At 33.1% G+C, this 72,089-nt stretch overlaps 1 protein-coding gene across 1 annotated transcript; it reads right to left on the bottom strand.

Annotated features, from left to right (window-relative positions):
• Positions 1–43,930: 43,930 nt before the first annotated feature.
• On the bottom strand, positions 43,931–70,025 carry LOC115716049 (uncharacterized). Its single transcript, XM_061115484.1, has 23 exons — positions 69,724–70,025; positions 68,094–68,388; positions 67,905–67,973; positions 67,691–67,828; positions 67,476–67,593; positions 67,142–67,224; positions 66,780–66,875; positions 61,334–61,502; positions 60,768–60,910; positions 60,592–60,678; positions 59,890–60,075; positions 58,108–58,275; positions 57,504–57,624; positions 57,339–57,408; positions 56,703–56,790; positions 56,496–56,616; positions 55,894–56,087; positions 55,157–55,265; positions 53,957–54,112; positions 53,112–53,214; positions 52,288–52,461; positions 51,574–51,719; positions 43,931–44,325 (listed from the first exon to the last, which is right to left on the bottom strand). The coding sequence occupies exons 1-23, from the start codon at positions 69,939–69,941 to the stop codon at positions 44,132–44,134; spliced, it is 3,246 nt and encodes a 1,081-aa protein (XP_060971467.1). The 5' UTR covers positions 69,942–70,025; the 3' UTR covers positions 43,931–44,131.
• Between the last annotated feature and the right edge of the window lie 2,064 nt (positions 70,026–72,089).

The raw sequence follows: 72,089 nt of genomic DNA, 5'->3' as shown, positions 1-72,089 counted from the left end.
GCAATGTGCTGCACAGTTAAGTTTAAAATCACGTTAACATGTCTAAAATAGTTAGGGTGTTACACCATTAATGACCCAAGTTTGAGTTTTCGCACTCAAACTTGATCATTCACCAAATCAAACACCATAATCAGCATCAAGAACTCAATTCTAACCTAAAATGAACCTAGACACTAAACCACAAATCAATCTAACCCTAACAACCACCACATCTCAAAATTACATGACAAAATCAACTAAAACTTAAAGAATTCACAAAGTAACAGTTTCTAGGGTATACCTCAACTTGAATCACCTTGAATTCCTACTGAATTCCCTAAAATTAAAGGCTGCCTGGGCTAATTCCTCTGGTTGTGTGGGAGCCGAGCAAGAGAGAGAGAAAAAAAAGGATGAAGTTTTCTAGATTTTTCTTGAGTTTTCTTATTTGGCTCTAATTGATAATTTCCAAAAATATAATTAATCTAAGCTGAAACTGTTGGAAATATTTTACCAGGATCTAGATTTACTACCATGTATGTTTCATTAACATCCTAATATGAATTCTAAAACAATGAAATAAACACATATAAAGTTCAGGAAACCTTACATTGGGTGCAGCGGAATATAATGACTCCTTCCGTTCAGATATCTAGCCCTTGATTCCTTTCTGTAGCAGAGCATTATCAATATCTGAACCTGGATCTCTTTCTCTCCTTCCTTTGATGCTGAATCTCCTTCTTGTTGGTTGATTTTCCACATTCTTACACACTATGATTGAGATACCACTTGATGTGTGTGGGCACTCACTCATTCACTCAAGGATTTTGAAATTTAGAGAAGAAAAGAAGAGAGAAGGTGGCGGCTAGAAATTTTTCTCTGAAGGAATGATATGTATCATCTTTTCCTGAAGCCATCACTACCTATTTATAGGTAACCACCTAGGTTTAAGTTAGAATTATTTGGCATTAAAATAATGAAAAAAATAAATGATAAAAGCCTACAATAGTGGCCGGCCTGGGCTTTGGATAATGGGCCTCACTTATGCAATTTTGCTGTTTTATCATTTCTGCGTCTCATTTTCTCAAAAACGCCAATTTTCAAATTCAACCATTTAAATGCCAATTCTAATTATTTAATAACTAAAATTAATTATTAAATAATATTGTCATTTAATATATTTATTAATTACATATAAAGTCTCTTAATTGATAAATAAACCTAGAATCTCTTTTCTTTACAATTTCGCCATTGCTTAGTGAAAATTCATAAACTAGACATAGTCTAACTTTAGAATTATAATTGATTAATCAAAATCAATTAACTGAGTCTTACAAGCAGTATGATCTCAACTAGTATGGGGACCATGGGTCTATATATCCGAGCTTCCAATAAGCAGATCAAGAATTTATATCTTAAATTTACTGACTTATTAATTCTTCGTTGAATCCACGCATAGAACTTAGAATTGCGCTCTCAGTATATAGAACGCTCTATATGTTCCATGATATAGATACGTCATTAGTTATCCATTGTTATAATCCTACTTTGATTAATGACCCTCTAATAAATGATCTACATAAAATAGGCACTAAGTTACCGTTACACCTTCCATGTATTTTATCCTTAAAACACTTAGCTCCGTATAAATGATATTTCAGCGAAGTGAAATGAGATCTCCACCATTTATCTCTGTTTAGCCAAGCTCGAAGGATATCATCGTTTCACTTCTAAATTCCTATAAAAGTTATAGATTCCATATTTATGTTAGCGCTCCCACTCAATTATACTATCATGTTCCCAAAATGTACGTATCACCCTGACCCAAAAGTAGGCTTAACTAACAAATCAAAGAACATGTATAATACTCTTGAGATCGAACCTAAACATATCAGGATTAAGATCTTTTGATCCAGGATCAATGGGTGATATTGAATTGAATAGATATTACGGTAAATTTTAATATATCTAATCAAAGTTCAATATTGGTCCCCTCCGATGTATACTCCACACATCCGATGCTGGTAAACTTTGCCAATGCCCTGAAAAGGACATAACACTTCTCCAAGGTGTAAGAATACCTATCACTGATTATCATGTCAGTCTAAATCCAGTGAACTGACAAATCAGGGAATAAACTTTCGAACATATAATTAAGATTATATTCCACTGTGTTGACAACACTATAATCGTTAACAAATTCATATGCTCTGGACTTAAATAGAATTCATACATTATATATAATCATGAAATAAATCATGTGAACCATGCAACATTAAATGTTATTTCTGATCTTTATTAATTAGTAAATCTGATTATATTGAAATGAGTTTTATTTAGGGCATAAAACCCAATAGAAACTTAGTGTGGCCATCTGTCCAAAGAAAAACTAGCCACCTAATCCCCTTAGTAAAATTACCAAAATATCCTTCTAACTTATACTGAAGCCATTTTAAGCATAGGGTTAAAATTGTCCAAAACCATAACCCCGCTTAAACTCGATGTTCTATTTATCTCTAATATTAAATCCGCTAAGAAAAAGGTTCTAGAGTTACGCATGTGACTTAAACGACCATCCATCGCATTTTTCGTGGTCGCCGAGCAAAAATCATAAAAATTACATAATTCATATTTAACGTAAATAATACTTCTAGAGTTTAATAAAATTTCCGGAATTGAGAAAATATAACTCTAGTGCCCATTTCTAAAAATGGGACCTACAACAAAATAAAATTATAAATAATTATAAAAAAGTCAATAATCAATGTTAATTACCTTTACTAATCCATATTCTATCATGCAGTCATTAAAGGTATATTATTGGTCTCACTAGAGAACTTTAGGTTTCACTACGCCTTAAGGTTCCGATTCCCTGCTTCAAACAACGAGGTTGAATACAAAGCACTTCTCGTGGGTTTGAGAATGGCAAAAGTAGTTAATGCCAAGGCGCGCAATTCATTGCCTAAGTGATTCACAATTGATTGTGAATCAGGTCCTCAAAGACTACTAAGCGAAAGGGATGAAAATGGCTAAGTACTTAGAAGGAGTTCGAAAAAACATGGAAAAATTCAAATATTTTAAAATTGAACAAATTCCAAGAGAACAAAACTCTAATGAAAACTCATTGGCCAAATAGCATCATAATCTGATAAAAATGACCTCAATTTAGTTCCCATCGAAAAATTAGCAGAACCAAGTATATGTGAGATGGAAGAAGATGTGGAAATGATTAATGTTACCCTGACTTGGATGACACCCATCATCAATAACCCCGTGAAAGGCGAGCTTCCATTAGACAAAAATGAGGCAAGAAAGCTCATGTATAAGGTGTCGAGATACACAATAGTCGAAGGAAAGTTATACTGAAGAGGTTATTCAATGCCATTGCTTTGATGTGTATCACCAACAGAAGATGAGAACATCATCAAAGAAATTTATGAAGGTTTCCTGCGGCGACCATGATGGTTGGTAAAGTTTTGTTAAAGAAAATTATCCATCAAGGATACTATTGTCCAACAATCAACAAAGATACACATGAGTTTGTAAAAAAATGTGATAAATGCCAAGGGTTCTCACATGTTCTGAGGATTCCACCGACAGAGCATTGTATGATGACCTCGCCCTACCATTTGCAATTTGGGGAATAGATTTAATCGGGTCTTTATCCACAAGGCAAGGAGGGGTAAAATATGCAGAGGTGGCAGTCGATTTTTTTACGAAATGGACCGAAGTTGAGCCATTAGTTACGATCACTTCTAAAAAAGTCTTAGACTTTTGTGGTCAAAAACATAATGTACAGGTTTAGAATTCTAATTAAAATTGTGTTAGACAATAGGACACGGTTTGATAGTGACCTAACTACTAAGTTTTGTGAGAGAAACAAAATCATCAAAAGCTTCTGATTAGTCTCGCGACCTCAAGCCAATGGGCAAGTTGAAGCAGTCAATAAAACCCTCAAAGACTCTATAAAGAAAAAAAAACTCGACCTGTTAAAAGGAGGATAGGTTGACGAACTACCACAGGTACTGTGGGCCCATCACACCATAAAAAAAGGGCAACGAGACATACCCCCTTCTAGTTGCCCTTTGGGTCAGAAGCTGTAACGCCCTCACAATTAGACACGCTACAATTTTCGATAATCATAACCTGATCTCGCGATTACTAAAAATAAAAGCAGAATTTAAACTTTAAATTATTTATGAAATAAAAATATAACTTGTACCTATTTAAACTTTAAAAACCATTCAAAAAGATTTCTTATGTTTCGAGATCCCATAAAAATTTTCACAAAATATTACAAGTCAATTTTTACATGTCGACCTAACCGACAAAACTGAGAATACAAAATGCAGTAGCCGGTAGACCCAACCTGCATGGTCTAGTGTGGCCTAAACATGTACAATCTACAACCAAGCCCTCGAACTCATGGCTGATCACAGACTGATTTACCCTTTTCCTCACAGTAGAGCACCTGTGTTCTAAGCCCAGAAAGATAGTATAAACAATAATATACAATATATTCTCAATGTAAATAAATATTGATGCCACCGCATCTATTGTCTATTTAGCATAGACCTACGTGCTGCTCTCACATCTTTTGTCTGCTCTGAGCTGCAAGCATACGTGTTCTAATTTTATCAACTGACTCACTTGTTCTCTGAACAGCTTTGGGACCCAAGAACTTTCTCTCACCTACTTCATCTCAGTGAATAGGTGATCTATATTTTCTTCCATATAGTAATTCATAAGGAGCCATCCCGATTGTTGCCTGCTAGTTGTTGTTGTACGAGAACTCGATCTGGGAAAGGTACTTTACCCATGACCCTTTAAAGTCTAACACACATGCCCGTAGCATGTCCTCTAAGATCTGAATGGTTCTTTCGGACTGTTCATCTGTCTGAAGATGGAATGTTGTGCTGAATTTCAGTTGAGTACCCATGGCTTGATGCAAGCTTTACCAGAACCTCGATGCGAACTTTGGATCCCTATCAGAAATAATGGACTTTGGGACACCATGAAGACAAACTATTAATAGAAAAATTTGTCCGTATAGGCAAAAAGTGCGCTGACTTTGTAAACCTGTCAACTATAACCCACACAGAGTCAACTGTCCCGTAGTTCTAGGCAATTCAATCACGAAGTCCATGGCAATGTCTTCCTATTTCCATTTTGGGAGGTTCAGTGGCTACAACAAACCAGCGAGCCTTTGGTGTTCAGCTTCAACTTGTTGACAAGTTAAACACTTAGCAACATATTCTACGATATTGTTGTTCATTCCAGGCGACCAGAACATGGCCTTAAGATCTTGATTCATCTTTGTTGTCCCCGTATGAACATGATAAGGAGTCGTATGAGACTCATTCAGAATTTCCCTCTTAATATCATCATCCATAGGCACACAAACACAGTTCATAAACTGTAACATCCTAGTATTATCCACTATAAAGTCATTAGTCTTCCCAGTTGAACCCCTATCTCAGGATTTCATTAACTTTGGATCTTGCAATTATGCTTCTTTAAATTGTTCCAGAAGAGTAGATTGTAGGGTAATGTTAGCCAACTGCCCCACAACAAACTCAAAATTAGCTCAGGCCATCTCATCTGATAGCTGCGTAAATATGTTTCATTGTATTCATCTGGTTCTGACCTTTCCTACTCAGAGCATCAACTATAACATTGGCCTTCCCAGGATGGTAAAGAATTTTACAGTCATAATCCTTTACCCTCTCAAGCCAACGCCTTTGTCTCATGTTCAGGTCTTTCTGGGTAAAGAAGTATTTCAAACTTTTATGATTAGTGTACATCTCACATTTCTTGCCATATAAGTAATGCCGCTAAATCTTTAGCGCAAATACTACTGCTGCGTGTTCTAGATCGTGAGTAGGGTTCCTCTGCTCGTACTCCTTTAATTTCCGAGAAGCATTAGCTATTACCTTTCCAGTTTGCATAAGAACACAACCTAGACCTTGCCTCGAGGCATCACAATAAACAACAAACTTTTCCTTATCTGAAAGAAGAGTTAATACTAGAGTGGTAATCAAGCGTTGCTTTAACTCCTGAAAACTTTTCTCACACCTATCAGTCCAAACAAACTTCAGATTCTTCTGGGTCAATTCCATTAGGGGAGTTGTTATTTTCAAAAAGCCCGTAACAAACTGATGATGGTAACCAGCTAAACCCAAAAAGCTTCTAACTTTAGTAGCCGATTTTGGTGTTGGCCAATCCCGAATAGCTTCAATTTTGGTCAGATCAACCATGATCCCTTCTTTATCCACTATGTACCCTAAGAAAGAGACACGTGACAACCAGAACCCACACTTCTTGAACTTAGCGTAAAGCTTGTGATCCTGTAATCATTGCAATACTGATCTAAGATGCAGATGCAGTTTATGTTCTTCTTTTAATTCAGAATAAACTAGAATATCATCAATAAACACTATCACACACTTGTCCAGGTAATCCTTGAATACCCAGTTCATTAGATCCATAAATGCAGCTAGGGCATTGGTGAGTCCAAAAGACATCACGAAAAACTCATAATGTCCATACCGAGTATAGAATGCAGTCTTCGGGATATCCTTTTCCCAAATTCTCAATTGATGGTAACCTGACTGAAGATTGATCTTTGAAAAGACTGTCTTACCCTTCAATTGATCAAATAGGTCGTCAATTTGGGGTAGAGGATATTTATTCTTGATAGTGAGTTTATTCAGTTCCCGATAGTCGATACACATTTGAAGCGACCCATCTTTCTTTTTTCACAAATAACACAGGAGCACCCCAGGAAGAATAACTCAATCTTATAAATCCTAACTTAAGTAACTCCTGGAGTTGCATTTTCAGCTCTTTCAATTCCGTTGAAGCCATTCGATAAGGTGCCTTTGATACTGGTTTCGCTCCCAGAACTAACTCTATTACAAACTAAATTTCTCGGGAAGGTGGTAATCTAGGTAAATCCTCTAGAAATACCTCTAGAAATTCACACACCAATCTCGTATTTTCAGGTCCAGATGACATAGGTTGGCTAGTATCCATTATAATTACTATGAATCCTAGACAACCTTTGTGCATCAAATCTTTAGCTTTTAGGAGTGTTATTCTAGGTACGCGCAATCCTTGTACTTTACCCACAAACACTGTTGGATCAGCACTGTCAGGTTCAAACACCACCATCTTTCGCTTACATTCAATTGTTGCCCCATATTTAGACAAGAATTCCATTCCTAGGATTATATAAAAATCAGACAATTGTAGCTCAATTAGGTTGGCGGTTAACTCATAACCGTCAATCTAAAAAGATAAAGACCTAATCCACCGAGTAGATACGACTATTTCTTCGAGGGTAACAGAGTACCAAAACCTGAAGCATACACATCACACGATTTATGAAAACTTTCAATTACTCTACTCGATACATAAGAATGAGTAGCTCCTGAATCAAATAATGCAGAATAAGAACAATTGTTTATGGACAACTGACCTGTCACCATTGACGGACTAGCATCAGCGTCATCCTGAGTCATAGTGAACAGATGCCCCAGATTTTGGTTGTTGTTCTTCTTTGGTTCATCCCTCTTCGCCTGCGGATAATCTCAGATAAAATGGCCCACCATACCACACTGGAAACATGACTTATCCCAGCACTCACCTTGATGGTGCTTTTTGCATTTGAGACACTCTAGATACGATCTGAATGTAGACCCGTGACCTTGACGGCCACCTCTGTTTCCTCAAAACTTTTTGTTATTTCTCAGTGTTCCAGAAGCTTCAGCTTTCCATTTGTGATCTGGGTTGCCACTGTCAGTCCCCTTACTGATACTACCACCCACACTAGGATTCGATGCTATGACAACATCCTTTGTACCTTACTCTTTAATTACATGTTGTTCTGCCTCTTCAGCAATCAAGGCTAACTCAACCACTTTCTTATATAACGTGTTGTGATCAGTGGTAATCTTCAAGTCCTGACTAATTGTGGTATTCATTCCCCTTACATACATTTGTTTCTGGGTGAAGTCCGTTTGTACCAGATCACCAGCAAACTTGGATAGACGATCGAATTTAAGGGTATATACTCCACCACTATCTTCTTCCCTTGGGTCAATTTCACAAAATCTTCCATATGTGAAATTCTTACAACAATGTTATAGAATTTTTCTTCAAACAGGGTAGGACATGGTACTAACGTCTCAAGTCTGACCCACAATATCCCACCAAATGTGGGCATGATCTTGTAACATGAATGCAGCACAATGAACTCCTTCTGTTCACGTCGACCCCATGTTATCTAGTGTTGGAAATTATTTTACCAGGATCTTAGATCTACTCACAAGTATGTTGATTAACACCCTAAATATGAACTTTCTAAAACGATGAAATAAACACATATAAAGTTTAGTAAACCTTACATTGGGTGCAGCGGAATATAATGACTCCTTCCGTTCAGATATCTAGCCCTTGATTCCTTTCTGTAGCAGAGCATTATCAATATCTGAACCTGGATCTCTTTCTCTGATTCTTTAGTGCTGAAACTCCTTCTTGCTGAAAGTCTTTCTTCACGATCTTCCTCACTGTGATTGAGGTATCACTTGCTGTGTGTGGGCACTACTCTAACACTAAGAAATTTCGAAATTGAAGAGGGAAGAAAGAGAGAGAGTGGGCGGCCAGGTATAGAGAGAAGGCTCAGGTTTTTCTGAATGAGAAGTGTAATTTTCCTGAAGCCTTCACTATCTATTTATAGCATTCCACTAGGGTTAGGTTTGAATTATTTGGCATTAAAATAATGAAAATATCAGTTTGAAAAATCATTCCAAGTGGCCGGCCATGTAGTGTAATGGGCCTTACTTGGATTTTGCAGTTTTCTCAATTCTGCATCTGATTTTCTCAAAAACGCCAATTTTCTAATTCAGCCATTTAAATGCCAATTCTAACTATTTAATAACTATAAATAATTATTAAATAATATTGTCATTTATCATATTTATTAATAGAACCATACAAAGTATCATAATTAACAAATATGCCCCTAAAACTCTTTCTTTACAATTTCGCCCTTACTTAGTGAAAAATTCACAAATAGACATAGTCTAATTTGAGAATTACAATTGATTAATCAAAACCAATTATATGAGTCTTATAAGCAATATTATCTCAACTAGTGGGGGGACCATGGGTCTATATAACCGAGCTTCCAATAAGCAGATCAAGAATTTATTACCTAAATTCACTGACTTATTAATTCTTCGTTGAATCCATGCATAGAACTTAGAATTGCACTCTCAGTATATAGAATGCTCTATATGTTCCTGTTGGGAATATTTTTACCAGGATCTTAGATCTACTCACAAGTATGTTGTTTAAACACCCTAAATATGAACTTTCTAAAACGATAAATTAAACACATATAAAGTTAAGAAAACCTTACATTGATGCAGCGGAATTAATGTCTCCTTCCACTCAGATCTCTAACCCTTGAATCCTTTCTGTAGCAGAGTATAATCAAGATCTGAGCCCGAATGTCCTTCTTCTTCAAGTTTGATCCTTCACAATCTTCCAATCTATGATTGAGTTACTGCTTGCTGTGTGTGGGCACTTACTCTTTCACTAGGGTCACGAAAAAGATGAAGGGAAAAGAGAGAGAGGTATTTCGGCCAAGGTATAGAAAGTGGGGAAGGCTCAGTTTTCTGAAGAGAGAAATTTCTGTCAGATTACTAATGAAAGCATATTATGTGACTGAGCCATCACTTTCTATTTATAGGCAACTACTAGGTTTAGGTTAGGATTTATTTGACATTAAAATAATGAAAATATTAATTTGAAAAAGCTATTTAAGTGGCCGGCCATGGTGTGTTATTGGGCCTCACTTAATTTTGCAATTTTATCAAATTTTATCTCTATTTTCTCAAAAACGCCAATTTTCCAATTCTAACCTTTTAAATGCCAAAACTAATTATTTAATAACTAAAATAGATTATTAAATAATATTGTCATTTAATTTAATTATTAATTAGACATATAAAGTCCATTAATAAATAAATAAACCTAGAAACTCTTTTCTTTACAATTTCACCTAGCTTAGTGAAAATTCATAAAATTAGACATAGTCTAACTTTAGAATTATAATTGATCAATCACGAATCAATTAATGAGTCTTACAAGCAGAATGTTCTCAACTAGAATGGGGACCATGGATCTATATGCTGAGCTTCCAATAAGTGAACCAAATTTACCAAGTAAATTCCTACTTATTAATTCTTCGTTGAATCCACTCTTAGAACTTAGAATTGCACTCTCAGACTTATATAGAGCATATTGTATGTTCCACGATATCAATATACTATCTCATTTAACCATTGTTATAATCTTATTGTGATTTAAAGATCCTCTATATAGATGATCTACATCGAGATGGGATTTTTTTACCGTTCTCACCCCTCAATGTATTTTGCCCCTTAAAACACTTAGATACCTGTAAATGGTGTTTAGTGATCTAATAATTAGTCAGTTAAACAAGAGCTCATCCATTTACTTCTATTTGCTAAGCTCGAAGGGAATCATCACTTGACTTCTATACACCAGTAGAAGCTATAGATTCCATATTTATGTTCAGCACTCCCACTCAATCATACTATCATGTTCCCAAAATATACGTATCACCCTGACCCAAAAGTAGGCTTAACTAATAAATCAAAGAACATGAATAGCACTCCTGAGTTGAGCCCAAGCATATCAGGATTTAGATTCTTTTAATCTTAAGATCAACTACTGATATTGACTTGGAAAGATATGTATAACGGTAAGTTTGTAATATCTTAACTTAGTTGCAATATCGGTCCAGTCCAATGTATACTCCATACATTCGAAACTAGTATACTTTACTAATGTCCTGGAAAGAACATAACACTTACTCCAAGTGTAAGTACACATCATCGCTGATTATCACATTAGTGTAAATCCAATAACACTGATGAAACAGGGACCAAAACTTTTGATTCATATGATCACAATCACATTCCACTGTGTTGACGATACTGTAATTGTGAATAAACATATGATCTGGATTTAACTGATTTTGTGTGTATGAATGTAATAAACATATCAAACATATTAAACCATTAGCATGTAAAATTCATGCAAACATCAATCACTTCAAATTTCTTATATTGATAACTAATCATATTGTAAAGAGTTTTATTTAGGGCATAAAACCCAACAAACTCCCACTTGCACTAATATAAAACAAACTGTGCAAATAGGTCAATCTGATATCTTGATCTTAGATCAAGTGTAGTATATTTGAATCCACCCAAACTTCTGGAAACTAGTTCATAAAACTCTTATGAAACATCCTTTACTATATGCTTTACTCATCAAGGGATACTGAAATCTTTACTGTTTTAAAAGTACATCTGAATTAACAGAAGACATATCTCTCATATTTTAAAATATGTGATTGAGATAATACAGTGTAGACTTTTCTTCAGTGATATAACTTTCTGGTATTTTCGAATAGACCAAGTTATAATTCTTCTCTGGTAGAGCTTGAATTATTATACAATAATTCCTCCACCCCCAAAGTAAGCACCATCTCATATAAATCGAAATTAGATGGTGAGATACAAAGACAACTGATACACAATTCCTTAATATCTGACATATAGATCACTTTCATAAATCTTTCTTGAATATCTTCTAATGTTCCCTATTTGATTACATCTCAGATAGCTCCCACTCAATAGCAGATGTCTGGTTAAATTATACTTTTAACCTCTGATTGTTTAGAGAGTTACCTAGTTGTGACTTTTGTATTAGTCTGAAACTTTAAGTCAAGACTAAGTCATCAACATAGCAGACTAGTATTTGAAGTGAAAAATACATGCCAGAGATAAAGTAATCAAAATTAAGATACCATCAAATTTTATGAGGATTAAGAATTCTTGGTTCAAGTCATTCGAATGGACTGAACTAGAGTTCTTTATCTTATTCTCATAATTCTGATAAGCTATACCTATCCATGTGAATGGTTAGATTTGCTTTTCAGTAGTGTTCTTAAGTACCTATCACAATTATCAACCTTATGAAGATGGGTATAGAACTTTAAAATTCTCCCACTCAATTAAGGTAGTGTGAAACTTTAACAAAGAACTTTCAAAGGTATCAAACTTTTACTTACTACAGTAAAATCGAAATGGAACATACAATCAAGATCAAGAATTTATATTGACAATAGCTGACTCATTATATTACTTCTATGTTTAAACAAGATATGTGTTTCATAGGGAATTGTGGAATAGACTCCACCCCTAAGAATATACATATAGGGTACCTGTGGATAACCTCCACCCCTAAGTATATAGAGATTATGATCCACCCCTAAGGGTTGTAAAGATCATGATTCTCTAAGTGTGATAGAGTTTATGTGGAGTTGAATACTATCCAGAGTTCATTAGATATAAAAGATCGTTGAACTGCATAGTTTTCTTAACTTTTCTCCACCCCTATCAGATCATAAGATCCTTTTATTAAACAAATTCTTAATAATTGTATGAGAATGAACAATTATTGATAAACATAGAAATAATTTCTAGTGTTTATGTAATATAACTCTATGAAGAGTTGTAAATATTATAGAATTTGCATCAATAATAAAAACACTTACACATACAAACATATAGATATAATGTGGTAATAATTGATGAAGATAAAATAAATGAAGCTCATTCTCATAAATTGCAATATTGATTTCGAAAATAAAAGAAACTTTATTAATAGTAAAAAAAATGTATTGCAACAATATGAGAGAAACAGGGATAAATATCCCTGACTAAAATTTGAAATCCAAATTGTCTTTAAACTAAAACAATTAATTCAAAAATTGAAGAGCTTCATCTTCATCTGGACGATTTCACCCTTGGTCCAGCTTGCTGATCCAACTCAATTGAGTTCAAGTAGCTTGGCCTATAAGAAGAAGAAAACAAATAAACAAAGTTAGTCCAGAATCATAAATCCAATTGGATAATAATTCACTAAAACTTTTAAAGTTTATAAATGGAAATACCTTGTTTCTTTGCAAGAAGTTTAGGACACTGGGGTTTCCAATGACCTTTCTCATTGCAATAGAAACACTTTCCTTTAAGTGCAGCATCACTAGAAGGAGCAGCCTTTTTCATGGCTTTTGTTCGCTTCTTGGTGTTCTTCCACTTCTTCTTCGATTTGGGCTTTGAAGCAGAGGCAACATTAGCTTCAGGTTTTATCGTCCCATTACCATTACCAGGATTATGAGGTTTACTCCCTTTCTTCTTGGGTCCTCCAATCAAATTTTCATAAGTTTGAAGGTCATTGACTAATTCATGAAAGTCAATTTCCTTCTTATTCATGACATAATTTGATGTATATGGTGGAAATGCTGGAGTCAGGCTATTCAAGATAAGACTAACTTGAGTAGCACTGTCCATTTCAGCACCATGATCCTGGGCTTCTTGGAAATAACTGGACATGAGGAGAACATGGTCACGCACGTTTTGATGAGGTTCCATCCGTGCATTAATGTACTTCTTAGTCGCGTCAAAGCGTGACTGAAGTGATGCCTTACCGAATAGCTCATTTAACTTCGTCATAACTTCAGCAGCCTTCTCGGTTTTAGAAAACCGAGTTTTGAGGGTGTCAACCATGCTAGAAAGCATAAAGTATAGAGCTTTGTCATTTGCTTTCTGCCAACGCTCATACTTTTCTTTCACAGCTTTGGATGCATTGTCCCCTGGCACTTCAGGTGACGGCTCAGTCAAAACAAACAAGGCACTTTCTCCTATGAGAGCAATATTAATGTTCTCATTCCATTTATTAAAGTTAGATCCATTCAGCTTGTTTTCAGTCAACAGTGATAACATGGGATTCATTTTGATAATACATGATACTACAAAATAATAGAAATCAACAAATAGAAATTAAATAATGGTTTAACACACAAAATCAATTCAGAAATTATAAGCACATAGCAAGTAGGAATGATATGAGAAAATACTTAAAAATTCAATCCTAAATAATTTTCAAGGTTTTCAACAAACTGATATCATTGTCCCGTTTAGGCGAGAGTCAAAGCTACCATCCATTGAATAGAGTTGTCAGCTCATCTAAAATGTTAAACATTCTAGCAACCTTTTATTCGATCAAGATCAGAATCCAGCGTTGTCCCGTTTAGGCGAGAGTCAAGGCTATTCTATCTCATGAGCTTCTACCATTGTTTCGTAATTTGCAAGTCAAATATGGTCGCCACCATTAGGGTGATCTATACCATATAAAACACTTACAAACCACTTATCATGCGAGATTAAACGGTGCGAAATTGCTAATGAACGTTCCTCCATTAGGGAGGATTACTCACTAAAACAAACGCGCTGTAAAACCCACAATGGAGATCGAATATCTTAATAATAATAAAGCTCATTATTTAAAATGTATTTTCTTTATTATTCTAATAAATAAATCTCATTAAATTCTAAATTAAGAATTAAAATTCAAAAATAAGAATTTAATATAATATTTATAAAATTATACTTAGATGGTGATTGAAATAAAATAAATTATTTCCATCTTAGTAATAATCTTAAATATAAATATTAAGGAAATTAATTTAAGTTGAATTAAATAAATAATTAGCAACTTAAAAATTTCCTTTGAGAATATATTTATTGGGTTCGAAAATTTAAAGTATATAAAAATACAATTTTCGAAAATAATAAAAATAGAAAAGAAATACTTCAAGCAAAAATATCACCTATCTAGATTTTCTTTTGACTAGTTAATTCAATTTCTAATAATATATATATATTTTTTAAATTCATTTATTTTAAATTAATCAATTAGATGAAAAAATCATTGACTTGAGTTGGTCCAAGAATTAATTAAAATAAATAATTAATTTACAACTCAATCTATTTTTCAAAAAAAAATTCGAAAATATTGCATAAATAAAATGCAAATTTCGAAATTGATTAATGAAATAAAGAAAAAATATATATTGAAAATTATTTAAATTTAAGTTGAAAAATTAAATTTCAACCTAAAAATAATTTTCTATTTAATTAAGTGTCATGAAAAAATCAATAAATATTTAAGTATCATGATGAAAATCAACTTAGATATTTAGATTTTTCAAGAATGTATTAAATTCAAGAAATAATAATTAAGTGCAGAGAAAGCTTAATTATTAATTTCTATTTAATACTAGGAAAAATATACTTAATAAAATTGTACCAAAATTAATTATTTAAATAATTAATTTCACAAAGTATAATTTTCCTATTTAAATATTAGAAATAATAAGTAGTCTAGAAATTACTATCTAGAAAATATCTTATTTGACTAAGTATCTTTTCAAAAATTTGAAAAATATCTAATTTAAGTTAGATAGAAAAAATCTAAAACTTAAATAATTTCAAATTTAGATTTAATTAAATATCAGAAATTAAGCTGTAACCACTTAATTTGAAGATATCTTTTTAAAGTTAATATTTGAAAAGATATTAACCAAAAAAATATCTAAAATATTCCATTTTAAGTTAATATTTGAAAAGATATTAACTTAAAAAATATCTTAAGAATCTTTAATAACTAATGCCTAGTATTCCTCAACTTGATTTAAAATTTAAATCAAATATTCAAATTTAAGTTAGATAAGAAAAATCAGTTGATACAACTAATTTATAACTTAAATAGGAATATTTAATTAAATAAGTTCCAGAAAGAATCTTAGTTAGTTAAAATTCTATATTTAATTAAATACAAGAAAAATACAAATAGTTTGTCTAGAAATAATATCTAAACTAAAAGTGTTTTTCTTAAAATTAACTTTAAAATATTAAAATGAAAAAAAAAATCATATATTTTAAAAGTTAATTATGTTGCTAATTCAATTTTATTAGGTCAAACTAATATAATTAACCTAGTACAGTTATTCAAATCAGGCAAATGGGCCTTCACAATTGGGGTAGTTCATGTGAGGGGGTGCTGGGTTCAGTATGTCGTACCCACTTCTATGGCTCCCAACTCTCACACAAGTCCCAAAAGAGAGGAATTTAACCTTAAAATAAATAACTGTTATTAATTGAATAGGTCCAATAACTAAATGGACCTAAATAAAATCTATCATGGTGTGACATTTTATTTAGCAACAACCTATATGCATCTATATAATAAAATAAACATATAGGCTCACACAGGCACACTTTGGATGGATCCTATCATGTTGCTAGGTCATACACAGATGAAAGAAGATTGTAAAATTTACCTGTTACAAATTATTATCTTGACCAAGGGAGCCATCAGATCATTAGATCTGGCAAAAAGTAACCATGGCTATTTGCAATCAAGTAATAATAGGTTTTTAAAAACTTACACACAAGTTAAAACCACATACTCCTGCAACAAGGTTAGCTGGATAATTGGAAGTAGGATTTATTTAAGGAAAATTTACATCCACACCCTTAAAATACATCTAATTTACATATGTACCGTAACTTTTAAAATTATCGAAACTACAATTATATTTATACCATTTTAATTTTAATCATGTTTTTTTGGTTCAGGTAATGTCACTCTGCAGTACTCCACATACTCCATGCGCCTAACACTTCGTCTTGCTTTTTTTTTTTTTTTTACTTATATATGTGAAATACTATTTAATTTTAAAGGATTTTCTCTTTCCTCCTCGTTATTCACTCATTTTTTTGGTTTAACTTTACAAATGTAATAAATATTATTTAATTTTAAAAGATTTTCTTTTTCCTCCTATTTTTATATTTAAAAAAAATGGCTACGCTACTAATTATTTGGCATGAAGAATTGTATCATTGCAATCTACATTTTAAGATGATTATTTTTATAACTGAAAAGTATATCTATTTTCACTAACCAGAATTAGAGATAACATTTTAGTTTATTTAAAAAAAAATATATATTTATCAAAAATTTCTTTTAAAATCATTTTATGAAAAATAATTCATTGGTTTCTTATCCATATCATAACCAATTGATCCAAAAATTATGCACTATTTATAATGATTTTCAAAATAATTTGTAACTTTCTTCTTTATTTAATTAATCAAAATTTTTGTATAATTCACATTTAAAAATTGTGGGTGACTTAAACGTTTATGAAATATATACTTTTAAAATATAGTTTACTAAAAGAGGAAATTAAATTGTATACTCGCTTTACTTTATTTATTTTAATTTTTACCTCCATTTTTATATCCTTTAAAATATACCTATTTTTATAGATGATGTCCCTATTAGACCCCTTATGTTAATAAAAATTATATGTTAGACTTAAGTAGAGAGTGAAGGTATATTAGGCAACCCACTCAAAAAAGTGGGTATATTTCAATAAAATATAATATGAGGGTATTTTTAATTAATGAATATAAAAAAAAAAGGTATTTTCAACTTATCCCTTACTAAAAATAATAGCATGTTATACTATATATGACAACTAATTAGTTTTGAAAATAAACTTGATGGTACTCAAACCTATTAATATAACCTAAAAAATAATTAATTGATTATTAAAGTGTTACACAAATAAGTTTTGGAGGTAACGAAAATGTATTTTAAATTATATAACATAAAAATGATACTTTTATTATATGAAAAAGTAACTAATTGGTTTCTTATCATTATAAGGGGATATTTGCGGCATAAATACTATACGTTTTCGGTTTTATACACTTAAATACCACATGTTTATTTTAATATGCCAAAATAAACTAATAGATTTATTAGCATATACGATAGTATAGCCTATACTAAAAGGCTATTATGTAAATAAAGAATGAAAATTTGTTTCAATATACTAAAATAAGCTAATGTATGAGTATAGGCATAGTATAGCCATATATGCCAAATAAATTTATGAGCAAGACATTTGATGTGAACAAGGTATTTTATCATATTCAAATCTTTGACAAGTGCATATATTGTTATCCAAGTTTACTATGTAAAACATGTTATAGTCATGTACTTTGTATACAGCCAGATTTGATTTCTAGACTTGAAAAAAATAGACTAATTAGTTTGTTATTTCATAGCACACATTGTGTTTGAAATAAAAACTGAATTGTAGTTCCAATATACAAAAAATAGACTAATAGGTTTATTGGCGCATACATTATGTTTGATTATAGTTTACTTTGTATTGAAAAATATATAATGTTGTTCCAACAAACAGAAACTAGTAGGTTTATTGACATATATAATAGTAGGCTATATGAAATGAAATAAATTATTGTTCCAATATACGAAAAAAAATAAAAATTTGTTTCAGTATGCCAAAATAAACCAATAGATTTATTAGCATATACGATGGTAGGTTATACGAAAAATGTAAACAAGGAATGAAAATTTGTTTCAATATGCTAAAATAAACTAATCTGTTTATTTGGCATACATGAGTATAGGCATATTTGATTATAGGATTTTTGGTCTGATCATCATCTTTTTATTTTAAAATTGATGATTTTATCAAAAGTAACTAATTGATGTCTTATCGAAATCATAATTAATTGGTCCAAAAAATGTGTCTTATTAGAATGATTTAAAAGTTATTGTAATTTCATTCTTTATTTAACTAATCAAAAATGCATGTATTAATTTATATTTAAGAAAATATGGGTGACTTAAATATTTATGATATATATATATTTTTTTTTAAAATACAGTTTGCTAAAATGATAGCTTACTGGATGATAAATTATTATTTTTGAAAATAAACTTGAAAGTTACTCAAATGTATTAATATAACCTAAATAATTAATTGATTATTAAAGTGTATACATGTAAATTATAGTAACACATTAATATATCTTATTGTAACACAATAATTTTTTAAATAGTATGAAAGGTAAAATAAATATTAATATTACAAAAAAAAAAAAAAATAACATACAAGTATATCTAAATCAACATAATATAAACTAAAAATGAACATATAGTTTAAAATAACTAATCTAAAAATTAAAAATTATCTATAAGAGATATTTTTATTTAAAGTGGATCATTTTATAAAAAGTAACCAATAGGTATATTATTAAAATCATAATTAATTTAAATATTACTATAAAATATATTAAATAAAATTATTTCATATTTATGCTTATTCATTATACTATATGAAAATTAATTAGTTCCTACTGCAAACTTAAAAGGTAACTAAAAATATAACTTTAAAATAAATAATTAGCAATTTAAATGCTTACTAATTTTACCAATAAGTTCTGTGAGGTTTCTTTTTTTAAAAAAAAAAAAATTATTGTAACTTATTAGTTTTAAATATACTTGAAAGTAACATAAATTTTTTTACATTTACAAAATAAAAAATAAGTAACGTAAAAGTATTTAAAATAACAAATTAATTTCATATAATTTGAAAATAAACACATAAGTTTCAAGGTAATAAACAGGTATATAAAATAATCGGTAAAATAAAAATAGTAGCTTATTATATTATATGCCAACTCATTAATTTTGAAAATAAACTTTAAGGTTACCCAAATATATTTTAAATAATAAAATAGCACAATATAACTTAAAAATAGCTAATTGATTATTAAGATGTTTACAAATAAAGTTTTAGAGGTAACCAAATTGTATCTCAAATTATATAATTTTAAAATGATATTTTTTTACGTAAAAGTAATTAATTAATTTTTTATCAGCATCATAAGTAACCAAAAGGTTACTTTTGAAAACTCGGGAAAATAATAAAAAAAAAATGAAATTTGGGATTAATTTCGTTTCAGGCATATTATTTTAAAATTAAGGTATTTTTTATTGATGTGGCAAGGTATTATTGTAATTGAGATATATTAAGGTATTTTTGTAAATAATTTATATTTTAAGTATATTATTGAAAAAATCCCTTTATTTAATTTTAAATAAATAATTTCAAAAATAAATAATTAAATAAAAAAAATTTAATTTAATTTCGAAAAATAAAAAAAATAATTAAATATTTATTTCGAAAATAAAAAATTTAAATTTCGAGATTATTTAAAAAATATTTAAAATTAAACCTACTATTTTGAAAAATTAGGTTTCAACCAACCTAAATATCATTTCAAAAATTTGCTAACTACTTTTTAAAAATTAAATGTTATTTTAAAAATAAAAATTAGAAAAGATAAATGAAATATCTTATCAGATTTTTAAATTTAATTTAAATAAATAAAATAACAAAATTTAAAAGTTAGCAAAATATCTTACATCTATTTAAAATTACATGATTATAAATTTCTTATTTTAAATTTAAATAAGGTCAAAATATCTAAAAAGATTTAATTTAAAAAAAAAATCTTAAAAGATAAGATATAATTAAAAATATCTTAAAAGATAAGATATCTTAAAAATATCTTAAAAGATTTTATAAATATCTTATAAAATCTGACCTTAAATTTAAAAAAAAAAATAAGATATAATCAAATTTAAAAATAAGATAGATATTTAAGCAAGAAGATAGATACTATTTCTATTCAAATTCAAATTACACTAATATCTTGAAAAAAAATATTAAATTAATTCAAAATGATAATTAGAATTGAATTAGGAATAGTGATAGTATAAATACAAAACTATACCAAAAATCGGAAGTTAATTCCATGAAAAAGCATGAAAAATCGAAGAAAAACAAAAAAAAAATTCGAAACTGTACGGACAGATTTGCGATCGCAGGAAAATATCAAGACAAATTTCCCGATTTTTCAAATCTTCAAAAAATCATAACTAATTCAAATAAAATCCAAATTAAGTTCTGTAAAAGGCTAACTTGCTTAATTTTTTCCATACTATCCAATAAAAATAATTCCAGAGATAAAATCGCAATTATTTTTCACGAAAATTTCACAAACATCAATCAATCATCAAATAACACTCAATACAACATGATACCATCCAAAAAACATACAAACAATCGTTTTAAAGTCCAAATTTCATGTAAGTAAATCAATTACCATGGCTCTGAGGCCAGTTGCTGGGAATATTTTTACCAGGATCTTAGATCTACTCACAAGTATGTTGTTTAAACACCCTAAATATGAACTTTCTAAAACGATAAATTAAACACATATAAAGTTAAGAAAACCTTACATTGATGCAGCGGAATTAATGTCTCCTTCCACTCAGATCTCTAACCCTTGAATCCTTTCTGTAGCAGAGTATAATCAAGATCTGAGCCCGAATGTCCTTCTTCTTCAAGTTTGATCCTTCACAATCTTCCAATCTATGATTGAGTTACTGCTTGCTGTGTGTGGGCACTTACTCTTTCACTAGGGTCACGAAAAAGATGAAGGGAAAAGAGAGAGAGGTATTTCGGCCAAGGTATAGAAAGTGGGGAAGGCTCAGTTTTCTGAAGAGAGAAATTTCTGTCAGATTACTAATGAAAGCATATTATGTGACTGAGCCATCACTTTCTATTTATAGGCAACTACTAGGTTTAGGTTAGGATTTATTTGGCATTAAAATAATGAAAATATTAATTTGAAAAAGCTATTTAAGTGGCCGGCCATGGTGTGTTATTGGGCCTCACTTAATTTTGCAATTTTATCAAATTTTATCTCTATTTTCTCAAAAACGCTAATTTTCCAATTCTAACCTTTTAAATGCCAAAACTAATTATTTAATAACTAAAGTAGATTATTAAATAATATTGTCATTTAATTTAATTATTAATTAGACATATAAAGTCCATTAATAAATAAATAAACCTAGAAACTCTTTTCTTTACAATTTCACCCGTGCTTAGTGAAAATTCATAAAATTAGACATAGTCTAACTTTAGAATTATAATTGATCAATCACGAATCAATTAATGAGTCTTACAAGCAGAATGTTCTCAACTAGAATGGGGACCATGGATCTATATGCTGAGCTTCCAATAAGTGAACCAAATTTACCAAGTAAATTCTTACTTATTAATTCTTCGTTGAATCCACTCTTAGAACTTAGAATTGCACTCTCAGACTTATATAGAGCATATTGTATGTTCCACGATATCAATATACTATCTCATTTAACCATTGTTATAATCTTATTGTGATTTAAAGATCCTCTATATAGATGATCTACATCGAGATGGGATTTTTTTACCGTTCTCACCCCTCAATGTATTTTGCCCCTTAAAACACTTAGATACCTGTAAATGGTGTTTAGTGATCTAATAATTAGTCAGTTAAACAAGAGCTCATCCATTTACTTCTATTTGCTAAGCTCGAAGGGAATCATCACTTGACTTCTATACACCAGTAGAAGCTATAGATTCCATATTTATGTTCAACACTCCCACTCAATCATACTATCATGTTCCCAAAATATACGTATCACCCTGACCCAAAAGTAGGCTTAACTAATAAATCAAAGAACATGAATAGCACTCCTGAGTTGAGCCCAAGCATATCAGGATTTAGATTCTTTTAATCTTAAGATCAACTACTGATATTGACTTGGAAAGATATGTATAACGGTAAGTTTGTAATATCTTAACTTAGTTGCAATATCGGTCCAGTCCAATGTATACTCCATACATTCGAAACTAGTATACTTTACTAATGTCCTGGAAAGAACATAACACTTACTCCAAGTGTAAGTACACATCATCGCTGATTATCACATTAGTGTAAATCCAATAACACTGATGAAACAGGGACCAAAACTTTTGATTCATATGATCACAATCACATTCCACTGTGTTGACGATACTGTAATTGTGAATAAACATATGATCTGGATTTAACTGATTTTGTGTGTATGAATGTAATAAACATATCAAACATATTAAACTATTAGCATGTAAAATTCATGCAAACATCAATCACTTCAAATTTTTTATATTGATAACTAATCAGATTGTAAAGAGTTTTATTTAGGGCATAAAACCCAACAGTTCCACCATATAGACACATCATTAGTTATCCATTGTTACAATCCTAATTTGATCAATGATCCTCTATATGAATGATCTACACTGTAAAGGGATTAGATTACCGTTACACCCTACAATATTTTTTATCCTTAAAACACTTAACCCCGTATAAATGATATTTCAGCTTATGTGAAATGAGATCTCCACCATTTATTTTCGTTTGGTCAAGCTCGAAGGAGATCATCCTTTACTTACTATTTGCCAGATAGAAGCTATAGATTCCATGTTTATGTTAGCGCTCCCACTCAATTGCACTACCGTGTTCCCAAAATGTACGTATCACCCTGACCCAAAAGTAGGCTTAACTAACAAATCAAAGAACATGAATAGCCTCTTGAGATTGAGCCTAATCATAACAGGATTAAGATCATTTGATCTAGGATCAACTAGGCAATATTGACTTGAATAGATATTGCGGAAAGTTTAATAAATCTAAGTCAAAGTTCAATATCGGTCCCTTCCGATGCATACTCCATGCATCCAACCTGAGCTTCACTTTAACCAATGCTCTGGAAAGAACATAGCATTTCTCAAAATGCAAGTAAACTCTGTTGTAGATTATCATATCAGTAAAACCCTGTGTCTGATAAATCTAGGAAACTTTATTCACATAGTCATGTTTACTTTCCAATGTGTTGACAACACAATAAACATGATCAAGTATGTGAAAAGGGTTTCAGATGAATTTATACATTATGTACATATAATCATGAAATAAATCATGTGAACCATGCAACATTAAATGTTATTCTAGATCTATATTAATAAGTAAATCTGATTATATTGAAATGAGTTTTATTTAGGGTATAAAACCCAACAAACTCCCACTTGCACTAATATAAAACAAATTGTGCATTTCAAATAATCTCAACACCTTGATATACAAATCAAGTGTAGTAGTAGTAAACTCCTTGTAATAGGATCTGAAAGGTTGAATTAAACACAACCTTTTCTCCACCATTACACTTCCTTAATCACAAAATCATTGATAATGTGAAATTCCTCTCTATATGTCTACTCTTTTTGGGATACTGGATTCTATACCTTTGGCAACTACTTTTGGTTAATCAGGAAATTAACACTAGTAGTTAAGGCAATTTGGAATGGTGCCAAAAATGTATAGAACTTTCCTTAGACTGAATAAGTACCTTTCCTGCAACTTTAACATTCAGTCCCTTTCTAGTAGACCTAGAGACTTCAGATAGGTTTTTACACTTCTCCAAAATCACTATTCCACCCCCAGAGTAACCACCATCTTATCAGAAAGATTTTCTAGCACGAAGGTAAATTTCGAAATCTGATATGGTGTAGTCTAAGAGTTTTAAACACACCCTTATAGACTAACATATAGTTCCTCTTCTTAATCTTAAGATTTACTTGATTGTCTTCCAATGTTCTTCTCCTGGATTAATCTGATACCTACTCATTACTCCCACTCAACAGCAGGTGTCTGGTCTAAGGCATACAAAAGCATATCTAAGACCTCTCATTGTTGATATAAGAAATTCTTTCATGGCTTTATCTTTTCTGGAATAGTTGAGACTTTTCCTTAGATAAATAAAATCTATGCCTAGAAGTCGAGAAGCTTCTATAGATTGCCATTAGAAAGAAAATGCTTCAGCATCTTACTACAGTAAGTTGCTTGCATTAGAGTAAGTAATTGCCAGGTATACCACAAGCCATAGGTTTAGATAAACTCAAAACTATAATACTAGGAACAGGAAGTTTTTAAGTCCATTGAATAGACTTATTAACTAAAATTTCCTTTTATGTCCTTGTAATAGAAAAATTTAGGTTACTCCATGTGAATGGATTAAACCATAGTTCGCTTGGCTTTTCTTCTTAGTTTCTTATCTTGACAATCCCTTCCTTGTTTAAACTCACAATGGCAACACTTGTTTTGCTAATGGTAACACTTGTTTTGCTAGAGCTACCGATTCCAGTTGCCTAAACTGACGCAATTCATCTTCTTGACAAAGTATAATGCTTCGCATTTCAAGGAACATTTGCTGCCAGTCGGCAGGTGGATTAGCATTACCAACCCCCACATCATCCCCCAAATTCTGCAGAGGCACAGGCGGTGCCAGTGCATTGGTTTGGTCATTACGATGCTCTACATTCTCGCCATGTGGTCTAGAAGATTGTGGAGGGTCCATTTTCACAAACACCCCTGAAATTAACAACCTCGGCGAGTTAGGCGCCAATACCACACTTACGCACTTATTGCCTTAAACCCTAACTCAAACATACTATTTCTCTTATTAAATAAACATTTGTTAAAGAACACACTAATCATGCTTTTCCTATCACATTCATTTCTAGATGCTCACATACTACCTAAAACGGAAAGCGATAAATAAATAATCACAAAGGCAGTTAAGCATTTACTCTCAACACTTACTACACCACGAGTCGGGCTTGTCTCTGGTGATGATTGTACATGTTAAGCCAGCCTACATGAAGTTTAAAATGTTGGAATATATTTTACCAGGACCTAGATTTACAAACAAGTATGTTTTTAACATCCTAAATATGAATTTCTAAAATGATTAAAACAAACACATATAAAGTATGAGAAATCTTACATTGGTTGTACTGGAATTAAATGACCCCTTCCGCTCAAATCTTTAACCGTGGTTCCTTTCTGCCGCAGAGTATAATCAAGATCTAAGCCCGACACTCCTTCAGTTGTTTGGATTCTTCAAAGCCTTACACACTATAATTAAGGACTAACTTGCTATGGGTGGGCATGCACTCAATCATTAAAGGCTCGAATTTTAATAATGAATAAGACTATAGAATTTGAATTAGAAGAGAGAAAAGAAGAAGAAGAAGTATTAAACTCTCTAGTTGTCTGACAATATGAAAACTAGGTTTAGATTCATTAGTTGGATTATGAGACTATTCTTTTCTTTTTATACTAATTCACTTAGGATTAGGATTGAATTATATGGAATAAAAAATGATAAAATAATAGCAAAAATAGGACTCAGTGGCTGGCCATGAAGTGGGCCCATCACTAGTTACATTTTTGCCCTTTTTCTTATCATTTATCTATTATTTTACAAATGCCATATTTTTCCAATTCCAATCCTATAAATGCCAAAACTATTTATTTAATAATTAAAATTAATTATCAAATAAAATTATCATTTATATTATTTATTAATTAGACTCCACGAAGTCTCTTAATTAGCAAACAAATCCTAAAATCCTATTTCTTCACAATCAAGCCACATCTTAGTGAAAATTTATAAACTAGACATAGTCTAATTTTAGAATTATAATTGATCAATTAAAATCAATTAACTGAGTCTTACAAGCAGTTTCTCTCAACCAGTATGAGGACCATGTGCCGATATAATCGAGCTTCCACTAAGCAGATCTAGAATTTACCAAGTAAATTCCCTAACTTATTAATTCTTCCTTGCACCACTATAGATTTGGAATCGCACTCCCAATTATATAGAACGCTCTATATGTTCCACGATATAGATACGCTATGAATTATCCATTTGTTATAATCCTAATAATCAATTATCCTATATAGATGATTTACATTGAGTAAGGACAAATTACCGTCACACCCTTCAATGTATTTTGTCCTTAAAACACTTAGCTACCTATAAATGATATTTTAGTGAACTAATATAATCACTAAAATGAGCACTCTATCATTTATCTCTATTAGCCCAAGCTCGAAGGAAATTGTCGTTTCATTTCTATGTCCAAATAGAAGCTATAGATTCCATATCTATGATTAGCGCTCCCACTCAATTGAACTACCATGTCCTTAATCTATATGTCACGAGAAGAATCATTAGTCGACTTTAACGAACAAATTGAAGAACATAAATAATACAATTAAACTAGAACCTAACCATCTCAGGATTTAGATCATTTGATCAAAGATTAACTAGGTGATATTGAATTGAATAGATATTATTGTAAGTTTATCATATCTGATTCAAGTTCAATATCGATCCCTTCCGATGCATACTCCATACATCCAACCCAAGCTTACTTTAATCAATGCCCTGGAAGAGACATAGCACTCATCCAAGGTGCAAGTAAACTATATTGTAGATTATCCTATCAGTTAAGCCCTATGTACTGATAAATTATAGGAATACATTTAATCACACAATCTTGATTACTTTCCACAGTATTGAGATCACAAAAAAACAAGAATATCAATGTGATAAGAATTTAGATGAATTTATAAATCAAATAAATAAATGATCACATGAACAGAATATCACATTTAATAAGTAATGAAATTAAATCTGTTTCTTTATTGATAATTGAATAGAAAAGATTACATTGAAATAGAGTTTTATTTAGGGCATAAAGCCCAACAAACTCCCGTTTTCACTAACATAAAACAATCAGTACATTTCAATTAATCCTAAATTCAGTCTGTACTTTTCAAATGTAGTTACAGTCAAAACTTTCGTGAATGGATCAGCTAAGCTGTCTTCAGTATCCATTTTATCCCCTCTTGCCACATATTCCCTGATAATGTGGTATTTCCTCTCTATGTGTTTGCTTCTCTTGTGGCTTTGAGGCTCTTTACTATTGGCTATTGCACCAGTGTTGTCACAAAGTAAAACTACTGGTTTTTCCATTCCAGGAACAACACCAAGTCCTGAGAAGAACTTTCTAAGCCATACTAGTTCCTTAGCAGCCTCAGCGGCAGCTATGTATTCGGCCTCCATGGTAGAGTCTGATATTGTGGTTTACTTAGCACTTCTCCAAATAACTGCTCCACCCCCAAGAGTAAATACCATCCCAAATGTAGACTTCCTATCTTCAAGACAATCCTAGAAATCTGAGTCGGTATAGCCTACGAGATTTAAAGCACCACCCTTGTAGACTAATACATAATGCCTAGTACTTTTCAAATATTTCAGAATATGCTTAACTGTAGTCCAATGTTCCTCTCCTGGGTTTGTCTGATACCTGCTTACAATTCCTACTACATAGCATATGTCAAGTCTAATGCATAACATTGCATACATTTGACTTCCAACTGCTGAAGCTATCTCTTGAGGATTAGTGGGACACTGTTCCTTAGATAGACGGATACCAGGTCTAGAAGGCATCACTGCCCCTTTGGTATTTGTCATTGAGAATCTCTCTAGCACCTTATAAATGTAAATTGTTTGAGAGAGAGCAAGGGATCTATTCTTCCAGTTTCTGATGATTTGAATATCGAGAACATAAGTAACTTCACCCAAATCTTTCATTTTGAATTGAGTGTCAAGCCATTCCTTGATGTCAGTCATTTTCTTGATATTGTTGTCGATAATCAAAATGTCATCAACATAAAGGACCAGGAATACTACCATTTGATTATCCTTGAGTTGGTAAACACAAGGTTCATCATTGTTCTAGTGAAAGCTATAGGTTTTAATTATTTCATCAAACATTTTGTTCCAAGAGCGGGAAGCTTGTTTAAGTCCATAAATGGACCTATTAAGTTTGTAAACTTTCTCTTCCTACCCTGGGAGCTTATAACCTTCTAGTTGCTCCATATAGATGGTTTCTTCAAGAATTTCATTAAGGAAAGTTGTCTTGACATCCATTTGCCAAATTTCATAATCGAAAGCAGTAGCTATGGAGAGAAAAATTCTGATGGATTTGAGCATGGTGACTGGACTAAGAGTATCCTCATAGTCCACACCTTCTCTTTGGGTATAACCCTGTAACGCCCTACAATTAGGCACGTCATGACAACTATTTATGAAACCCTAATCCCCTAAATCGGGATTACTAGAAAGATAAGTGGGGAAATTTAAACTTTAATCTAAAACAGAATGAAAATAAAACTTGAAACAACTTTAAACTTTACAATCAAATGTGACATGTTTTGGGATCCCAAAAATCTTTTACAAAATATTACAAGTCTTTTCATTAGCCGACCTAAGCGGCAAAATCAGAGTCACAAAAGTACATCGCTGGTAGACCCCAACCCGCTTGGTCTAGAGTGGCCCGAACATGTACAAGCATCGCCAAGCTCTCGCACTCATGGCTGATCAGAGACAAAATTACCCTTTCCTGCATAGCAAAGCACCCGTGAGCCAAGCCTAGTAAGACAATATAATATCAATAATTATAATCATCATATCACATATACAATAATGCCATTTCACATTTGTCTATATGACACAGACCCGCGTGTTACGCTCACACACCTATTTATGTCTATGTGGCATAGATCTACGTGTTACGCTCACAATTCTAAATACAATAAGGCCTTAGAACGGTTCATCTCGGTTCTAGTTACCGAGTCAAACCCAATTATACCTTAAATGTAAAATCCTTAATCTCAATACACATATAACATGACATATCATTTACACATTAATAATCACTAGGGTAATAACCCTTAATCTCAATATATATAACACATAATTATGGTGCCACCGCACTATTTGTCTATTTAATATAGACCTGCGTGTTACGCTCACACGCCTATATATGTCTATGTGGCATAGACCCACGTGTTATGCTCACACGTCTATTTACAATAAGGCCTTAGTAGGGTTTATCTCGGTTATAGTTACCGAGTCTAACCTGATTATGCCTTGCCACATAACCCTATTCATATATACATAATCTTAGGGTAATAACCCTAACTTGCATACTAAACAATTTCTCATATAACATATCATAACATGCTCAAAATAACATCTATTGAGGGTAATAACCCTAAATCATACTTTCACTGGATTAGCAATGCTACTGTTCATCATTGCTTTCTTACCTTCATATTAATTCTAGGGTAATAACCCTAAACTGCATTATTATCGAACTCAAGGTACTAATTTACCAAGTCTAATTTAATTATGCCTTGACCGCATAATTCTCTATTCCAACATATTAGCATGACATAACACCCAAAATCATTAATTACTAGGGTTATAATCCTAGGCTATATAACCGCTCATTTTAGAATAATAACCCTACTGCTGGTTCTCAATTAATCACAATCATAATATAAAACATGAGCGCCACCGGGCTTAACTCTACGTGCAAACTACTGTCTTACCTAATGTCCTGCAAACGTGGAGATTCCAAATCCCTGGGTGCTCCTGACCAAGTACCGGTAATCCTAGTCACAATTTTTGGGATTTACAAATATAGGGTTAATCCCTAAATCCACTTCCACATAATATAAAATTGGTATTAAAATTCCAAATAATCACATAGAGCTCAGAACGAGCTTTCCAACGATATATAGAACTCCAGAAACGGAGTCCGGATCACAAATTACAAGAATTTGAATAACGAGCTCGAATCTGCCCAAAAACGAAGGGCAGGCCGCGGCACTCCCCACATGGGGCCGCGACGCCTGGGTTTAAAACCTAGGATTTCAACAGAGGCGGGCTGCAGCGCCTAGAGAGCTAGGTCACGGCCCCTGGATTTCAAACCCAAAAAATCCCAATTCTCCTGCTCAAAAACATGCTCAATCGCACCCAAACTCAGTCAAAAGCATGCTCACACACCAGAAATAATTCCACAATAATAACCCACATAACAAAGAGCTATCACACACATTTTAAGCTCTAAATCACAGCATACATACATCATAAAATTAGATTTAATCCTTGTTCAAAATAAGCACACACTTGAGCAAAAATCACCAAAATCTCATACCCAAGAACTTAAATAGCTAATCATAAATTCAGCTTACCATCAACCATAAAATTCAGAGTATTCAATTAAATTCATACACAACAACATTTTAAAATCTCATTTAAGTTACCAAGAACATACTCCACAATCTTAACAACACAATCATGTTATAAACATCAAGATTAAAATCAATTCTATCCACATGCATACAAGACCAACACCAACACCTTTTTTATGCTTTTCAACATCTAAATGTCAGCAGCTACTTAAATATAAACAAGGGATAGAATACCTTAAAATCCTCAATAACACAAGCACCGAAAATTCCCACAAATCAAGCTCCAACCCAAGCAATTCTCAACAAATTAAAAATTAGAAAGATGAATATAGAGAGAGGGGGGGTCGGTTCATAGGGCTGAGAAATAAATGCAAAATAATTCATTATTTTGTTCAATAATCACTTTGTTACAAAATAGATAAAATAGCTAAAATGACTAAATTGCCCCTAGGGCCATATTCTCACATAAGCACACAACCAAGGGCAAAAGGTGTTGGGTTTTGTGCCCTAAATAAAACTCAGTTCAATATAATCGGATTTACTTACTAATAAAGATCAGAAATAATATTTTATGTTACATGGTTCACATGATATATTTCGTGATTATATGCATATAATGTATGAATTCTATTTAAGTCCAGAACATATGAATTTGTTAATGATTATAGTGTTGTCAGCACAGTGGAATATAATCTTAATTATATGTTCGAAAGTTTATTCCCTGATTTTTCAGTACACTGGATTTAGACTGACATGATATAATCAGCGATAGGTATTCTTACACCTTGGATAAGTGTTATGTCCTTTCCAGGGCATTGGCAAAGTTTACCAGTATCGGATGTATGGAGTATACATCGGAAGGGACCGATATTGAACTTTGATTAGATATATTAAAATTTACCGTAATATCTATTCAATCCAATATCACCTGTTGATCTTAGATCAAATGATCTTAATCCTGATATGGTTAGGTTCGATCTCAAGAGTATTACACATGTTCTTTGATTTGTTAGTTAAGCCTACTTTTGGGTCAGGGTGATACGTACATTTTGGGAATATGATAGTATAATTGAGTGGGAGCGCTAACATAAATATGGAGTCTATAACTTCTATAGGAATTTAGAAGTAAAACGATGATATCCTTCGAGCTTGGCTAAACAGAGATAAATGGTTGAGATCTCATTTCACTTCGCTGAAATATCATTTATACGGAGCTAAGTGTTTTAAGGATAAAATACATTGAAGGTGTAACGGTAATTTAGTTCCTATTCAATGTAGATCATCTATTAGAGGGTCATTGATCAAATTAGGATTATAATAATGGATAACTAATAGCGTATCTATATCGTGGAACATATAGAGCGTTCTATATGACTGAGAGTGCAATTCCAAGTTCTAAGTGTGGATTCAATAAGGAATTAATAAGTTAGGGAATTTACTTGGTAAATTCAATTCGACTTATTGGAAGCCCGGTTATATAGGCCCATGGTCCCCATACTAGTTGAGACCATACTACTTGTAAGACTCAGTTAATTGATTTTAATTAATCAATTATAATTCTAAAGTTAGACTATGTCTACTTTATGAATTTTCACTAAGCAAGGGCAAAATTGTGAAGAAAAGAGATTCTTGGTTTTATTTATTAATTAAGAGACTTTATATGTCTAATTAATAAATATATTAAATAATTAGAATTGACATTTAAATGGTTGAATTGGAAAATTGGCATTTTTGAGAAAATGGGATTGAGAAATGACAAAATGGCAAAATTACAAAGTGAGGCCCACTAATATGGCCGGCCACTTTGTATAGGGTTTACCATTTATATTTTTCATTATTTTAATACCATACAATTCTAACCTAAACCTAGATGGCATTTTATAAATAGAAAGTGATGGCTTTAGGAAACAATCCAGTGCATCTTATTCTTTTTCAGAGAAAAACCTGAGCCATAGCCGCCACCCTCTTCTTTTCTTTTCTTATCTTCAATTTCGAAATACCCCAGTGATAGAGTAGTGCCCACACACATCAAGTGGTATCTCAATCATAGTGTGGAAGATTGTGAAGAATCCAATCAACAAGAAGGAGAATCAACATCAAAGAAGGAGAGAAAGAGATCCAGGTTCAGATCTTGATTATGTTCTGCTACATAAAGGAATCAAGGGCTAGAGATCTGAACGGAATGAGTCATTATATTCTGCTGCACCCAATGTAAGGTTTTCTTGAACCCTTATGTGTTTATTTCATTATTTTAGAATTCATATTAGGATGTTAATGAAACATACATGGTAGTAAATCTAGATCCTGGTAAAATATTTCAAACAAAAGGGTCATTAACCATCACATACATACTCAAAATAATTTCAAATTAATCACTCAACAATAAAATGCCAATATAAAATCCCAAAAATGAATTTCGGCCCTGAACCTGGTTCGGCCCGAAATTCCCAATTGTTACTATACTGTGCCGACCTATCAAAAAACACCTGAAAAAGGACAAGACATGTATACTATATAATAATACAGTCCATAAGCACATCATAATATAAATTCCACAGTTTTACCCTTTTCGGGTCAAAATTACTAAAATGCTCCTGGCTTACCAAAGAGGTCTTAACATGTCATATATCATATTAATTCACATATAATAAACTATATAATAATATAATTCCATAATAATACATATTTAACCAGTTAGGGTTTGTTAATCCATTTTTCTTAATCTCAGGATATTGCAAACCCTTTGCGACCAGTCTAGCTTTAAAAGTTTCAATTTCGCCACCATCACCTCTTTTCTTCTTGTAGACCCACTTAGATCCAATTGGATGATAATCATCAGGCGCATCTACATATTCCCAAACTTTGTTCCTTTTCATAGAATCCATTTCTGAATCCATGCCGGTTGACCATTGTTTCCGTTCTAGACTTGCCATTGCCTGTTTGTAGGTTAATGGATCGTCATTAATACTGTCACCAAAGACCATATTGATTTCAGCATCCAAGCCATAACGAGCTGGTTTTGTGGAAACCCTCCCACTACGACGAGGAGCCGTGACCTTCTAAACAAGATCATTTGTGGTAGATTTCTCGGTTGTAACAACTTGCATTGGTATACAACCATTACATAATTCTAAAGGTGTCTTAGGGACTGATTTAGATGGAACAACATTTAAAATTTCAGTTGCCATCTGAATAGTGTATCCCCAAAAGGACGTAGGTGGAGTTGAATAGTTAAGCATGGACCTCATCATTTCCAAAAGCGTGCGATTTCTTCATTCTGCAATGCCATTTTACTGTGGAGTGCTAGGGGCAGTCAATTGGGATTCAATTCCAAGTTCAATTAAATGATCTTTGAACTGCATATCCATATATTCTCCACCCCTATCAGTTCGCAAGATCTTTAAAGTTTTACCCAATTGGTTTTGAGCCAATGCTAGAAATTCTTAAAACTTCTCAAAAGTTTCAGATTTCTTATGCATAAGGTAAATATGACCATATCTAGAGAAATCATCAATGAAAGTGACACAGTACTAATAACCACCTCTAGCTTTGACATTCAATGGTCCACAAAGATCTAAATGTACTATTCCTAGTGGTTCTTTGGCACGCTCTCCCTTTGCAGAGAAAGAACATTTTGTCATTTTGCCTTTTATGTAAGATTCACAAATTGGTAATTCACCTAAGGTGAAATTTTTCAATGGACCACCTTTGGTTAACTGCTGAAGTCTATCATAGCCTATATGACCAAGACGTAAGTGCCATAGATATGTTTCATTTTTATTATCCATCTTTTGCTTTTTTGTGGTTCCTAGGTTTAGCTACCTTAAACATTTTGTTATGAAGCACAAATGGTTCATCTGGTCTATGAACATAAAGCCCTTGTTCCATAGATGCAACACAAATTTGAATGTCATTTCGAGAATGATAGAACTAGAACTCGAAAAATTCAATTTATATTGTTGCAACTGTAAACATGAAATAGTAATCAAGTTTCTACTGAAATTTGGAATAAACAAAACATTGTCTAAATTCAAAATTCTGTTCTGAAACTTGAGTTTTGGTTTTCCTCTAGCTTTAATCGATACCATTTCGCCATTACCAACTTTAAGTTCCAACTCTTCAGATTTTAAATAAATCCAATTTTCAAGCAATTGTAATGAATAACAGACATGGTTAGTAGATCCAGAATCAACAATCCAAATGGATTTGTCATTCTCTAAAACACATGATTCAAAAACAAAAGCATTACCATTGTTCTTAGTGTTGAGAAGTCTGGGACAATTTGATTTAAAATGTCACTTTTGTTCACAATTTAAACATTTAATAATATGTCTGCTTATTTGTTCTTGGATTGTTCTTATAGCTGGTTCAATTCGTTGTGAAAGATAATATGAGGAAGTGGAATCACTTTCTCTATCTTTTTCAACTGGGCCTGAAGTAGTAAGATTGTCAAAGGAATCATTCTCAATATCTTCAGCTTTCTTTTTGCCCTTATCTGTATTACTGGAGAAGGACCTCCATGCAAGTGACAATGCCCGTTCATAAGCACGCAATTGAGCGTCCAGCTTGTCTATGTCGGACAAGTTCCAATTGTTAACAATAAATTGATCAAATTCAGGTGATAAGTTGTAAAGAACAAAATGAACTTTTTGCTCTCTAGATAAAACAATTCCCAGTATAGTTGCTTTCTGGAATTTCATGTTCATCGTGACAAAGTGTAAAGTGATACTCTGATCAGGAGTCATTTTCACACTTTGGAGTTCATTTGTAAAGGCATACACTAAAAGAGGATTGGGGTGTGGGTTGTAAATTTTAACACTACAAATATCAATAAATAGAATTAAATTATTGGTTCAATTAAATTCATACACAAGTTCAGAAAATAACAAGTAAAGCAAATATGTTGCAAAAATACCAAAAATGAAACATATTAATTATTTTCCAAGGTTTCCAACATAATAAAATACAGTGTCCCGGTAGCGCGAGATTCAAAGATAACATTAGTTAAATAGCGTAGTCAACTCATTTAAAATGGACACCATTTTAGCAACATTTTATTCGATCAAAATAAGAATCCAACGTTGTCCCGGTAGGCGAGAGTCAAGGTTATTCTTATTTTATGAGCTTCCACCATTGTTCATACTCTGTAAGTTTATTTTTAAGTAGTCACCGTAGGGGAGAGTCTAATAGAAATGAAAACTTATAAAATACTTATAATTTGAGTCCCTTATAGTGATAGAGTACATGCCCACACATAGCAAGTTGGTACTCAATCATAGTGTGTAAGACTGTGAAGAATCCAATCAACTGAAAGAGAATCAAGCTCAGATCTTGGTGATACTCTGCTACAGAAAGGACACAAGGGTTAGATATCTGAATGGAAGGAGTCATTTAATTCTGCTCCAACCAATGTAAGGTTTCTTGAACTTTATATGTGTTTAAATTCTATTATTTTAAAAATTCATATTTAGGATGTTAAATAACATACATGGTAAAAAATCTAGATCCTGTTAAATTAATCCCCAACAACTGGACTTAGATCCATGGTAATGATTTACTTTCATGAAATATGGATTTAAAATGATATTTGTGTTGGTTTGGATGTGTTCATGTTGGTTTTGCAATTTACGATGATAAATATTTTTTGTTTCGTTCTAAAAGTATTTTTCCTGGAAAGTAGATGAAAAAAATTAATAAATTTAGGCTTTTACATAACTTAATTTGGATTTTTTATGAATTGGTTATGATTTTTTGAGTCTGAATAAAAGTATCTCAAAGGGATGCACACGGGCGCGCGGATGGGAAGGCTTGCTGGGACATGAGGCCTTCAGACAGGGCCATGTCCGAAATTTTTCCCCTCCTGACCGAGATTAGCCCACAAGCAGGCTGCTAGCAGCCCTTTCCTCGCCCACTTCCACCCTCATGTGCGCCTTGTTTTTGTGATATCTTTTGATTCAAAAATCATTTTTCAGTGAAACAAAATTCAAATTTTGGTAGAATTTTGTGTAGAATTCAAGTTTTCAAATAAAAATCTAAGTATCAGAACGAAATTAATTTTTATTAATATTTTTAATTAATTAAAATTACTTTTAGATATTAGTAGCCTTTGAATTTAAAAATTTGATTTTCCCACAAACTAGCCTTATGGTTAATTTTTAAATTTTGATTATTTTTGTTTGTTTTTTTATTTAAATTATAAGATTAGATATTACTTATTTTATTATTAAAATTTGAAATGATTTTATTTTGATATTAAAATATTAATAAACTTAGAAATAATTGTTGTACCCGAAATTTGGCTGGTACTTCAGAAGATAACACGTGTCAACCTTGGGGAATACGAATCAACAAATATAATGGAAATTATATTAAAGTATATTAAATGGAATAACTCATTAAATGCGGAGTTAATAGAGCATATCTATAACTCGGTGACTGTATAGTCTTAAGTGAGACAAAGATGTACAAACTATTGATTTGCGTATTGAAGAAAAGCCATTTCACGTAAAAAGACACAATCGTGAGGAGGACATCGATATTACGTAGCGAGGCATCTACCTCGCGATACGTAGAGAAGTGATGACGAGAAGTGTTGGCTGTTAGAACACTTAGCGTACAATATACATTATACTAACTAAGTGTTACATCTTGAAGGACATGAATAGCGAATAGTGAGACATCCATCTCGCCATGGGAAGGCATACTCTTGGTACCTTTGCTAATCAGCTCCAGACATCTTTCAATGAATTTCACTGCTCCGTTTCGTCAACTCTCTTAGAAAGAAGCCGACATTCAAATGATGTTGGTTTTTGAAGTTCACCTTGTCACCAAGAACTGCGATTGTCAGATGGAGCGTCATGTCTTCATGCGCAGAAACGATGGGATTCACATTATCAACCTCAGAAAGACATAGGAAGAGCCCCAGCTCGCTGCCAGGGTTAATGTTGCTATTGAGTGTTCAAGTACCTAGCAAGATGCCCTGGTGAGATACACTTTGTAGCATGTTTTAATCCACATCAGCGTTGACTCATTAAAAGCAGTTTAAATCACAGATGTATAATTTTTAAATAATAACCGCATTTATTTACGTGGTGCGTAATTAAGGTCCACAATTTCAAGGAAATATTGTTGTGGGATTCGTATCTGAATGTAATTAACTGCCACCCTATGTCATTATAAATAGGGGCAGAAAGTACAGAAAAAGGGGACGAAAAATCCTTGAGAGAAAAATAAGAACCCTAGTTTCGTATCAGAAAAGGCTGAATAAGATTGACTCGTGGACTATGCAGAATTAACTGCAAAACCACGTCAAAAACTTGGTGTTACTTTTGCTTCTTTTATTTTCTATAATTTTTTGTTCTAAACCTATCACAAAATTAGGCTCATTATTGTTAATGAAAATCTGCGTTAACAATTTGGTGCTTTCATTGAGAGCCTATGTTAAAATAGCTTAGAAAAAATCCCTCCTAACCTAAAGGAAAAACTTTTCTCCATGGCTGACAATGGGGAAAACGATAATAATCAACTTGAAGAGACTACTCACCGTGCTGGAAAAGAGCCTGGAGGCTCACGGAGGCCTCCCAACTCACAAACAACTCAATCTACACGGTCAACACGTTCGAGGAGAAGCCAACCCGAAGGTGACCAAAACCCAGAAATTGGGAATGAGGAAACTCATACTAAAGTTGGTGGTTATGTACCTAGGGAGGAGGATGCTTATGATCCCACTAATTAAGTGCCATTGGTAGAGTAGGAAAATTGCCAACTCAGGCTACGTTTGGAGGAGGCGAACCAACGAAACGCTGAGTTGGAATGGGAGGCAGCCACAGCCAGGGCGGCTCAGGAAAACGAAGCTCAAAACCAACCTGATCCTAGAGTGAGGAGGACTCGAGGCAGACCTCGCTCAAGGGGACCGTCCATATGCTCAGGAAGAACAACCTGAGAAAACTAAGGATGCCCTTGAAGATGAGCAACCGAAAAACCAGGCACATAATCAAGAGGTGCCTTGGAGACCCCGGGGGTTTGCAATCCAAGGGAATGGATGTTGGGGATTATTTTATCAGGATCTAGATTTACTACCATGTATGTTGTTTAACATCCTAAATATGAATTTATAAAACAATATAATTAAAACACATATAAAGTTCAAGAAACCTTACACTGGTTGCAGCAAAATTAAATGACTCTTTCCGCTCAGATCTCTAACCTTTGTATTCTTTCAGTAGCAGAGTATCACCAAGATCTGAGCCAGATTCTCCTTCTGTTGATTTGGATTCTTTATAGTCTAACACACTATGATTGAGTACCAACTTACTATGCGTGGGCATGTACTCTATCACTATAAGGGTTCGAATTGAAGAGAGAAAGAGAGAGAAAGGATTCGAAATAGAGAGAGAAGAGTGAAGGCTCAAATTTTTGACTGAAAGGCTTAAGTGTATCAACTGTTATCATCTTTCAATTTGAGTCTATCACTATCTATTTATAGGAATCCTTCTAGGTTTGGGTTTGAATTATTTGGCATTAAAAAAATGAAAAATAAATGGTAAAATAAAGAACATGTGGCCGGCCATAGGATGTGGGCCCACCACTTGCAATTTTGCCATTTTTTCAACTATTTATCCTATTCTTTCACAAATGCCATATTTTCTAATTCAACTACTCAAATGCCAAAACTATTTATTTAATAATTAAAATTAATTATCAAATAAAATTGACATTTAATATATTTATTAATTAGACTTAATAAAATCTCTTATTTAACAAATAAACTCTAGAATCTCTTTTCTTCACAATTAAGCCCTAGCTTAGTGAAAATTCATAAATAAGACATAGTCTAATTTTAGAATTATAATTGATTAATTAAAATCAATTAACTGAGTCTTACAAGCAATATTGTCCCAACTAGTATGGGGACCATGGGCCTATATAACCGAGTTCCAATAAGCAGATCTAGAATTTACCGAGTAAATTTCCTAACTTATTAATTCCTTCTTGCACCACTATAGATTTAGAATTGCACTCAATTATATAGAACGCTCTATATGTTCCACGATATAGATACGCTGTGAAAATTTAACCATCATTCTAATACCAATAATCAAAGATCCTCTATAGATGATTTACACTGAGTAGGGACAAATTTACCGTTTTACCCCTCAATGTATTTTATCCTTAAAACACTTAGCTTCCTATAAATGATATTTCAGTAAACTAAAATTGCAATTTATATTATTTATTAATTAGACTTCACAAAGTCTCTTAATTAATAAATCAACCCTAAAATTCTATTTCTTTACAATCAAGCCATAACTTAGTGAAAATATATAAACTAGACATAGTCTAATTTTAGAATTATAATTGATTAATTAAAATCAATTAAATTATTCTTACAAGCAGTTTGTCTCAACTAGTATGGGGACCATGGGCCTATATAACCGAGCTTCCAATAAGCAGATCTAGAATTTACCAAGTAAATTCTCTATCTTATTAATTCCTCCTTGCACCACTATAGATACGCTCTGAAAATTTAACCATCATTCTAATACCAATAATCAAAGATCTTCTATAGATGATTTACACTGAGTAGGGACAATTTACCGTTTTACACCTCAATGTATTTTATCCTTAAAACACTTAGCTTCCTATAAATGATATTTCAGTAAACTAAAATTGCAATTTATATTATTTATTAATTAGACTTCACAAAGTGTCTTTATTAATAAATCAACCCTAAAATTCTATTTCTTTACAATCAAACCATAACTTAGTGAAAATTTATAAACTAGACATAGTCTAATTTTAGAATTATAATTGATTAATTAGAATCAATTAAATTAGTCTTACAAGTAGTTTGTCTCAACTAGTATGGGGACCATGGGCCTATATAACCGAGCTTCCAATAAGCAAATCTTACCAAGTAAATTCTCTAACTTATTAATTCCTCCTTGCACCACTATAGATTTAGAATTGCACTCTTAATTATATAAAACGCTTTATATGTTCCACGATATAGATACGCTATGAGATTATCCATTTGTTATAATCCTGATAATCAATGATCCTTTATAGATGATCTACATTGAGTATGGATAAATTTACCGTTACACCCTTCAATGTATTTTAGCCTTAAAACACTTAGCTACCTATAAATGATATTCCAGTGAACTAATATAATCACTGAAATGAGTACTCAACCATTTATTTCTATCCAAGCTCGAAGGAAATCATTGTTTGACTTTTATATCCGAATAGAAGCTATTCTATATCTATGATTAGGGCTCCCACTCAATTGAACTACCATGTTCTTAATCTATATGTCATGAGAAGAACCATTTGGTCGATTTTAACTAACAGGTTGAAGAACACAAATAATACAATTGAACTAGCACCTAACCATCTAAGGATTGAGATCACTTGATCTAAGATCAACTAGGTGATATTAAATTTGATAGATATTACGGTAAGTTTATCATATCTGATTCAAGTTCAATATTGGTCCCTTCCGATGCATACTCCATACATCCAACCCAAGCTTACTTTAACCAATGCCCTGGAAAGGACATTAACACTTATCCAAGGTCCAAGTAAACTACATTGTAGATTATCCTATCAGTTAAACCCTATGTTATGATAAATCATAGGAATATATTTAATCACACAATCTTAATTACTTTCCACTGTGTTGATAACACAATAAACAAGAATATCAATGTGATAAGGATTTGGATGAATTTATAAATCAAATAAACAAATAAATAATCACATGAACCAAATAACACATTAAATAAATAATGAAAATAAATCTGTTCCTTTATTGATAACTGAATAGAAAAGATACATTAAAATAGAGTTTTATTTAGGGCACAAAGCCCAACAGACTACAAGAGAGATACAGTGATAACATCATTAAATGTAATAGTGACTATAAGTGAGATACGATGATGACAGTTATTTTAAAATTATATAATGAGTTTTCAATAAATTTATGATCTTCTTTCTGTTTTATATCTATTTGTGTGAGTATTGTTCAATTTTTAATTTTTCTTCACTATAATATATATTTGAAGATGTTTTATTTTGTATAAGAGAAATTGTATGATGAATTTTTTTATAAAAAAAAATTCTTTAGAATTTTTTATATAAAATTTTTAATAAATATATATTTTAAAATTATGCATAAAAAATAAAGTTGAAATTATTTGATACGATTTTATTATTTAATAAATATTCATACATATAATTTAAAATGTCTATAAACAGCCGCACGCAAAGCGCAGCATATTAACTAGTTTTACAATAAAGTTATATTTTTTTTAATTTATCTTTCATTGATATATAAAATTTCAAACTGTATAAATCACATAGATCCTTTTATTATTCTTTATATTTTATTTTTTAATGAAAAGTTTTCCTAACAAGGAATCGCTGAGATAACCAAATATTAAACTTCTACAAACCAAGCAAAGAAGAGCAACAAAGATACTCCTTACAATAAAATAAAAAGAGAGCAACAAAGATTTAAAATTAGATAGGCTATAAACAAAGAGTAGTTTTAGGAAAACATAATTTATTAAACTAAATGTATTAGAACAAAAAAAAAAAAAACTTTGTTCAAAAATTTAACTCGCTCAATGTAATTTGAACAACATAACTCTCTGGTAACTCTTGAATGTTGAATAATCAATAGGCACTAAATGGACTATGTGTATCTTTAATTTTCTCAAACTACTTTTGCACCGGGTTTATTGAATAGCCATAAATCTTTGTTCAATCGTTTATTTACGATCTTCATAAATTAATTAACGTAAAACCACATCAATAATTAAAAAACTATTCAAAGAGGAAAAATAAATATTAAAAAATAAAGTAATTTGTGGCATAAATACTTAATTTTAACTTCTGATTGCAAATAAATACTTAAGTTTAATTTTTAACGGTAATAATACCTGTTATAATTCTTTCACTTCTTTAGGTGCCTGAATGTTAAGTGTTAAATAAATTACCATATGCAATTCTTGATTAGTCCAGATTATTAAATTTTTATTTTTTATTTAAAAATTAATTTAAATATACCAATAAGAAAATAACACGTAGATAATGAGTCAACACTTGGCGGCTAAGTACCTAAGAAATTCTAGAAATATAACTTAAGTATTATAACTGTAAAAAATTAAACTTAAATATTTATTTATAGCTAAAAATTAAACTTAGGTATATATGCCACAAATTACTCTAAACAAATATTCATATAATAAAAAATATTCACTTTCTATTTTTAGTAAATAAAACTATACTTTAATTTTAAGATTAATTTAAAAAATTTTATATATTTTCCTATTAATTTCATGATTTTTATAAGTTAAAATATACTTTTATTAATTTTTATTGGGTAAATATCATGTTGAATCCTGTGTTTTGCAAAAGTTACCAATTAGACTTTTTATTTTGTTAAATGACAAAATTGATCCTATATTTTTTAAAATAGTACAAATAGGACCCTGAACTGATTTTTTGTCAAAATAAAATTTAATAATAATTCGATCTAAAAATGTTATGACAAAACTATTTACATTTTCTGTATCTGTTCGTGTTAGGAATTGTCTTTAAGTTGGTTATATTAAAAAAATAGTAAAAAATTAAGCTCAGGATCCTATTTTTACCATTTTGGAAAAATATAAGTTCATTTTATCATTTAACAAAACAAAGAATCCAATCAGTAACTTTTACAAAACTCAAAGTCCAAAATAATATTTACCTATTTTATTTAATTATTTGGTTAGTGAAAGTCCAATACTTTAGGACTTTGGATATTTTTGCTATATATTTTTTTTTGTGATATTTAAATGTTATGCTTAACTAACTCCAGCTATTATGATGGTAGTTTTTTTTAATAGCTTTTAGTTTTTATACTTTAAAATATTTTTTTTATATATATATTTTTATAGAAATCCATATAGAAACTCACGTATCAATTAACAGAACAACTCACATAAAATTATTGGTGCAACTACCAAAATAACCTAAACTATAAATTTGAAAAAAAAAAAAATAGTATACGGAGTAATTCTCTTTATTATTATTATTTTTTCTTTTGAAGAAACTTTTTTTAGTTAAGTGTTGTATATATTGAGTATTATTATGGCAAATGTGTAAAACTCTAAAGAAGGTGAAGTAATTTAAAAGCCTTGCCCGATCAGCACCATGGCCATTCTTGTCCAGGCTCTGTTACTGTATCTCTTCCTTCATCCTAAAAGCTCTCTTTATACAACCATTGAAGAAGCATCAACGAATTTGGAGCTTAAGAAATGAAGTCAATTTTCAAGTAAAAAAGTATTCAAAGCAGGCACCTTACATTTATATTTTATTAACTTTGAGGAATTAAAGTTAATAGGTTCAAAGTTGTGCATGAATAAGCAATGCCAAGGTATTAAAGTGGAAATGGAATCACCATTTGCAGTCGAGTTTAGTAGTGATTCAGGGAATTTTAGCTTTTAGGGGATTACAATAACCTTGTAAGTATGGGATATCTTGAGAGGTGATTCCTTTGAAACGGGCCTCTGCTCAGACCAGAGCTCCAAATTTACAGTACCAGTTCCCCAGTGGATGAGGCACTTGTAAACCTCATTAATATCAAAATGATTCACTAAAGCCACACCCAGACATTTGTCAATGAGCATCCATTCACCTAGAATGACAATACAAAAAGCCATTTGAATCAGTAAGTAATCATCTCAAGCTACGGCAACAAATACAAGTCAGAGCTCTAATAGAGCCCACAAGCCTGTTCAACCTTTGGATTCATAATATAATGTGGAGCTAAACTCCTAACCCATTGACACAAGAGTACTCATTGGGTCATGCTAGGAACACTTATAAATTACACCTAAAAATTACACGCTGGTGCAATTGATTTCAACTACACAATTAAAATTTATAGCATGATAACTAAAAAAAATGTGAAGAAACTTCACAGCATTCTATCAACTCACAATCTAATCATCCAAATTTCATCTCAATTTCTCTATACATTGTTGATACATAATGTTTAAGATTTACTAGTTTCTCAATACCAAAAACAGTAGAGAAATAATTGATATCATAAACTCAACTGAGCATTAATTTCTTCAGTAAAGAGAAAAAATAGGCAACAGAAGAAAATATTGCCCAATGCCCAAAAACCCTACAGAACAATAAGATTGTATAGTTCGAAGCAAGAGATCTTGTAGCAAAACATTTCATTCCAATAAATTTTATTGAGAAAATAGATTATAAGGAATACCTTGGTAAATATAAATATTACAATTCAAAATGAGGAAAATAAGAAATCTAGCATTAGAGCCTAACATATCAGCGTTCTCCACTCCCTACACAAGTCTAGGAATGATAAATTCTCAAAATGTTTGGTTCTATAGACCCATGATGCTGTCCAAAAGCTGATTTTCTCCTAAAGGAACCTTGCTGAACTTTCAATTGCTTCGAATATTCTGCTATTTATTTCAATCCATATTGCCCAAATCATAGCCAATATTGCAGTCCTCCAGATTATAACCCTTCGTTTGCCACCCACTGGTTTGTTTATCAAAGCTTGAGACACCAACCAAGGCAAGACCCAAACCAGCTCAAATTCCTTGAACGGGGAAGACCAGATTTTTTGAATGTAATTACATTCCATGAACAAATGGTCAATGGATTCACTGCTGGATTTACAGCACACACAAGCCAGAGGACAATGACATAAATGGCTCCTTTTTTGCATGTTACCATGCACATTAACTTTTCTCAAAGCTACCAGCAAGCCAAACACTATCACCTTTACAGGCACATTACTTTTCCAAACCACTTTAGGCCACTCAATTCCTTTTGAATTCTGATTCGCAGTAAACCATTGAAAATCTGATTTACATGAGAATAGACCCCCAAGATCTGGCTTCCAAATTCTGAGCAAGTTTACAGTTTCCATTTGATGCATCAACCCAACTAGGCTAGGAACCTAACTATCCATCAAATTCCTTCTGAATTTAAAATCCCAGCTGCAAACCCTTTCCTTCCTATCCTCCTTCCTCAATCCACACATCCTCCCAAAAGCAAATTTCATCTCCTTTTCCTACCTTAAAGGAAACCAGACTCAAATATTCATCATACATATTTGATATTCCTTTCCATAGGCCTTTAGAGGAGAATCTTTCACCTCTTTTGGAAAACTGTCTGTGATCCCATAACGACTTCTTATCACTTTATGGCAAAATGAATTGGGTTCAAGAGGAAACCTCCATAGCCATTTCATCAGCAACCCTCTGTTTCTCATAACTGATCTCCCGATTCCCGAACCTCCTATCTAATCTCCCGATTCCCAAACCTCCTTCATTTCTCGGTCTACACACTTCTTCCCAAGCTACCAAATGTTCACCCCCCGACAAATCACATCCTTCCCAGAAGAAGTCTCTCGTCAACTTCTCCAATTGATGTACTACCGAATTCAAGGCTTTGAATATAGAAAGTATGGGGAGAGAAGAAAGGATTGATTGAATGAGAGTCAATATTCCTTCTCTCGACAAGAAGGCACTTTTCCATCCGTCAAGTCTCTTACCGCATTTATCTAGAATTGGTGTCTAGAACTCCACCTTCCTAAGGGATCCCCCCAAAGGCATTCCGAGATACTTCATCGGCCAACTGCCGACTTCACACCCGATAGAAGAAGTGCACCTCTCCACCATACTCTCAGCTAAGCATATCCCCAATATTTGACTCTTACTCCTTTCAACCCTGATATTGCAGAAAAGGCCTCAACCAACATAATTATTCTATGGAGAGAAATCTCGTCATTCATAAAGAATAGTATATCATCTACAAATTGTAAATGGCTAAGCTGGATCTACTCCCTTCCAATTATGAATCCACATAATTGCCCAGATTTCACTGCTTTGTCAACCATTCTTCCTAACACATCCGCCAATAAAATAAATAGAAAAGGTGAAAGAGGATCGCCTTGCCTAAGTCCTCTAGACCCTTTAAACTTACCGATCGATTTATGGAGTATGATGTAAATGAAATACATCTCCCTAATCCACTTCCTCAAAGTGCCACCGAAATCCTTATACTCCAAAACTAGCTCCCAAAATTCTCATTCCACCCTATCATAGGCCTTTTCAAAATCAATCTTGAATACCAACTCCTCTTTACCCCTGCTTCTATACTCCACAAAATCATTAGTGATCAAAATTGAATCCTGTCTCCCTTCGACAAATACAGCTAGAGTCTCCAATATAGTGTCTGCCAACACACATTAAAGTCTAGAGGTCAGAACTTTGGCAATAATCTTGTAAACACTCATAATCAAACTAATCGGCCTATAATCCTTGACCTTGCAACTATCGACCTTTATAGGGATCAGACAGATGAATGTTTCATTAATACTGCTTGGTATTCTCCCATCTCTTTCAATTTTCTTGAAAACTTCCCGCAGATCCTCTTTAATTATTTCCCACTTGAATTGAAACACGACTAGGCTAAAACCATCTGTCCCCGATGCTCTGTTTGCCTCGCATTTGAAAACAACTCTCCTGATTTCCTCATCTTCAAATGGTCTTTCTATATGCCTTGCTAGAAAATCAGGAATCTTTTCCCAATTAATTCCTTGCACTTTTGAAGTGTATCTACATCTACTGTAAGAATCAATTAGCCAAGGACGGACACCCTAATGCAAATGGTGGCCATGCTCCCCCCTCCCAAATTTCTAAAATAATGATAAATTTATTTTATTTTTCTGTATTTTCTATTTAATTTTTAATTTTACTTTCTTTCTTTTGGCCCTCCCTTAATTCAAAGTCTCCCTCCATCCCTGCAGTTAGCTAGGTAGAATTTCTTCTTCATCATCAATGATAGACCCATCTTCTCTTTAAATTCGTGATATTGTATTTCTAGCCTTTCTTGCATTCAACAGGTTATGAAAAAATTTGGAATTGGCATCTCCTTCCCTAGCTCATTTGCACTTAAGACTTCAGACACACTCCTTTCTTCTTCAAAGACTAACTTTTGCCACTCCTTTTTGATCTCCCTTCTCTCCTCGGCCATGGATTGATTCCAACCATTGCTTCCTTGCAATAGCAACCTTAATCGCCAAGACCCCCAAACGTTTTCCTAATGCAACCTTAATCGCCAGATTGTTTCCAAAGGTCTTCTTACTCCACTCTTGGATATTGTGTTTTATCTTCTTCAGTTTGCTCATATATTTAGTACTAGCCCAACCCAAAAACGTTGCCTCTTTCCACCACTACTCGAAATACTTGGAGAATGACAAATGTTCCAACCATTGGCTATCAATTCCGAAAGGACTTGGCCCCCATTTTGGTGGGTTGGAATCGAGAGTAATTGGCATTTGATTAATTAAAGTTCCATGCTGCTCGCCACTCACCGAGGCCAAGGACGGGGTCGAACCGTCATTCCAGGATTTGCAGTCCAATACATTTCCATTATGTTACCTAGCCAAACCCGCCACCTCATGTGCCAAAGTCAAACGGTTGTTCTTCCTTCCCCGCTCCCTCTTTTTCTACATATGTGGTGGCGGGCGGAGCACTCTATATGACCGGCTAGGGTTACCAGAGAAGAGGGGACAACTTCTTCCTCCTTGCCTTGCTCTATGATGAGATACTAGCCTGACAAGCATCTCCTACCCTACAAATGGATAAGCCATGTTCCATTTGTTAGTGAATAAGAATCTATCCAATTTGCTGCACATGGGTTTCACTCTAAAATTTGACCAAGTGAATTTCTCGTTGTTTATTTAAGGATCAATTAGGCACATTTCCTGAATAAGTTAATCAAAATCTTAATGATTTTTGTACTCAAGTTATTGTTTAGCTTCTCTTGGACTCCTCTAACAATGTTAAAGTCACCTCCTAATTTTCTAGTTTCTTTGGTTTTGTGATTTTACTATTTCCTATCTTGTACTAGCTTTTGTTTACCATGGGATTCCTCCGCCACAAGTGAGGCTTTTAATACATAACGCCGGGGAGGGGGAGGCAGTCTAAGACAAGTGGTTCCTTTTTTTTTTTTAAGAAAAAAAAACACCACGAGACTCCACTTATTGAGCTAAGTTCAGCCAACTCATCCCGAAATTCTAATCTTGCTTTGTAAGAGCAAGGGCCATAAACTCATTTTAATTCGCCCACCAATGAGTCCAAAATCGATATACTTCTAGTATCTCATATCAAGAACACCCGATCTTCCACTAGATGGTAGTAAAATCTAAGCTTTGAACTCAGACCTCCAAATACTTCCAATGAAGCTTCTATCTACCGCTACCTTCTTGACCTCTTGTAGAATTGCTTTGTCCGGGTTAGACTTGCATAATGCTGCCTTGATAGCTCTTCTCTTTTCCTTGTCCCCGCTATTTCTTATATTCCATGAGAGTATCTTCATTGATTATTTTGAACCTACCCTGATTTCTTGAGATTCTTCTCATAATTGATGTTACGTCAAATTTCCTAACTCCCTACACTTTTTTTTTTCTGCCAAGTCCTTCATTTCCTTTATAGATAGAAAGTCTTCATCGAAGATTAGTTTCATTCCCATCCTGGCCAAAGTGTCAGCTATCTAGCCCAGGATGAAAATGAAGACCCCTCCAATTGTGTTTCTCCATCTTCTTTACTCATCATATCTTTCTTTGAAATGCAACCATTATCCTACAATCCTCAAAACATTGTCTCGTCTCTCTCAGACCATAGTTCGTTGATATTACATAAAAGAATATCATATTCTTCACTTTCCACATCCCGATCACTCTCAAAAATCTTCCTCCAAAGCCTCACTTTCTGACAGCAATTCTCTAATTTCCTCCTCTCTTGGATCTTCATTTTTTCTATTTCATCTATCTAGAGAGCCCCCATTGAAATTATTGCTTCTTCACTGTGCTAACTGGTTTTCTCTTCCTTTTATAAATCTTCCACTGTTGCTCGTTTACACTGAATCCCATTTGTACCTCCTCTAACTCGATCTCCTCTGTATTTTGCAAGACTGAGACCCTTTCTCTTTTCTCTAATCTGGAAATTTAGTCTAGAAATTAATGACATCGGCCATGAACTTTTCTCTATGTTCAGGCTAAATTCAACTTAAACATCCTTGAAAAAATTCACGAAAGGTTGTGCTGGTTTTGGAGCTAGTTTCATCGGATTTTTGACTACGTTGGTCCATGATTTTTGTTTCATGACTCCCCCTACAATCTTCTCTTCTTTTTGCTGCCTAATGAAGTCATGATTCCTCCCAGACTTTCTCCTTAGAACCCCGTTGAGACATCGTATAAAGTCTGACCACACCCTCGCTTTTTCTTCTTCTAGTATGAAAACCAAGTTCATCTTATTGTTCCTCAGTACTGAAAGCTTCAAAAAAGCTCCCTTAGTATTTAAAAAACATTCCAAGAAACAAATGGCAGAGCTGTTTCTGGATGATCTTTTAAAACTTATTATTTGTTGCCCTTCTTTCTTTTGCAATTCCTCTAGTGTGTCAATAATCCAATCTGCTGCATCAATGGTAATAGAAACTTTGTAACCACAAAGCCTGGTTCTTTCACAGATTCTAATTGACCCGCCATCTCTGCTCAGTGTGATCATGAACACCTTATGTTCAGTGTGAAACTCCAATATTTATGGAGTCCCTAATCGTCAAAAGGATCAGAAATATTTTTCCAGCCAAGACCAGTAGGGGTAATGACCCTTTTTCTTCCCAAAACAAGTGGGGTTTCTGCTTTCGGAACCCCCTCGTATGCATGGAAACGTCTCTCAGAAAAAGGAGAAAGAAGAGAGCATTTCAATATTGTTTAAAATGGATATATGTCAATTATCAAAGTAGTAAAGAGCATTTCAATGACCTTTTTTCTTCCCAAAACAAGTGGGGTTTCTGCTTTCCATGGCCATAAGGAGCATGGAACCCCCTCGTATGCATGAAACGTCTCTCAGAAAGAGGAGAAAGAAGAGAGCATTTCAATATTGTTTAAAATGGATATATGTAAATTATCATAGTAAAGATATAAGTATTGTGATATGACACAATAAAACTAAATAATACATGAAGATACCATGTCAACTACAGAAGTAGAAAAGATATAAATAATTGTCAAAGACATGTAATCATGGTACAAAAGAATTGAAGATTGGGACTACATCAATTTCAACAAACAACATAATTCGTATAAGGTAATAAGCATTCCTACTAGAATGAGAACAGCACCCTTTAATCTCTTCATGTAAATTGTTTTGTTGGAAAATCAGCTTTCTTAATTATTATTATTATACAGTATAGTTGTATAATGATAATTCAACTTTTATTGTACCATATTTTTAGGGAATTAGTTTAGAGATTCATTGTATCTTTATTATTTGATATGTTTCCCTTTATAGACTTATTGTACATGTTATATATACTACTTTATATCAGAAATAAAATAACACAAAAAACATTTTCCCTAAATCTGTCGACTTGTTTTTATTCAATCTGAATCATAGGAAAATGGTGTATATTTAAAAGCTCCTTTTATGTACGGTGTAGAGACATCCAATATGATTACCAAATAATCGGTATTTCAAATGCCTTAGAAAGTGAAATGCTGCCTGTTTCTATTCCATAATTTGATCATACACACCTAAAATGCATGGCCTCTAGTTCTGGTTATTTCAGAAAACAAATCAATTTTTCTTTTAATTAACTCTATAATTGTTTGACTAAGCTCAATCATCTAAAGCAAAAATTAAATGGAATATCCAATCATTTCTAGCATATTTGAGCTATTAATGCTGGTGAATTTTATGGAAGTTCGCAGAAAAGATTTGACAGAACATATAAATTGAGTAGTAGCCATCATGTTCATGTTTTCCTATTGCTAAAAGGAGTAAATAAAAAGTTGTTTGATTCAAAAGCAAACACTGAAAATGAGCAACTTTACCATTAGGTAGAAGATCCCCTTCATAAAACTGCTCCCCAGACTCAGGCCAAATTTCATGCTTTGATCCATCAATGGAGGTAAATGAAACGTAAGATTCTGTCGGGTGCAGGAGGGTAAACATTGGATGTACTCTTATGCAAACCAATCTACAAATTAAAATACGGGTGATGAATATGCTTATATTACAATAAACAAAACAAAACAAACTCAAAAGAAAGATGGCTGTTTTGTAGAAGAAAGAATGCACATGCAATTTCTTCCATAATAGCATAACCACATTTTCTTCTGTAGTGGTAAAAATCTAGATCTTCATAAGTCATGGCTAGGGAGATTTTTTACTTGCATATTTAGTTATCCTTACAATATTTTATTATGGTTACAAACTTACGAAGCAGATAGAGTGAATTGATGTCCTCAAAGGTGGACATTCACTAACAAAAATTTAAAGTTATACTCTTTCAACATGCTACAGTGTGACTGGTATTTGGGAATGTAATGTGAGTCATTGGTTCATAGACTAGTATATATACTATACAAGTAGCCTTTTGGGCCTCATTAGATTTTAATTCAGAAGATACCCAATCACTTTTAACTAAAATATATAATCTCCGTTTGCTTAAAGAGAAGTGTTTACCACAACAAAAACAAAAGAAATACAATAAGATAAAATTGAAGAAAAAACAAATTGGAACATAAGGATTTTATGATGCAAACCTCGAAAATCCACCAGAACCTGCACCAACATTTTGTGCAACAATGCTAGAATCTATTCGAAACACTTCGGGTTCATCTTTTGGAATATATATTTTCCGTTTCATAACCAATCCACCACCAATGTCTCCTTCTAACAAAAGAGATTCTTGCTCTCCAGCATGCTCAAGATCTCGTCTGCAGGCAGAAAGATTCAAAGTACAGTCAGAATACACAAAGGAACAATCTGAATCTTGAAGAATTAGAGCTCTGTAATTTTATTTCCGTAACAAAAGAATAGTCACAATGGTTCCAGGCACTTCGAGCAGCTTGGTCTCTCCCCTGAGTATGCATACTTCTATTTTCACAAAATCAATCATAAAACTATACAAATGAATTAGCACCTCTATTTATGCTAAACAAACTCACAACTGAAATTAAATAAACACTTCACGCATTCACTGACACTAACTGTCACACCAGCAATCCACTCTCTTTCATTTACTGCCTTCTCTCTCAGCATTACAATTGTTTTTCTTAGGAATCCTAGTATAGGTCCTAATCAATGGTGTATCAACTACCTTTACTCTTTCCTTGAAAACTATCTAGCCATTCAAGGAATACTACATAATATAACAAAAAAAAAATATTGTTTTATAGCACATGTGATTCACCCACTTTACAAAGATTCTGAGAAGGTTTTACTTGTGCTTTTTTGTTTTTTGTTTTTTAAATAAAACATACAGTAGTATGCAATAATTGAAAACTTGAAGCAGGTGACTGGTCCATCTACTCAAACATTATATTTTGAATAATTATTTGCTGATAAATGCATAAGAGAGACTCACTCAATAACTTTATATTCCTCAGACCATCCAGCAGAGTGGTATTCAGGACCACTATACTCTTCATATCCATTAACCTCGACCCTGCTATGAAGCCACTGTATTCCTGCAACACATGATAATGAATGAAACACAACAAAACGTAAAGTTCAGGATTTCATACTGCAAGAAAATTGGTATATGAAAGCTGCTTGGTGAATTGAAACATTATGAAAGGTCATCATTTTTTTTAAGAAGAAACATTATATGCAATCATCACTTTTCCTTTCATTAGTCAAATCAAACTTCAAGTTCTTTTGAGCTCCCTAACTACCATTCTTTTTAAGTTCAGTCATGTATTAGTTAGGCTGACTAACAATTTGAATAATTTAGATGTTATCATGTTTAAAATCCTAATTTTTCTTTCCTTCCATTATAGTATGTTTTCCCCTCAATTAGGGAAAAAATGAAAAAGAAAAAGAAAGATACATGCGATTCTGGTTGGTTTACCTATATGATAAATGGTTTTCACAGTTTTGTGTAATGCTATATACAGTAATTTTGGAGAACATAGGGAGTTCAGGTACTGAAATCTAAATAGTAATATTTCCAAAAAGAAAATAATAAAATTATAAACTAAGCAATCAGTTTAATATTTGAACATTCTAATACAGGTAATTCTTGTTTTTGGTAACATTTAAGAGAATTGCATAATGTTCTTCTCGTGTAGAGTGAAAAATTGGATTGATTAAATACATGACCATCTCCATTGAATAATTCATTGACACCATGTTACAGTACCTCCATCAGAGGGCAGATAAAAAGACAACAAGAAGAAACAAGAATTTCAAAATATCCAGATGTATTACCTGAGGGAATGTTCATCATGGATATTATTCTACCTCCAATCCAAGGAACTGCTTGAATAACCCAATCACCACCTTTCAGTTCAATAGGAGTACTTGAGAGTTCTATTCCTTTGCGTCCAGGAACATTTTCCACATCCGGAACCTGCTTTGCATTTTCTGCATATAACTCATAACAGTCTCGTTAGAAAGGAGGTAGCTGTTTCACCAATATATACTTTCTAATTGCACTTGCCAAATCTTCCTTCCAAGAATAAAATGCTTTATAGAATTATTAGCCATTTCTTAGATTACAAATTTGCATAAGAAGCTCTATTTTATTACAAGACAGACCAACAAGGAAACTCGCACTCTTTTGAGTTTGAAAGGCCAAAAGGCAAGCACAAAACATATTAAAACTCATCTTGATTACCAACTCCCTGAAGAGCTTAAAACAATATTAATGTATCCAGATTAGATTTACTCATGGTAAATGATACTGAAACATTAAAACATTAAGTAAGCTGTTTCACAGTTAACATGTAGAACTGGGAATGCTAATAAGAGAAACAAAAAGGAATTCAATAATTTAAACTTCTTATGTCCTTAAGACAAGGTTAAGCAGATGAAGGAGCTTGGGTTCTATAATCTTTGAGGGTTCTCTTTTTATGAGCTTGTTTTCCTTCCATTACTACAAGCTACGCAATATCTTATTTTCTCCAATAGAGAATGATGCATATAATGTACAAACAACAACTAACTAAAGCCAATGATGCTCTAATCCCTAATTTTGTGGTAAACAAAGTGTAAATAAATCTTTTTAAGGATAAAGGAAGAGGCATAGCCAAATATTAGAATCTGAGTGGCATATAAGACAAAAACACCAAGTTCCAAATTAATCACGTTTACCCTAATCACGAATTGAATTAATGTTTTATTGAAATATTTAAATATATATATATTTAAAACAATATTGAAAAGGATTACAGTTGCTTCTTCTCAGCTGAACAATTCACAGCAGTTTATAATTTTGTTTCCCTATTCATGGTTCCAACATTGTTTTCTTCTTTGAGAGAATCTTCTTCTTATGAAATAAATAAATGCCGGTGTGCGTAAGTAAAATATCTAGGTGGTCTCAATCAATAAATACCTATTGGAAGTGTAAAATTAAATAAAACCATTTGCATTTCTCAGATGAGATCCTCAAAGCAGTTGTTTTAGTACCTAGTTGAATTTTATATCGCTCCATACTGGCAGAAACTAGCTCAGCAACTTTTTGCTCTGGAGGCATTATGATTTGAAGAACCTCACCATCTGTGCCCCATGCATCGACCTGATAAGAGTAAAGATAAATGGTTCACATAAAACTTTAAATAAATCATCTTTTTCAACAAAAAATATCCTCCTATGCTTTTCAAGGCTCAAACAAATGTGTAAAAGATTTATAGGTTGAATTTAGTTGGAGGCAATGAAATGGAATGGAATGAAAATGAATCAATTTTCATTCTATTCTATTGTTTAGTTGCATTATAAAAAAATTGAACCATTTTAGTGAAATGACTATTCCATTTTAAATCGAAAGGAAAGACTATTCCAATGCAATGTAAAAAAAAAAAAAGATAATAATTTTTTTATGCATTTTAAATTTTATTCCATTCTATTCCTATTCCCATTTTCATTTCTGTTGTTTCAGTCCTCCCAACCAAACATACCCTTAGAGTGAGTTTGGTTGGAAATAATGAAATAGAATGAATGTAAAGGAATGACTTTTCCACCTGTATGGTAAAATGACTATTCCTTCCAAAAATGGGAGAGGTCCTTTCAATGCACGATTGAAAAAATAAAAAAAAATTAATAAATTCTTATCAACTTTTTTTATGTATATTAAATTTTACTCTATTCTCAATCCTCTCTGTTTTTGCTACTCCCAACCTAACAGCTTTTTAATAAAAAAGACATACAATTGCTCCTCCACCAAGTAATAGTTGCACATGCAGACGACGACTTGGCCTCTTCCAAGATCCTTCAGTTTTGGAAACTCTAATTGTAACAACTGAGGATTGAAGTTCAGCAACATAATGTGTCAACAAAAATTGACCTTCGGTGAATTCATATCCATCGTCATCATCTTCATATAGAACACCTTTAGCTTTCCCTGTAAAGAGAAATGACCTTCTATGAAAATGTTAATGAAAAACATTATCTGAACAAAGTTGAAGTTACAATAGTAGCATGTCAAGCTGCTGATATAATCTATACTAATAACTTTATAGAAACTACTAAATCAAACTTGAATTACCGTGGTATAAGCAACGCATAACATTCTTAAAATCCAAATCCCAAAATAACACATATAACCTTTAGAAAATGTTGAAAGCTAGCATTATACATATGGTGTTTTTTGTAATTCAACATAGAGAACACATGTATTTACATCTGTCTAAAACATCTTGGATAGAGGTTTGTTCCTAGAAAATCTAGACTCTTGTGATATTTTTGGTTCATTGGAATGGGCTTTGGAATGGAGAAGTCATCTGAAAAGTACTAAACAGAAGTAAATTACCATGTTCATCTAATGCCACAATAAGTGACAGATCATCTGATGGACTTGCCTCGCCAACATGCTGATGAGGAGGACCAAAAGGAACAATTGCTCCACCTTGCAAATACAAAGCTGGTAAATCCTACAAGGACAACAAAAACAAAAAGTGAATATACGAAGACAAGGAAAATCACAAACAAGAAAATTAATAAATTTGGTCCTACATACCGGGTGTGAATCATCAAAATCAAAACTCAACCAGATTCCTTTCGGTAGTGTAAACTGGATATTATCTGTTTGCCGGTCAGGTACGGTACTAATCATGAAACACAAAGTCAGGGAAAAAATGTCCACAATTTAATTATCAAGTACAGTCAAAACTTTCCTGATGGACATCTCTTTGAATATTATATGAAAGGTGTAAAATAAAATATCAGCAAGTATAACAGGAGTTTCTTTCATAGACACATCCACAGGGAGTAAGTGAATAAACTAATTATACAAAAGGGAGAAATGATTGTAAGGTTGAAAAAGAGAATTATTGAGAAACGACATTCAACTGGACAGAAATTTCAGTTTCTCGTCTTTTCAAAACCACGTGAGATCTCCAAATAAAATCGGTACAGCATGTTATGAGGCATCTGACATTGGGTAATATTATAAGAAATATTATTAATATAACATGGGAAACAACCAACCATCTAGAAGGCAGAATTGGACTGATGCATCAAGGACCACTTTAGTCTCATTATAATAAATGCATGAAGTGCAACAAGTTTCATGAATAAAAGTAACTTTGTAGAAGCACACAATAAGATCAACAAAGACCTGTCACACTAAATTTTTGTGAAAAGAAATAGAAACCTTGAACAGACTAGAAGTGGGCCAAGCAGAAAAGAATTCTCCACTTTCCTTAAACTAGGATCTTTGGTATCTACACAACAATACACAGATGTTAGCCAATATTAGAAAGATAAATTTTCATCCAGTTCCAATGCCAATTAAACATTAAACAAAGTTAGAAGTTACCCGCAAAAAAAGTAGGACTGGCTACTGGAGTACCAATTGTATGTGCCATGTAGAAAAGAGTGTATATATGTGGAAGAAGGCGATAGCGCCTAATCAATGCAAGTCGGCATACTTCTTCACACTGATGAAGGGAAATGAATTTAGTTCATAATATAGGTGGTGAGAAAAATTAGAAATTATTTCTCAAGGGAATTGCTGCATAAAAGAAAATGGCATAAAGGTCACTCCCATTCAGTGGGGAAATGATCCCAAAATATCTATATGCAATAGATACATAAATTGCGCTAATATGTAGTAACAGACATGCATCCACATGATTCATTTGTTGGATTCTTAACAAGTATTTATAATCCAATTCTTTTTGACTTATTCCCTCATAAGGCTGTGACTTATAACCACTTATTGATGAAGAATACACTTAACATGCAACATGCCACACCAGAAAAATAAATAAAATTGAGTCCCTTCTCTGTTTAAACTAGACTACCATTGTTAAATGCTCTACAAATCATTATTTAGCTGAGATATTGTGGTACGTATTCAATAACAAACGAGCATAAGAGCGATTACTATAGTCTATAGGTTAAGACTTTGAATATCAAACCTCACTGCCAAAAGACCATGGCTCATGGTCAGTGGTGCCCATTTCGGAGTGCCCACGGCAGAAAGGGAACATAGCGCCTACACCCATCCACCTTGCAAAAAGCCTAGGAGTTGCATTTCCAGCAAAGCCACCAATATCTGGCCCAGATAGAGGCTGACCACTGAGTCCCTAAAAAATCAAAGGCACAAATAAACCAGAGTGGATGCAGTAATTGGAAGAATGTACTGCATGTTGCTGTGATGATATCATGTAACCTTCAATCTAGAGATTTCTTACAGTTGTAAAGATTGTTGGAAGACATATGAAACTCTTTAGTTACTGATAATATGCGATCATATAATATTTAGAGATTATGTTATTATTACGTCAAAAAGAGATGGACATAACAATGTCAAGGCTAGAGATTTAAATGTTGTGAACGATAAAAAATATCTACATTCAAAGTCAATTTTGTAATTCTTTATTATTATTTTGTAAGAGAGACAATACTATTCAACTACAAAAAAGAAGACAAGGTGTTCACTTAGGATTACAACAACAACCATCATGCTTTAAATTATATTCAAGAATCCTCTTAAACCAAGTATTCATAATTAAAACTAATGAAATTTGATACTATCATTATTTCAATGATCAACAAGTATCCAAATCTTTAAATCCACAGCAGTATTCAAATTTAATTATCCTCCCACACCAAAATGAATTTGAAGTACTTTTCATCTTTCTCTTAGTCAAGTTGAATGAGAAACATTTCTTTGATTTTTCAACTATAAAAAATGTGAAATATTTTGGCATAACCCTACACACACGCGCACACCAAGAAAGAAAAATAAAAAGGTAAAAGTTCAATATAAACCAAATTACAACAAGATTCATCCAACAGAAATAACTATAAACTATTGTACATTATGGAAAGCATTACTGATGATATCTAATGCAAGTTCGTAAATATAATCGAAATAATTCAGGGCATGAATGTGTGCTGCAACCACTTGGGTAGCACTCACTCCTCAACAATGAAAGCAGGATGGTGAAGTAATTGTACATCACCAACAAATTACATAGTTGATGTGGAATCTTAATGATACACTCCCTTTTAAAGACAACGTCCATGGCAGCCCACTCTATGGCGAACCATTTTGGGCTTTTCCACAGATCGCTTTTTCCACAATGTTAGTTACTATTACTAGAAGGCGCTGACTCTGATCCTACCTTTACAAATATTTGAGTACAACTTCAAAAAAACTAGCCTATGAGAAGAGTGTCCAAGTAGTTATGAACCCCACCATGGATGTTGGCTTAAAGCATGTGCATTGTTAGCATTCCACATTGACTAACTATGAGATTGGTTGGTACTGATTGGGTACTGTCCACTCAAAGGCTAGTCTTCCGGGAGTGATTCTTAAAAAGTGATTGTAACAAATGTATAAAAGCGAACACTCTCTAGTAGGACCTACATTGTGGAAGAGCAATCTACGAAAAACAGCCATGTATAGTGAAAGCCCAGAAGGGGCCATTGCAAAGTGGCCCACCGTAGAGTGGCCATTGTGGATGTTGGTTTTGAGGAGGATTATAGAGAACTAAATTCCAAAACAAAATTAGCTACATCTCTTCATTTAAACATGATACTACAAAAGAGAAAATAATTCTTAACGAGTGACGCTTTGGAACCCTTTTTTCCTTTTTCATGAATTTCTTTATTATTATTATCATCATTTTATTTTGAAAAATATGATTACTGTTATTATTATTAAATGACAATGTAGACTAAATATTGTGTACCAATTGAAGAACCATTGAAACACTCATATGTAGGTGCTCCCAATTTGACAGATTGTCTCCTGTCCATGTGGCAGCATATCTCTGACTACCAATAAACCCAGCTCTTGTGAGGACAAAAGGCCGCTTGTTTGGATTAGCCAATTTCATACCTTCATTAGTAGACCTTGCCATAAGCATTCCATACACCTACATTTTTAGCATTTTCCAAGGATAAAAATTAGAGATAATTTATTTAGTACAATAGTAATTTATACAGCAATTAAACGATAAACAGTCATAAAATTAATTTATTTCTGATAATTAGATTTGAAATTTGAAAAACAAAAATCAATATACAAAACTACACAAAAAATCGGAATTTAATTCCATGAAATAGCATGAAAAATCGAAAAAATTGAAAAATTGGATGAACTGTACGGATGGCATGCTGTGCATAGCCATCCGCGCGCGGATCAGGGGTGTTTGGCCGAGAAATCACGGCGCAGGGAGGCTGCAAGCAGCCCTTCCGCGCGCGTGATGAAGTTGCTCGTCACCCCGATTTTTCCAATTTTCAAAAATTCATAACTAATTCAAATTAAATCGAAGATGATTATGGACAAGATTTGAGTAGGACCCAACCTAAATAAATAAATTATGAATAACAGAAAATAACTAGAAGCATTTATTGTCTAAACCCCCTGATAGATTTGAAATAAATATTACATTGTGATAATGAGAATGACTCTGACAACCCCCAAGTTCATCATCACCCCTATGAACATTGCTCTCAGGCATTGTTTTTGTAACAACCTGAAAAATAAAAGAACAAAAAAAATGTATCAAGATTCAAGACCATGCAAGGAATTTAAAATTGCAATTTCAAAGAAATTTGCAGCTACCTTAAAGACAGCAGGTTCATTCATATCATTCCATATACCATCAACACCATTGGAAATGAAATCTTTAACTAAATTGGCCCACCACATGCGCACTTTCTCCTGTGTATAGTCTGGGAAAACACAAGGTCCTGGCCAAACCTCCCCTGAAAAACTCATTAAGTAGTATATAAGCAAAAACTCATATAAGCAAAAAATCTCAAATATCCCTGATCATGAGACATATAATTATCACTATAAATAAAAACCATAATCCCAACAATCGTAATTAAGATTAACATAATAGAAGTAAGCGGGTCAACCAAATATCCAACTTCTAACGTAAAGTCATTATTTATATATTTTGTATGAAACTCATCAACAAGTCTTCCATCTTGGAAATACTGCATATCTTGTCTAAGCAAATTTTTCTGAAACAATTCCTTTCAATTATTTTATCAAAATGAAAAGAGAAAAAAATCATAAATGAAGACAATTAAAACAATCTAAAAATTCTTCAAAAACAAATGGAGGAAATTACTTTTGTAACATTAAAACCAAATACTATTCTTAATATGAAGAGAATATACCTATGAAAGGACTTCCATCTTGTTTCTTAATCCACACATCATCCTTAGAGCCACTTTCATAGACAGAATAACCATCTTCCTGCTTGATCCCAGGGTCGAGCATCCAAATTGCTTTGAAACCATTGTCGTGAATATCTTTTACCAAAGAATTAGGATCTGGAAAGCGCTCCTGAAAGTTTCAGCATAAGAATGTTCCTAGTTAGAATAGAATCAAGCAAGTACACCATCAGATAACAGTTACAAATAGTACTCATATCAGCATTAGTAGCACTTTTAGAGCTGAATAAGCAAATGTTTTTCATTCTTGTAGAAAATAGTGAATCGAATTATCTGTATATTTCATAGAATAGTACATATTTATATACAAAGCTAGGAGACTAGGAAATAGGAAACTACCAACAAAATAGGAAACTACTAAATACAAGTTACCCTAATTCTTTTACACCTAATATACAGCTAATTCTCTAACACTCCCCCTCAAGCTGGAGCATAGATGTTAATCATGCCCAGCTTGTTACAAAGATAGTCAATCCGCACCCCATTCAAAGCTTTTGTAAAAATATCTCCTAGTTGTTCTCCGGTTTTCACATATCCTGTGGAGATCAGACCTTGTTGAATTTTCTCACGAACAAAATGACAATCGATCTCAATGTGCTTAGTTCGCTCGTGGAATACGGGATTCGAGGCACTATGAAGAGCAGCTTGATTATCACACCATAATTTTGCTGGAATAGAAGTCTCAAACCCGAATTCAGTCAAAAGCTGATAAATCCATATTACCTCACACACGGACTGGGCCATAGCTCTATATTCTGATTCAGCACTAGATCTAGATACAACATTTTGTTTCTTACTCTTCCAAGAGACCAGATTGCCACCAACAAATACACAATATCCTGAAGTGGATCGTCTATCTACCTTGGAGCCTCGCCCAACTGCATCGAAAAACAATCAACTGGGTATGTCCATGATCCTTGTAAACTATACCTCGTCCTGGTGCTCCTTTTAAGTAACATAAAATTTGTTCTAATGCTGCCCAATGATGAATTGTTGGGGAAGACATGAACCGACCGATAACACTAACCGGAAATGCAATATCTGGACGAGTCACAGTTAAATAATTCAACTTTCCAACTAACCTGCGATATTTCTCAGGATCTTCAAATGGTTTCCCATCACGTGTAAGATGCACAGCTGGATTCATTGGAGCATTGCAAGGTTTTGATCCCAATTTCCCTGTCTCAGTTAGCAAATCAAGTACATACTTTCTTTGAGACAGAAAAATACCTTGTTTACTCCGAGTAACTTCAATCCCCAAGAAATACTTGAGTTCCCCTAAATCTTTCGTGTTAAACTCGGGTGTGAATGAAAGACTTAAGGGATGAGATGCCTTCGCATCATTTCCGTAATAACGATGTCATCAACATACACCACTAACAAAATGATCCCAACAGTTGATCTTTTATAAAACACAGAATGATCTGACTTACTTTTCAACAAACCAAACTTCTCAACAGCCTGGCTAAATTTACCAAACCAAGCACGAGGGCTTTGTTTCAATCCATATAAAGATTTGCGAAGATGACAAACTCGCCCTAACTCCCCCTGAGCAACAAACCCAGGAGGTTGCTCCATATATACTTCTTCCTCAAGATCTCCATGAAGAAAAGCATTTTTAATATCAAGCTGATGCAAAGGCCAATGATGAGTAGCTGCCATGGAAATGAACAGTCGAACAGATGTGAGTTTAGCAACAGGAGAAAAAGTATCACAATAGTCCACTCCATAGGTTCGAGCATAACCCTTGGCAACAAGACGGCCTTTAAGCGAGCAACTGTGCCGTCTGGATTGAATTTAACCGTGAACACCCATTTACACCCGATGGCCTGTTTTCCGGAAGGTAAATCAACCAAGACCCAAGTACCATTCGCAACCAAAGCATTCATCTCTTCTATCATTGCAGCAAGCCAACCAGGATGAGACATCGCTTCTCGAACAGTTTTAGGAATAGTGATAGAATCAAGAGAAGCAATAAAAGAACAAGAAGAAGAGGAGAGATGATTATAAGACACAAAAGAAGTAATAGGAAAAGTACATTGACGTTTACCTTTACGTAGTGCAATGGGAAGATCATCTGAGATGTCCAGATCTGATGACGAAGATGCAGGTGCAGGACATGAAACAGGAGGTGGAGGAGGGGGGCGCCTGGTGTACACTATAGGAGGCCGAGGGAGTGGTGGAGGTGGTAGAGGTGGTGGAGGTGGTGGAGGTGTAGACATTGTGGGGGTGACGACCGAGGCAGGTGAAGGAACAAGAGACCCGCCAGAACATGGAGCAGGCGCATAGGATGTGACAGAATAAACCAACAAATCATCATCCTCCCCCTGACTAGTAGAAGTAGTGGAAGATGAAAAATAAGGTGTATTTTCTACAAAAGTAACATCAATAGAAACAAGATATTTGTTGAGATCAGGACAGTAACACCTATACCCTTTCTGAAGACGAGAATAACCAAGAAAGACACACTTTAGTGCCTTAGGGTCTAATTTGGTGACAAGATGGACGGACATCGCGAGCAAAACAAACACTACCAAATACTCGCGGAGCAACTGGAAATAATGACTTATTAGGAAAAAGAATTTTAAATGGAATTTCACCATTAAGAACAGAAGAGGGCATGCGATTAATAAGAAAGCATGCCGTGGAAACTGCATCGGCCCAAAAAGGTTTAGGGACTTTCATTTGAAACAAGAGAGCACGTGCAGTTTCAAGAAGATGTCTGTTTTTACGTTCTGCAACACCATTCTGAGGTGCCGTATCAACACAAGAAGTTTCATGAAGCATGCCATTAGAGGTCATATAAGATTGAAATTGAGCAGACATGTACTCTTTGGCATTATCACTTCTCAAAGTACGAATAGATACATTAAATTGAGTTTGAATCTCAAAGACAAAAGCACAGAATATAGAAAACAACTCAGAACGATTTTTCATTAAATATAACCAAGTTAAACGAGAATAATCATCCACAAAAGTAACAAAATACCTGAATCCAGGTTGAGACAAAATAGGAGAAGGACCCCAAACATCAGAATGAACTAACTCAAAAGGAACACTAGCACGTTTATTGACACGTGGACTCAAACTAACACGATGATGTTTGGCAAACTGACATGACTCACATTCTAACGAAGATAAACTACTATATTGGGGACACAGTTTCTTGAGCAAAGGAAGGGATGGATGACCTAAACGACAATGAGCCTCAAAAGCGGAAGCAACACTCGAACAAGCAATAGAGGTTGGCGGAAGTGGGTCAAGAACATACAAGCCACCAGATTCATGTCCTTTACCAATAATCTTCTTCGTCATAAGATCCTGAAACAAACAATGATCAGGAAAGAATGAGATGCAACAATTTAGATTACGAGTGAGTTGACTAACAGAAAGCAAATTAAAGGACAAATCAGGTAAATGTAAGACTGATGATAAAGATAGCATAGGTGTAGGAATAATAGTGCCAGATCCAAGAACAGACGCTGTTGACCCATCAGCTAAGGTGACAACAGAAGTGGGACTGTGAGACTGAAAAGTGGAAAAGAGACGGGAATTACCTGTCATATGATCTGTGGCACCAGAATCAATGACCCATTTCGAGGATTTGGAAAGAAGGCATGCATTAGAGTTACCTGAATCAGCAATCGCAGTGACAGAAGAAGATGAAGACTTAAGTGTTTCCTGATACCTTGAGAACTTGGCAAATTCATCAGCAGAAATAAGGACCGATTTGTCAGATGCATCACTAGTGCTTGCAATATTGGCAGAGTGTTGTTGTCGATTCTTAAATTGTAACTTCCTACACTCAAACTTGGTGTGGCCTGGTTTCTTACAATAATTGCACATGATGCTCCCAGAATTTGGTGTGTGGTTATCAGGTCCTTGTGAATTACCTCCTTTAAATCCACTTGGAGTAGAGTTTCTTTCTGTGCAGAATTATTACGACTCACCAAGGCGCTATTAAGAGGAGTTGAAGAGGTAGTCTCTGTGCGAAGAACACGAGTAAACACATCTTGTAAAGAGGAGACATCAGAACCAGAGAGAACTTGTGACTTTGCAGAGTCAAATTCAGATGAGAGTCCTGCAAGAAAACTCATAATAGCCATCTGTTCTCATTGGCGCTGTTGAACTTTTACATCAGGACTAAAGGGTAATAGCACATTAAGTTCTTCATATGTTTTCTTGAAAGCCATAAAATAATTCATAAGAGACTTATCTTGTTTTTCCGCACGATAAAAAGCTTTGCAAACATCATATATGCGAGAGATGTTGTCTTTGCCAGAATACAAAAACTCCAAGTAACCCATTAGTTCTTTAACCAATTCACAATGATTAATCAAACTAATTACCTCATTATCGATAGAATTTCGAATTTGAAGGAACAAGCGAGCATCCTCACGGAGCCATATTTTCCTTGAATCGTTTGTTTCTTCAGGAGGATCGTCAGTCAAGTGATCATCTTTGTCAATACTCCTCAAATACAGTCGAATCGTCTTACTCCATTCCAAATAATTCGAACCAATCAACTTATGGTCCGTGATTTTAGACATCACGGGAACCACATCAGAAACAACGATTGACTTCGAATCTGATTTTATCTCTGCCATAATCTCGAAACCAAAAAAAAAATTGACAGAAAAAGGAAGAGAACAAACTCAAAGGAATAGATACCCAAACACAAAGAAGACAAAAGTATCAAACCACAAAATGCGAAGAACCGCCGAAAACCGAAGCAAGGAGGACGAGAAAGGAGCAGGAGTGGGACGGGCGTCGACCGACACCGGAGAAGACGCCGGACGCGCCCTCACGCGCCGGCGCGTGGGAAGGGTGGCAGCGGCGGACGACGGCGCGTGGGCCCCACGCGCGGTGAATCTGGACGCCGGACTTTTGGGTTTTGCAGTCCGGCAGCTGGGCAGTCTTCCTATGTGGGCGGTGAGAAAAAATGGTCACTCCAAATAGGGTTTTCGAAAAAATAACCCTAAACTCAAACCCTAATTTTTTATTTTATTTTTTTTTTTTTCAGAACCCTAATTTCGAATTTCGAATTTTGAATCACAATGGCTCTGATACCATGTAGTAAATAGTGAATCGAATTATCTGTATATTTCATAGAATAGTACATATTTATATACAAAGCTAGGAGACTAGGAAATAGGAAACTACCAACAAAATAGGAAACTACTAAATACAAGTTACCCTAATTCTTTTACACCTAATATACAGCTAATTCTCTAACAATTCTAAACTGTGCATAAGATCATATTATCAAAATTACATAAAATAGAACTTAGACTAACAAATTTTTTTAGCTAGGAAACCAATATGTGTATAAGTGAGTTTACAGTAAAATAAAATACTATTTGCAAAAAGCATTTATAGGAGAACATGCCTTATCAAAAGTGAAACAACGAAAACCATCCATGTAATCTATATCCATCCAAATGACATCACAAGGGATACCCTTCTCTCGAAATGTTCTCGTTAACTGCAAAACCAGGACAATCAATAATAATAATGAAAATGAAAAACAATAGACTTCAAAATTTGAACCTCCTCTCCATTGGGAATAACAAGAGTTTAGTTTTCTGATTGGACGTAAAAATATTGTACTACTTGACACTCATAAATGTACAGATAACTAAAGGCAATAAATAAATGTTTGTGAACTCCTGGCACAAACCGCTTAATCAGAAAGTAAGAGAGAAAAAGAGAAAATTTAATTTTACTTTTAAAAAACATCAAAGCATATACCTCACGAACTCTACTCTCTGACTCGTAGCTCCAGCGGCATTGATGGTACCCTAATGCCCACTTAGGTGGCATAAACACGGTTCCTGGTCAGGACATCCTCAAATAGTGTAAAAATATAAACTTACACAAAAATATAAAATAAAACAAAAGAGATAATGCCAACATTATAGATGATGATGAACCAGTAACAGCACGTTACATTATATCAGTAAAAAGATGGGTTTGGAAAAGATATTACAATATGAATATGTTACCTAACTGCAGTGTATGTATATATATGTATAACATATTTAAAAATAAAATGCAAGATAAGAAAATTAAATTTAGTATTTACCAATTGCATGTGATAATGATATCAACACGGCATTTGGTGAGGCAAATGGACCAAATGTAATAACTGGATATGGGGATGAAGCAATAAATTGTATTATTGACTCGTTTCTCAAATCAATCTGCATTTGACAAAAATAAACAAAACTAAGTTCGCGTGGTTTTTTTAGTAGTTAGCTAATTAAATTCCATGTACAGCTTAATGTGAAATTTCAGCACCTCACAGCGCCGTGTTGTGTCAGCAAGAATTCCTAGGGCCTCTCCTGTAGGAAGAACAGCCAGCACCCAAGGATGTGATTGATACAAGGATGTCGTTCCAGCCCCATAACCCCATGCATCTGTATTCCATGTAAAGACCTGAAAATAGAAACATATTTACCAAATAGAAGCTAGGAGATTATCCTGCAAATGCATCATTCATACAACTACTAACCTTTTTTCCTGTACGCTCAAGTTGCCCACCAACCTCTCCAGTCCCATATAAGGAGGTACCAGTAGGAAGCTAATTCAAAGCAAAGTTCAATTATGAAACCGAGTCAGAGGAAATAATAAAATGCTTAAACACATTGGGAAATATTTTGGTTATAATTACACAGATAAAAACAAGAAAATAATAACTGACCTCTAACTTAACATGTTGTTGTCCAAGATGGCATTTAAATGCAGGGATATATGTAGGATCACCAACATTCTGATTCTTAATTGGTGTGTCTCTTGCCTTGCTATTTACAAATGAAAGACTTGGATAAGCTGCATCTCTATCACTTGCTGTACAATCAAATCGAAACACCCCATCCTCCAAGATAGGCTCATAAACCATATTTCCTGAGGCATCAGTAGTGACTGCTTTCGTTTCATAATCAGCCATTTTACAAGTGAATTTTCCAGTAAATAACTTCTTGTTAGGCCTCTTCTTTCTGGACAACAAATATTCAACAGAGAATTACTTGAGCAGTTATTGTAAAATTATGTAAATACTCTACGACAGTACTATGAAGTCTGAACACCGCAGAGATCAGAATTCTAAAAGAAAAAGAAGATAAAAGTAAGATAAAAAAGGTAAGGTGATTCTACAATGGACGCCCCAATAAGAATGCACTGACGCATCCTTTATCTATTTCGGCAAGAGAATTTTTTAGTCCAATTTTTTTTATAATCGTACATATTATAATTATTTAATGCATCCTACAATCATGAAAAAAAAATAAACTAAAAAATTCTTCCAGATGCCTAATCAGATAGGAGTGTATCGGTGTACCCTTTTTAGAAAGTGCATTGTAGAATTTTCCAAAATGGTAAGAGAATAATTAAAAATACTTCTTTAATTGAATATGTATGACCTATCTATTTCGGAACCTAGGAGATTTTTTTTGTCCATTTTTTTTTATGGTTGTGCGCATTATTTTATACGTATATAAAATAAATTATTTGAACATCTAAATATCTTTTTCTAGATACTGAAACAGTGAAGTATGCAGTATGCATAGATGCATTTTTTTTTTTTAGGGTGCATTGTAGAAACACTCAATAATATATTTAAAACAACAAATGCATAAAACACGAAGGACATGTTTTATAATCGGTAGCAAAACGAATTGTAAAGGGTAAGGATTTTGGGAGATGCAAAGTGTAAAATGTTTCCCTTAAATATCTTCAAGAAACTCCCACATTAACTTCTAATAGCAATAATTCAAATTTCCTGTTTAACACTAACCTTTTTTTAACACAACACAAATAATTAACCAAATTTACTTAAAACTCAAACTACCGATCCTTTGACTTTCTTTATGGAAAACCTTAGTAAACATGTTTTGAGTATACAGACAAAAAAAAAAAAAAAAAAATCAGAACAAAACAAACTATCAGGCTTTTACATCAGCAGACTCCCTTTCCTACATAGATATAGGAAGGAAAGATTCTCAAAGTTGCATCAACTTAACTCAAATTACAAATCCTTAACATTTTGCAGATGAAACCCAAATTAACACTTTAAATTTTTGCACTAAAATATCAAATGGAGGAACACAATTATGATGAACAACACAAGTCAATTGAAAACACTAATTAAAGGATAGAGCGATACAGTTCTACATGGTTCTGTGCAATCAGGAAAACTTGAATCAGTCTCCTATGCATACATTTATACAAAAGCAATCAAATTCAAGTCCATTTTCTTTCAACGTCTCACAAATCAGGAACCACAAACAACTTAATACCAACAACATAAGCAAAGAATCAAGAATATGACCAACCCGAAAGGTGAAAGCGATATGGATGGAACAAAGAAGCCCTGAGGATTTGGAGGAAGCTTCCTGGACCTCAAGCACAAGATGGGCGTCTTCGTACGATCAGATATTGCAGAGGGATAAAGTCTTGGATGCGAATATTTATAGTGTCTTAGTTGGAAAATCCAGGATCGTCCTACTCCGACTACTTCAGTAGTGGGTACTATTTCCTTTACCAGCTCCATTTTTGTACGTGTGTAAATAGCTTTTTGCTTTATTAATTATTATTATTATTTTGAACAATGAATTTAATTCGTTGAAAAAAAAAATAAGTGTTGAGTACATTTTATTATTTGCTAATTTAATTGTCTTTTTTTTCTTCTTTCGAATTCGGTATATCGACTTATCACGTGCGAGTGCGAGTGCGAGTGCGAGTGCGAGTGAGGCAGGTTTCGCTCAATAGCAGTTCTCAAGTAATTTTTTTTTTTAACGAGTTAATTTGGTAATAGTTTGGAAATTTTTTTAGTATTTTTTTTTATAGTATCTATATATTATATACTAGTAAAAAATTACGTACGAGTATCGTATATTAAATTTTATGTTAGTTTTTTTATATATTATTTAAAAATGATACAATTAAAAATTAAAGAAAAAATATTATTAGTTATTAAATGAGATTATTATTATGTGTATCTAAATATGTACTTCATTAATTTACTTGTCTAATACCAACTTAACAAAAATCAAATTATGTCCAAAAAAAAAAAAAAATTGGCAAACTGTCTTATCATCTGCAATAGCATAATAAAGAAAAGAAAAGGAATAGTCAAAATGTGACTGTCAGTGTATTTGAAATTAAATTTTATTTTTTTATTCCTTGAAAGAAATCATTTTCCTATTGTGAAGAAACTATAAATGGTTTTTGAGAATGATTTATAGCATGTAGATAAATAGTCTCATGCATATAAATAAAATGTATGAAGCGTTAGCGTACCCACTACTTTTAAGTTGTGTCTACTCCATCTCATAAGAATGCATATGTCATTTTTTTTGTTCGGTCTACAACTGACTGATGTGTATTACGAAAATTAGCTTCTAAAAACACAAATTAAGATTTTAGACTTTAAAACTAATAGATTTTGCATTAAATGAGACACAAAGAATACATTTATAACAAACATCTTAGCTGAAATTCAAGAAAAACTCACATGAAAATATAGCGAAGTTCGACGATTCTTCAGCGGCAAACGCTGTATGAATTGTCGATTCCTTAATAAAGCTTTGAGCAGTATTCGATTGGAGCTTTTCTTCTTAGTAGATTTTTCCTTTTGTGGAGAAAACAATTGTGATACAACTTGCCGATTCATTAATTAAATTTGATTAAATAAAACTATGAGAAAAATTCGATTAATATTAATTTTAATATTAATAAATACCTTTTTTGATAATTAATTTAATGCATCATATATAAACTATTATTTGAAACTATAAATGTACAAATTACTTGATCATTATGTGTATAGTAGTTAAATCATATCAGTGTTAGAGAGAATGGTCATCTACCACTCTCTCTTTGCTAAGTGACTTCCTTTTCAGTTCTTTCTTTTCTTCCTCCTTCTTCCCAATGTTGGTGGCTGTGTAAGTTTCATTTGGAGTAGTTTGGCTGTCTTGTTATCTTCCCTTCTTGGTAGAGTGTGGTTTGGGTCTTTTCATTTTCTACTTTGGTCTTAGGCTTCTCTGCCCCTGCTCTTTGGTTTTCTCGTATATTTGTGCCTTTTGTTCCTTTGTTGTCTTGGTTGTGGGGTTCTCCTGAGTTGTGGGGTAGGGGTTGGTAGAAGAGTTAAGTGTTTTGGTGAGGTCGGGTTGTTTGTTTGTGTGTTTGGTAGCTGGTCATTTATTTGTTTGTTTTCAATGGCTTTAGTTAATGCCACCAACTCCTCCACTAATGGAAAGTGTTATTCTTATGAGGAAGCTTCTGTCAAAATTAGTCCTTGTGCCTCTTCTCAGCAGGCGTTATCCACCTTTTGTCTTCTTGGGAAAGTTGTGACCCCAATGGTAGTTAATGAGGCCACTATTATTGACTTTGTGGAAAAAGTTTGGAAGTTTAATGTGACTGTGGTTGCTTTGAATGAAAGTGCTAACAACCTTAACTGTTTTGAGTTGGGATTTTTAAGTACTGAAAACCGCACTTGGGCTCTTGAACATGGTCCTTGGTGTGTACGTGGCTACACTTTTATCTTGATAGCATGGGCGCCAAGGAAGGAACACTTTGATGTGTTTGATCATGTGAAAATTTGGTTACACATTTTTAATCTCCCAAGAGACTATTTCTCCATTGTTAATGGCAATACCTTGGGGGAAAAAGCTGGAAAAGTTCTTAAGGTCGATTTGGA

The sequence above is a fragment of the Cannabis sativa genome, chromosome 5, assembly GCF_029168945.1.
Source record: "Cannabis sativa cultivar Pink pepper isolate KNU-18-1 chromosome 5, ASM2916894v1, whole genome shotgun sequence".
Classification (NCBI taxonomy): domain Eukaryota; kingdom Viridiplantae; phylum Streptophyta; class Magnoliopsida; order Rosales; family Cannabaceae; genus Cannabis; species Cannabis sativa.
This window is presented reverse-complemented; position numbering and strand designations above follow the sequence as displayed.

Coding starts and splice junctions, on each gene's coding strand:
- LOC115716049 (XM_061115484.1), bottom strand. CDS start 69,941: ATGGAGCTGGTAAAGGAAATAGTACCCACTACTGAAGTAGTCGGAGTA. Junction 57,625..58,107: donor CATGGTCTTTTGGCAGTGAG/GTTTGATATTCA, acceptor TCCCTTCATCAG/TGTGAAGAAGTATGCCGACT. Junction 55,266..55,893: donor TACTTGGTGGAGGAGCAATT/GTATGTCTTTTT, acceptor TACTCTTATCAG/GTCGATGCATGGGGCACAGA.